This window comes from Spermophilus citellus (genome assembly GCF_964194105.1).
Source record: "Spermophilus citellus genome assembly, chromosome: 4".
Classification (NCBI taxonomy): Eukaryota; Metazoa; Chordata; class Mammalia; order Rodentia; family Sciuridae; genus Spermophilus; species Spermophilus citellus.
Window position 1 is genome coordinate 155,840,671 of NC_138185.1, and position 72,089 is coordinate 155,912,759.

The 72,089-nt window shown below is 36.5% G+C and overlaps 1 protein-coding gene across 3 annotated transcripts; it reads left to right on the forward strand.

The window, feature by feature from the left end:
* Window positions 1–335: 335 nt before the first annotated feature.
* On the forward strand, window positions 336–50,428 carry PPM1A (protein phosphatase, Mg2+/Mn2+ dependent 1A; the record flags this gene model as incomplete). 3 transcript variants are annotated; one of them, XR_014021346.1, is made up of 7 exons in its annotated part: window positions 336–482; window positions 33,451–34,304; window positions 36,958–37,075; window positions 41,327–41,435; window positions 42,817–42,874; window positions 42,952–43,063; window positions 43,844–50,428. XR_014021346.1 is itself a non-coding variant. In XM_081288976.1 (6 exons), the coding sequence occupies exons 2-6, from the start codon at window positions 33,471–33,473 to the stop codon at window positions 43,871–43,873; spliced, it is 1,149 nt and encodes a 382-aa protein (XP_081145102.1). In that variant the 5' UTR covers window positions 336–482; window positions 33,451–33,470. The 3 variants fall into 3 exon arrangements, 2 of the variants coding, with proteins under 2 accessions (XP_081145102.1, XP_081145101.1); XM_081288976.1 differs by lacking the exon at window positions 42,952–43,063; XM_081288975.1 differs by lacking the exons at window positions 42,952–43,063; window positions 43,844–50,428 and having other exon boundaries at window positions 42,817–42,922.
* Between the last annotated feature and the right edge of the window lie 21,661 nt (window positions 50,429–72,089).

Sequence of the window (72,089 nt, forward strand, 5' to 3'; positions counted from 1 at the left end):
GGACGAGGGAGTGGGGGAGGGGCGGCGCCGTCGTGAGCGCGCCTGCGCGGGGCCGCGCTAGAGGCGGCGGCGGCGCTAGGGACGGGAGCGCGCGCAGGAGCTAGAGAGCAGTGGTCTCCGCGCCGGCCCGGTCCGCAGCTTCGGGTGCTTCGGCGGCTGCAGCTCCGGAACGGGTGGTTGGGGAGGGGGGTGGGGGGACGCCAGGCAGGTGGGGTGCGAAAGCGATGAATCCTCGGCTTTTCCTCCTCCTTCTCCGGGACCCGCTCTCTGCCTCCCGCTCCAACGCCCGGATGATCTGAACCGCGAGGGCGCCGAGAGCCGGGGGCCCGGACGAAGCCCGGCTCCTCCCCTCCTCCGCCCCCTCCCCGGGCCGCCGCCGCCGCCGCCGCCGTGACCCCCTCCTCGCCCCTTCCCCGGCCGCAGTTGCTGCCGTCGCCGCTGCCTCGGCCGACCAGAGACCTGCCCGCCCGCGGCTGCTCCGGGTAAGCGCGGCGCTGGGGCCGCGGGCGGGCGGGCGGGCGGGCCTGCGCGGCCGCGGCGGCGGACAGGCCTGGGGCCTGTAAACAAGCCGGGCGTCTGCCCGGGCGCTCCCGGGAGGAGACGCGACAACTCCACCCCCTGGCCTGGCCTCTTCCCCGGCGGCGGGCGGCGAGGGGTTAAGGCTCCGCGAGGGCGGCGGCGGGAGGCGGGGGCGGAGTGTTTGTGGCGGCGGCGCGGGGAGGGGGCGCGACCCTCCGGCCGTCGGCGACCGGGCGGGGTGCTTGTGGCGGCGACGCGGGCGAGAGCCGCGGGCTGGCCTGACCCGGGAGCTGCCGCGGGACTTTTCCCGAGCTGCGAGGGAGTGGCGGGCGTCCCACCGGCTCCCGGTGTTCGGGGCTCCAACCCTCAGGGGGTGGGGGTGGCGCTAAGCTTCCTTTGAACCGGACTTGAGCCTCAAAACACCAGATTTGGACAATTTGCTTCTGGTTTTACTGGGGGCAGGGCTGAGAGTGAGGCTTCTTCCGAACTCAAGTCAATGATGCCTTCCAGTTCATTCATTATTAAGGCATTGAGCAAGTGAAGTAAAATTCTACTGATTTCTTATCCTTTTAGCCGTGTAAATTGGGTAAAAGTTCTTGATGTTAGTTGATTGAAGTAGGGTTCTGTTCTGCTTGTACATTTTAAAGAAACTTGTAGCTTTTTCTTGAAAGACAGCTGGTTGTAGAGTCCTCTAGTAACCACAGTTTTAGATAGGTTTTGAAAATTTCATCACTCAAGACATTTTTCTCCTCTCCTTTAGAGATCCACAAAGGTCACATATTTGAGTTGTCCAAGCAAAGGAATCTGTGTGCCACCCTCACCCCAAGTTTCCTGCTAATTGGAATAATGGGACGAATGAGTTTTAAAACGTTATTATAAAAGTATGAAAGACAGTTATTGTTTGCACAGAATAAATGATTTTCACATTATTAAAAAAGTAAGAAATTTTAAAATAATTGTTCTGAAAGAAAAGCCATACTCTTTAAACTTCCAGTGCTCCCAAGAATCAAGCAGGGCTGGTCCCCCCAATTCCCTTTATCTCTACACTTCAGCTTCATACTTTTTTCTTTCTACATATTGGTCTTTTTCCAAAGACTCTATTTCTGTAATTCCTTATTTTACAGAATACAAAACTGAAACGAGGGAGCTAATAACCCACTCCACTCCCTTTTTTCTAATCTCAGATGTTACCTTTACTGACTTAATGTTTCCTTTGTCAGTAAATACTTTGAAGCACAAAGTAACATTTCTTTCCTGATGTTAATAGTTATGTTCTTACAGTTCTATCCCCGCCCCCCCCCCTCTATCTGGTTAAACAGTCCTGTAGGGATGATTACTTTAAACCTTGAAGTTTACAACAAAGCCATATTATTGAAACTGTAATGAAATGCAGGTGGAAATTGCTTAAAACTTTTTTATTTGATATTTTTTAAGCATTTGTACATTAATGAAGTAATTATGGAAGTGATATATATGTATACACACACACACACATCTGTATATGTTTGAGAAATTGACTACTAACCGGAGTCATCAAATTTTTACATGGCTTGAATCTTTTATATATTTTTACATGGATTGTATCATTTTATATTTTAGTATGAAGGGCTGAACTGAAGATGGTAATTATAGTATAACCTGTTGATGGGCTCACTGCACTAGGAGACAAAAATTGTTTAGTCATGGCTGTGCTCCAAAACACGTGTCCATGGACAGGTCCTTTAACCTTTTGAATCTCAATTTCCAAGTCAGTAAAGTAAAAGGGGTAGATTATATTGTCACATGTACTATCCAATTTTTTTGACATTGTGTGTCTCTTCAAATACCTTTAAAATAAATATCTGGCATATGCCAGACACTTAGATGTTTCAGCATTATAAAGCTGATTTAGGGTTCTGTTTTATTTAAAAGAAAAAATTGGGGGGGGGGGCTGGGGTTGTGGTTCAGTGGTAGAGCACTTGCCTAGCAAGTGTGAGGCACTGGGTTCTATCCTCAGCACTACATAAAAATAAATAAAATAAAGATGATGTGTCCATCTACAACTAAAAAATAAATTAATTAAAAAATGAAAAAGTTGGTGATTGTTCTTTAGGAAAACTATTCCTGTAGGTAGCCTTCATTGATTTTTCTGTTGGGATTGAGAAATCTGGATAAACTTACAGTAGGAAGGAAGGTGGAGATTCCAGTAGAGACAAAGTGTGATTGAGACAACTGGTTTGAACAAGCTCAGGACCCTTGGTAGATAGAAGGGAAGGGTATTATAAGAACACTTTGTGCTGAGCGCAATGGAGCAGACCTGTAGTTGGAGGCTAAGAGCGGAAGATCGCCAGCCTCAGCACCAGTGAGGTGCTAAGCAACTCAGTGAGACCCTGTCTCTAAATAAAATACAAAATAGGACTGGGGATGTAGCTTAGTGGTGGAGTGCCACTGAGTTTAGTCCCCGCAAAAAACAAGAGCACATTGTGAAGGTTTTTCTGTCAGTTCAAGCTGGGTCTTGATTTTGTTTTGTTAAATTCTGTTTGAAAAACTGTTCTCTAATATCTCATTTTAACCCCCCCCCCAAAGAAATCTCTAGATAGCATCTCATTTCTATCATACTGTAAATATTGCTGAGCAGATATTAAATACCTATATTCTTTGAATTTGTTCAGACTATGCCAAGGCTGTTATTCTGGTTTAACTATGAATATTTGAACTAAAGACTAACAGGCCTACAGGGAGCTTGTTACCTGAAATGCTCACCTATAAGAGACAGATTGTTTAAGGTGTTAGTGTGTGCTGATGTAAAAATAATTAATTTTAAGGTGATATTTTGATGTTCTCTTCAAATGATTATCTACTTCCTGGGCAGGGGACTCTCATCATCTTTTTTTTTTTTTTCTTTTTGGTACAGGGATTGAACTCGGGAGCACTGGGCCACTGAGCCACATCCCCAGGCCATTATGTATTTTATTTAGAGACTGAGTCTCCCTGAGTTGCTTAGTGCTTCACCATTGCTGAGCCTGGCTTTGAACCCTCCATCCTCCTGTCTCAGCCTCCCAAAATGCTGGGATTACAGGCATACGCACCGCACCCAGTGACTCTTGTCATTTTTAATCACATCAGGAGATAGTCTTTTAAAAAAGAAAAGCAGCCCAAGTAGACTTTTGGAGGAGTTACACAAGAAGATAAAATAAGGTGTGTCCCTGTGAAATATGTGGATCTTTGGAGAGGGGAGGGCATGTGGGGCAACTAGATAAAAGCTGTTTTCTTATTTCATGAGTAGTAATTTCATGTCACAATAACAAAAATATTTTAAAATGTAGTTACTGCCTTTATTTTTTAATTTTTTAAAATTTATTTAAAAAAATTTTTCTTAGTTATACATGGACACAATATCTTAGTTTATTTATTTTTATGTGGTGCTGAGGATCGAACCCGGTGCCTCACAGGTGCAAGGCAAATGCTCTGCTACTGAGCCACAATCCCAGCCCCAGTTACTTCCTTTATTATTTTGCTATTGTTAGCCAGGATATGTAAATTTTTCTGACCTGTGATTAGTAGCCACCTTTACATGAAAGTACTTTTGGTTAACCTTTATCTAAATCAAAAGGTTGATTCTTATTTTTTCTTCCTTTAGTATCTAATGCACTTCATATTATATAAGGATTTGTACTTCATTATTAGTCTCCAGAATATATTCTTTGATGATTTTACTCTTTACCATCCTAGCTATCTATGTACCACCTAGAAAGAAGAGTAACAATTGAGGGGAGTGAGTTCTGTATACCTTTATCTAAAATGTAATAAACTTCATAATTTTTATAGGAAACTGAAAAGTACAGATTAATTTGTATTGATAAATTAGACTGTTGATACTGTGTTTATTTTATTTTTTTTGGTACCAGGGATTGAACCCATGGGTGCTTAACCACAGCCACATCCCCACCCTTTTTTGTTTTTTATTTTGAGACAGGACCTTGCTAAGTTTCTTAGAGCCTCATTAAATTGCTGAGGCTGGTTTTTGAATTTGCAATCCTCCTACCTAGGCCTCCTGAACTGCTGGGATTACAAGTGTGCACCACCATGCCTGGTGATACTGTGTTTATAATAATAGAGGTATTATAAGTATTCCTTGAGTGTATAATAAAAGAGGGAGATTGAGTTTTTATAATTCTAAATGTGTTGATTTCTAATCCATTGATCAAAGTGTATATAGTATTCATATTTAGGATATGAATTGAAAATTATTATTTTTATGGATAATGCAGTATGAATTAAAATCTTATGAAACTGAACTTCTATTAGGTATAGAAGAAAGTAAATGAAAGTACTTTATTGACTATTTGTGTTAGGCTTTAATTTTTCACCGTTAATTTCTATTTTAAATCCAGTCAGCCCTTCATCTTTTTGGGTTTTGCATCCATGGATTCAACCAGCCCTTCATCTCTTTGGGATTTGCATCCATGGAGAGTTCATTGAATATTTTTAAAAAGCCAGGCGTGGTGGTGCACGCTTGTAATCTCTGTAGCTAGAGAGAGAGGGTAAGGCAGGAGGATCAGTTCAAAGTTGAGTTCAAAGCCAGCCTCAGCAACTTATTGAGGCCCTAAGCAACTCAAGTGATCTCCTGTCTTTTAATGAAATACAGAAAAGGACTGGGGATGTGGTTCAGTGATTGAGTGCCCCTGGGTTCAATTCCTGGTACTGAAAAACAAAAACAAAACAACCCCCCCCCAAAAAAAAAAAAAAGATGACAACAACCTTGCATCTCTGCTCAGCGTGTACAATATGAGGATCTGCAAATTTTGGTATTTGTGGGGAGTCTTGGAACCAATTCCACCATGGATACCAAGAAAGGACTGAATAGACAGAAAAAACCTAAATAACATGCCAGCATTAGATCTGTGTAATTAAAAAAAAAATTCCTGAGTGGATTTTTTTCCAATTATATGAGCCTTCTTGCTTCTGGGAACCAGAATTTAAAAAGCTGAATGTTAACACTGATTCATAGATTCCTAGAGTTAAAATGAGTATAACTGTATATACTTATAAGTATATATAGTTGTCTTCTAATGCAAGAATCCCTTCTAAGACATTCAGAAAAAAATGTAAGACATCAAATTCATTTATCATTTCTAGAGTGTCAGAAGTTAACAGAAGCAAAAAGTTTGGTTTCTTCAGCATCCACTGTTCAGATTGGGGAATCAATAATAATTCTCAAATGTTTGATATCTTTAATGAATGATATGGGGCAGTGTTTCTGAATAGATGTAATTAATAAAGCCACATTGAAGGCCCCATAAAGCAGGCAGGTAGAGCTAGCCCTTTGAAAGAGACAGAACTGAGTTGAGTTGCTGCTTTGCCACTTCCTAGTAGGGTGTTCTTGGGTAAGCCCCTTCTCTCCAAGCTACAGTTTCCTTACCTGTCAAATGGGAATTGGCTTCTCATAAGGTTATCTGGAAGATTCAGTGAAAAGATTATATAAGGTGCTTGACACATTTTATATCACGAAGAACGTGCCACTGCTATTGAGTACATGAAATCCTGAGATACTTGGGGGAGTAGAGGCAGACTGGATGTAAAAAGTTGTCTTGTAGTTTTAGCAGTAAGCCTTGAAGCCAACTGAGAAGAGATTGTGTAGAGAATTCAGAACAAGTATTGGGTATATAGAGATGTCATGTGAATAGACTGAAAGTTAAGAGGTAATTGCAGAGAGTTGAGTATGAGTATTTTTATAAGTTGGAAATAATTCATGGGTTTGGAGTTAATGGTTAGGTGTGACTAGATGGTTAAATTGTGGGTAAAGAGTAACAATATAAAGCAAAGGTGAATGTTCAGACTAGAATGATCAGTAGGTAGGGAAGAATAGGTTGGTATTTTGAAGAGGAGTTACCTTTCATGGTTAGAAAGGAGCAAGAATATATCATTGCTACAGAAAAAGATGTTGGCAACTAAATCATTCTGATTAACTCAGTCTGACTTTTTTAATTATTATTTTTAGTGAAGTCTTCATAGAAGGCATTAAGGCTTTTTTTGTGGGTCCTGGGTTATTTAAAGTTGAAAAATTGTCTCTTTCCTGCTAGCATCCTATACTGTACCCCTCTCTGTTTTCCATTCTATAAACATCACAAAATTCTTTGAAAAATAGTGTTTTTTGCATTTCTCTTTTCAGTATATACTTCAGTGTTTTGCTTTTAGAATAAAGATCAGACTTCTTGTTTTTGCCTTTGTTACTTTCTATGATTGTATCTCAGGCATGATCTATTTCAGCCAAACTGGTATACTTGTCATCTCTGAAACACATCCTTTTCTTTTTTCTTCAAGGATCTTTGCTCTTGCTGATTTGCAGTTTGAAATTCTCCTTCTCCAGCTATTGTTTATTTTGTTTTTGTTGTTGTTTGCAGCACTGGGGTTTGAACCCAGGCCGGGGAGCATACTAGACAAGTGCTCTACCACTGAGCTACATTCCAGCCCACTTCCTTTTTTCTTTCTTTCTTTCTTTCTTTTTTTTAAATCAAAGCTTGTTTCTGATATTTCCTCCTCCACAGTCTTCCCGGTTCACCAATGTTTCTGCTCTCCTTTCTCTGTATTTCTAAAGCAATGTCTACATTATTTATATGGCTTTAATCATCATATATTTTACTTCTAAGTATCTTAATTTCAAGTCTTAATTTTATAATTGTGTTCAGTTAATTCTGTAGGGAAAATATAGTAAATTATTATTATATCTACAGCCTAGCACAATGTTTTTGTGGATGGTATGCATTAAAATATTTGGTAAGAATTAAAATCTACCTGGGAGTGGAAATTACCACTGTAGGAGGAGGTTGTAGAAGTAGTTACCAGCTTTCTGATTGCAGAATTTCTTTCTGACTCTATTCCTATATAGTATTTTGGATGCACTTGAATATTTAAGTGTGAAGATTACATAAATATGAAGTATGCCAGGCACAGTGGCACATGCCTGTAATCCCAGCAGCTGGGGAGGCCGAGACGGGCAAGTTCAAAGCCAGCCTCAGCAATGGTGAGGCCCTAAGCAATTCAGTGAGACCCTGTCTCTAAATAAAATAGAAAATAGGGCTGGGGACCCTGGTACAAAAAAAAAGAAAGAAAATGAAATATGGCAGAGTTCTCATGTTGGTATAGGAGATTATAGATTTAACTTTGAACTTCCTACATTTTGACTTTGAGGGTTAATTGGGCATTTATAATCACATATCTCTTCAGAGTATTTTACATTTGCAGATATTATTATGAAGAAATATTATCTTTTAAACCAGAGAGAGAGGAATTGTGGGATCACAAGAATCAGACAATATATTAGTTACAGAAGAGGCTAACTACCAACTGATTAAACAGATGGCTAACATAAATAGTCTGTATTCATATAAATCTCTAAATTAAACTTTAAACCTCATCAAAATGTTGAACTATTTCTAGTATTTAGAAAATATATAGTAAAATTACCCTTATTTTTTTAAAAATTATTTTTTAGTTAGTTGTAGGTGGACACAATACCTTTATTTTATTTTTATGTGGTGCTGAGAATCAAACCCAGTGCCTCACGCATGCTAGTTGAACGCTCTACCTCTGAGCCCCAGCCCAACCATCCCTTATTGTTTTTGTTTTTTTTTTTAGTAATTTTTTTTTTTAGGTTTTTTTTTTTTTTTTTTTAATGGGAAAAACCTTTATTATGGGACTTTCTTCATGAGGGACAACGTGGTTAGGACACAAGCCAGCAGGTGGTCACAGCCTCACCTCCGGCAGGGTGTGGGGAAGCATGAAGGGAAGGAGGTGCACCCAGGAACACCCATTCCACTCCTAGAGACCCAGACACACTCCCGGTGACTCAAACAGGTAGGGGTGACAAGAGATGGAGAGTGGCCAGAGGGAAGACCTGTGGGATGGGGCAGGTGCAGAACCCCCATCCACTCAGAAATCTCTCCTCTCCGGGAGGTTCTCAGGGGCCTGGCTCTGATCGCAGGAGCTTCCGGGGCTTCTTGGGCTGCAGGAGCCGGCACCTTTCGTGGGAGGAAATTTGACCCATCGGCGCAGGGAGGCCCATGAGCACCTGTGTGAGGGGAATTCAATCCACTGCTGCACAGCAAACCAATCGTGCACGTGTCGCAGGTCACTCTCTTTTAGGCCAAGGCGGAGGGTCAGGAACAGCAGGGTATAGCGGTCTGGAAAGGGGTCATCCAGGAAGTGGTCCTCCAGCATCGTCATCTGCTCCTTCGTGAAGAACGAATTACTCCACTTGGACACGGCTGGCTCCAGTAGCTCATGAAGTTTTTTCAGCTCCTGCCTGGGATCCAAGCCACCGAGACATCCTGTCGACTCATACTCGGCCATGACATCTCTTTCCAGGTCATCCAGCGCAATCAACAACTCCATGGCCGCAGAGGCTCTGTTCAGAGGAGTGGGGGCTTTTTTTAGTTTTTTTAGGTGGACACAATGTCTTAATTCATTTTTATGTGGTGCTGAGAATTGAACCCAGTGCATCATACATGCTAAGCAAGTGCGCTACCACTGAGCCACAACCTCAGCTCCTGTTTTGTTTTGTTTTTTTTAACAATATTAATTGAATACTATTTTTAACCTTATTTATTTACTTGTGGTGCTGAGGATTGAATCCAGGCCCTTGCACATTCGAGGTGAGTGCTCTACCACTGAACCATAACCCTAGCCCCCTTATTGGGTTTTTAAATGAACATTTCCTTATAGTTAGTGACTGCTTAGATCCATCTATTAAGAGTATGATGCTCATGAGACCAGAATAATGAATTTGATTGTGTTTCTCTTATGTTTTTTTTTAACCTTGACATTAGTAACAGTGAGCATTTATTTTCAGGGACTATTTTAAGACATTTTTAATTGTCACCTGTAATCTTCACAACACCCCTATACAATAGTTTTATTACTTCTAACAGATGAGGGAATTGAGGCAGAGCAGCTATTTGCCCAAAATTTTACAGCTGGTTATAGAAGCCAAATATATGTCCTGGGCTTTCCAAAGTAATTAATAAGCCATTGTAGTTTTATGTTACTGCTGAAAGTCTGTTGGTCATGTGATGGGTCAGATACTTTTTAATGTATGAAGGATATAACTATAGTTCCTTTGTACTGAGAGAGTGAATCTTTTTCTTTTCTTTTTAATATTTTTTAGTTGTAAGTGGATCTTTTATTTTATTTGTTTACTTACATGTGGTGCTGAGGATAGAACCCAGGGCCTCACACATGTCAGGAAGTGCTCTACCACTGAGCCACAACTCTAGCCCCACAGAGGGAGAGAGAGTGAGAGAGTGAATCTTGTGATGATATTGTACCGTAAATTTGAAAAGTTCATTATCATCTCATGTCAGCTTCCTTTAGTACATGTCACCAAGAAGAGATATACCAAAAAAAAATCTAATATATAGGTATAATACAATTAGTTCTGCAAACCATTTTTAGTTTTGTCTTAGGGCTTTTATTTATGATCACTGGTATAAATTATTCCACTGTTTTGTTTTGTACCAGGGATTGAACCCAGGGGTGCTTAACCACTGAGCAACATCCCCAACCCTTGTTTACATTTTATTTAAAGATAGTGGTAGATAAATAAAAGACAGGGTCTCACTGAGTTGCTTAGTGCCTCACTAGGGCTGCCTTTGAATTGGGATCCTCCTGCCTCGGCCTCTGGAATCGCTGGGATTACAGTCGTTGTTTGCCACTTCACCTAGCTCCATTGGTTCTTTGTTCCAGTGCAATTCTTAGTTTAAGAAGATTTTGTGTGTATGAATATGTGTACTTACTGGGGATTGAATCCAGGGTTGCTTTACCATTTAGCTATATCCCCAACCTTTTTTGTTTGTTGTTGAGTCTTGCTAGGTTGCCCATGCTGCCCTCAAATTTGGCATCCTCCTGCCTCACCCTCCCTTGTAGCTAGATTACAGGTAGGTGCCATGGTTCCTGGCCTCTATTCATTTCTATGAGGAATTCATAGTAGAGAAAATTGAATATAAGCCAGAAATATAGTAGACTGTGAGAAAGCATAGGTCATGTATAATCTGGTTTTTTAAATTTAGACTAGTGCTTTGTATTCACCTATGGTATGCCTAACTCAGGGATGTAGATGAACTTCATAATGATATGTGTAGCTTAATTATTTTAAAGAATATGCTGTTCATCTGGGCACCGTACATGCCTGTAATCCCAGTACTCAGGAGACTGGAACATAGTTCATAGCATGACCTTGTCTCAAATTAAAAATTCTAAAAAGGGTTAGTGATTTAGATCACTGTTAAAGCACTTGCCTAGCATGCAGAAGGCCCTGGATTTAAAAAAAAAAAAAAAAAAAAAAAAAGTTACTCAAAGTTCTGTTGTACTGTCTTAAAGAATTAAGAACAAGGGGCTGGGGATGTGGCTCAAGCGGTAGCGCGCTCGCCTGGCATGCGTGCGACCCGGGTTCGATCCTCAGCACCACATACCAACAAAGATGTTGTGTCCGCCGAGAACTAAAAAATAAATATTAAAAATTCTCTCTCTCTCTCTCTCTCTCTCTCTCTCTCTCCCTCCTCTCTCACTCTCTCTTTAAAAAAAAAAAAAAAAAAGAATTAAGAACATAATTTGGGACCAACTTTGTCTTAGATTCTCAGAATTCTTAGATTCTCTTTTGTTTAGCATGAGTACCAGAAAATTTCATCAAATTTGGTATAATAGGAGATGTTGCTTGTTTGCCTTTGTTATTAGAATTCAGAAATGAAAGTATTAGTGATAAAAGATAACAAGATATGGATGTGTATTTTCTTTGTTGTTGTAGTTTGTATTTTCTAAATAGAATCTCAGAACTTACCAGGCTTTAGAAAACCATCTTTGTAGCATGCCATCATTCTTCAGAATGTTAAATAGAGAATAAATAAAATTTTCACTGTTTTGTAAAGCAGTAGAAACTATTCTTGTCTGTAAGCCTGTTTGGGATGTCAAGGGGCCTATCTTAGAAATGGCAGCTTTTGTTCTGTGGTCATCCCACAGTTTATACATTGTGTTATTGATAAACAGTCATTTGAATCAAATGTTTTATTAGCAAGCTGAAGATTTGCTTTTGGGTCCAAATATTGTCTTTAATTTTTTATTAGTTATTGGTGGACATTTATTTATTCATTTGTTTATATGTGGTGCTAAGAATTGAACCCCAGTGCCTTGCACATGGTAGGCAAGCGCTCTACCACTGAGCCATAACCCCAGCCCGGGTCCAAATATTTTCTTATTAGCAACTGTCATGAATATTTTTGTAGGGAAAAAACAAAACTGGAACAATTTATTATATAGAATAAACAAGATGGAAATACTAGGATACAGCTTGTTGGTGGGTCAACTTCTATGAAGAATACCTTTTTCTCTGTAGAAAAAGCGCTGCTGACAAGCTTTTTTTGACAACTGATATTTGTCATTCATTTTCCCACACATTTATCAAGTGTCATTATGTGCTAAATAGTATGAATAAAAAAGGTATGATTTCTTCCTTCATGGGTTTTAAATCTAAAGTGAGAATTCACACAGAAGTGCTATGATAAGGAAAATATATGATTCTGTAAGCTAAGGGCTGATCGATTTCTTGAGATGAGGAAAATGAAAGGAGCTCAAGAAGTTCATTTTCAGCTGCCAGGTTCACTTAGACTATTCAAGTTTAGGAGGTAGCTGGATATAATTTTTTAAGGTACTAAATAAAAATTTAACTTACTTTATTTTATTTTTACTTTTGCTTACTTCCTCAGAACCCATCTCCCTACACACAAAGCATCTTGTTTGCCAACAATTTGTAGATTCAGTGAATGATTCTTGAAGAATGTTAGATTTATATCAACAGAAGTCTGTCAGAGGCAAATGCTGTTGGTCATTTTTTCCAACAGAGACATTTCATATGTGTAAAATATTTAGAAGCTCCATGTGTGTGAATGAATCATTTTGCATCTTAAATGTATAATAACATTTTTTTCCTTCTTTCAAGTTAAAATAAAAGTTTATCAGCAAATATTTATAAAATGTTTGTCTGAAGGGTTTTTTTAAGCAAAAGTAAGAAAGGATGAATTGGCCCAGAAAGTCAGCTGTTATTTTCTGGGTCAGTCTGAGTCTGCATCTTCAAGGGTGCAAGGATTAAAAAGCAAACTAGGAATTTAATCCACTTCTGAATTTGTAACAAATTATCCATAATTGATAAACTTGAATTAGTTAGGAGATGAGGCTAATTGAGATTATAAATACTGGAATGTTCTTAGAAAATTTTAAAGATGAAATAGCTCTGTGCCATCTAAATCTTTTCAATAGTTTGCTTTTACCATACTTGTTAATGAAAATAGGTCAGTATCTAATTTTTATAGTCACTAGAGCCCTCCAAGTAAATTTAGCATTGATATTTTTCAGGCAATTATATAGTGTACTTATAAAATTTCCTTTTTTTAAAAGATATTTGTTTTTTAGTTGTAGGTGGACACAATACCTTTATTTTCATGTGGTGCTGAGGATTGAACCCAGTGCCTCACATATGGTAGGCTAGCACACTACCTCTGAGCCACAACCCCAGCCCCTATAAAATTTACTTTTAAAAATTATGTAGAACATACCTTTGTATAAATTTGACCTCTACCTTATTCAATATGTAATTCAGATCTCTCAGCACATGCCTAGAAGCTGAGACATTTAAAAGAATGAAACAGAAAGAAATATGACAGTGGCAAGGCTTTGTTACATGCACTTCGTGAAACAAAAACTGTTGCCAAGATTGGTACAAACTGACTATGATTTGATCACTTGCAAGATTTTACTTGTTTTAGCAAAGACTGATTACTTTTTAATAATTTGGGGGTAGGGAAAAATGATCTTTAACAAAAGTAGAATTTGTCTTATTTTGGTTGGTTTGATTGATTTTAGTTTTATTTTTGAAATTTTATTTTTAAGCTTTGGGGCACATCTAACTCAAAGTTCATTTGTATTAGAATCATTTGAGTGAAGTTTAGTTAGTCAGAGGAGGGTAAGTAAATATTTAATTGAATAAAGTAAATACTTAGTTGAAGCTATAAGATGAAATATTTGGCAGCCAAGACATTTTCAGGTAACTTACTTTAACTGTTGGAAAAATTAATATAGTATAGATATTTTAAATATTAATTGATATACTTTATTGTTATTTTTAACCTTTTTATGTAAAATAAAATATAAGAAAATCATAAAATCATAAAATATTTGGAGCTGGGAAAGTAGCTCAGTGGTAGAATGCTATTTTCAAATTTAAACCAAGGCTCAATCTCATCACTAATAGTATTTGTAACTTAAAAGAATATTTGCCATTAATCCTCTCCTCTCGGAGGTGCTTTCACTGTGGGTTGCTCTGTAGTCTCAGCTTTGCCTAAAATGCCACTGTAGATGTTATTTCTTTTCTACCTCAAATTCAGACTTGCCTAGATTCACTGGTTTCCTTTTGCAGCTGGGTTACCAAATGCAAGAAAGAAAAAAATTAAAATCAAGAAGGGAACAGAAGTGATTATTCAGGCTGGGGGAGGGGCAAATTGGTAAGAACAAGATTAGAAAAGAGTATTCTCATTTCAAGGATACTAAGTTTGTGGAAAATACAATACAATGGAGACCAGAAGAAAACTTGGAGACCATTTAAGAAGGAATGAGACCTAAATGGGGGGGAGGGGGAGGGAGGCAGAAATGTAGTATGGTAGGATAAGAAGATAGGTGAAATTTTAAAAATTTTCAATTCTTGGGGCTGGGGATGTGGCTCAAGCGGTAGTGCGCTCGTCTGACATGCGTGCGGCCCGGGTTCGATCCTCAGCACCACATACAAAGATGTTGTGTCCGCCAAAAAAAACCTAAAAAATAAATATTAAAAAATTCTCTCTCTCTCCCTCTTTCTCTCTCTCTCACACTCTCTCTAAAGAGTAATAATAAAATAAATAATAATTAAAAAAATTATTAAAAAACATTTTTTTCAGTTCTTAATTTTAAATTGTAGTGATATGCCAATGATGCACAAAGGGTAACTCCCTTCTTTGAAGAGATTTAGCATTCTTCAGTTATTCTCTTTCTAAAACTTTGTGGAGGAATTTTGAAGTTGAACTATAAGTCATGCATTCTCTTTGGGTTGTTACAATATCATCAGGTTGGAGCCAGTGCAGAATAGGAAACCAGTATAACCTTGAGATTATTATTCAGAGAAATCTCCGAGAACTGAATGATACTATTCTGGGATTTTCAAGTTAGAGTAGAAGTCTTTCTGAGTGTTGCCCATGTGCATTGCTTTAGAGAGGTCTATGATTGTCCAGGAAAATGGAGCTAATTGAGAAATTGCTTGGTTTGATAGACCAGAGACTTTCTGGTTGGATCACAATTACTAGGAGCCATCAGTAGAAGTGTCCCCAGCAGAGTCAGAAACTCATACAGCTATAAAGACCTATAGTAAACAAACTAAATTTGTGGGGAAGAGAGTGTGAATTCTTGGAAACTGTTAGTACTACCTGTATTTGACCACTTAGATGTTATATTTTTAAACCTATATTCAGTTCCTTGTATCAGAAATGTTGCTCAGATTTTTTCCCCCAATATTGGGGATTAAACCCAGGAGTGCTACCAATGAGCTATATCCTCAGCCTGGCTTTTTGTTTTGTTTTTGAGACAGGTTCTTGCTAAATTGCTGAGACTAGCCTTGAACTTGGTTGTAATCCTGCTTCAACCTCCCAGATTGCTGGGATTACAGAGTGTGCACCACTTACCCAGCTTGCCTAGATATTATGTATATAATTTTTTTTTTTTTCCCAGAGAAAGCAGGTAGTGAAGATAGGTTGTATTTTTTTTTATAGTAATTGAGATTCACTGCTTAACAGGGTAAAATGTTTTTTTTTTTTTACTTAAATGAATATTTATTAGTAATGAAAACTAAGTTCATAAAATATGCATGTATTCTTTGTTTTGATAACAAAGATTCCTTTATAAAAGATTTCTTATATAAATCTTCATAATTGTTTTATAGGTGACCTATTTATAGAAGAAGAAACTTAAGAGTATTTGTTGATTTAACTAGCTAACGTACAGGATTGAGTTTCATTAAAAAAATATTGAAACAGAGGAATTGGGAAAATATTTTTATTCCTAAGGTAAATTGGGAAGGACATTTCTGGAGATACTGGCTCTAAAAACTGCAAACTTAGAGACCCTGTAAGAAAACTTGTACCTCTAACCAAAATAAGACGTGGGAATTGAAGGATTGCTGCTATAATGTAAGAATGTTTTAGAAAACAAACTGTGGACTAGGGATATAGTGCAAGGTCCTGGGTTCAATCCCCAGCACCACAAAAACAAAACAAAACACCATAAACTATCAGAAGATTAAGCTCTGCTGTGTGGGACTAAGGCACCATTATTTTGCTGATGTTTTCTGATTCTCAGTGTAATGAATGTTGATATTAGAGAACTCTCCCTAATGCCTTAGTCAGGGTCAACATGCACAGAGAAATTAGTTAATAGGCACTGGGCTTCAGAGGCACTGCAATGTCCAGGTCTTAATTTTCTTAAGAACCTACATCTAACCATTTTATGTTACTCACTGTTTTAGTATATCCTTCAGAAAGATGCAGATTGCCCTTCTAAGTGAAGTGTATATATTTTTACTCCTTTGCCAATGATTGGCATTAAAAATTATCTTGGAGAGGGTATTATGTAAAAAATAAATGTGTGCTTAATAGTTAGTGAGGTTAATCACTGCTTCATATATTTATTAGCTATTTGCATTAAAAAATTATTCATTGAATCACTGTTCTTGTTCTTCGCCCATTTCTTTTCCTTTAAAGTGTTCATTTTTGTTGTCACATAAGAACCTTTTATCTATTTGGAATATTAACTCTTTCTATATTGTAAATAGTCCAAGGTGTGTTTTCTTTTCAAGTTTATGAGCTTGGTTTCACAGTGTAGAAGTTTTATTAATATGGAGTCCCTTTTTATTCCTCTGGAGTCAAGTCTTTTCATCCTTAAAAAAGTCCCTTCTCTGGGGCTGGGATTGTGGCTCAGTGACAAAGCGCTTGCCTCGCATATATCAGGGACTGGATTCTATCATCAGCAACACATAAAAAGAAAGGTATTGTGTCCATCTACAACAACAACAACAAAAAATATTTTTTAAAAAATCCTTCTCTGCTGTAAGAATATAGAAATATTTGTCTAGATGTGCTGGTGTGGTTTGATTAGTACAAACTTATATTTAATCTCCTGGTGTTTAAGTTGTGAGGTAAAGAGTCATTCACCCACCACAGGAAGGCAGGAGTGGAATAAGTTAGTTGTACTAATAATATTTGTTTGAGTCTCTGTTCCTATAGCTCTTTCTGGAATCTCAGTTTTGTTCCACCGATAAATTTATCTGCACCAGCAGTACCTCTTAAATACCATAATTTGTAATAAAATTTTTGTATTTTAAATGTTATGAATTCTCATGTTGGTAGAAATGTTTTGGCATTCATTAACATTTTATTTTGGAATTATGTCTTGAAGGTCTGGGACCCAAAAGTCCCACTTGTGATTATATTGAATTTATGGAATGATAAAGTGAAGATAATCATGTTTATAAAATTGAATCTTATCTTTGAAAGGGGAGTGTTTTTTTTTTTTTAAATTCTGAAGCCCTCTTCTGAAAGGTTCTGAGTTATTTGTTATTTATTTATTTTATTACTGTTTTTTCATAAGCGTCTACGTGCAAATTGTTAATAGTTTTCTTCTTTAGTTTTCTATAATCTGATAACCTTTTTCCCTTAAGTATTAGGTTTCAAGTTTGCTATCACATAGTAATTACCTATAAACAGCAGTTTTATCTCATAATTTTGTATCTTTTTGCTTATCATGACTTATAACATTGACTAGTCTTTTTAGACATTGCTGAGTTACAGAAATAAGAGTAGGTATCCTTGTTTTTTTTCCCCTTTCCTGCAAATTGTTCCAATCACAGTGTTTCCTCTGTGGCTTGAAAATATATATTATTATTTTAAGCAATAAATTATCGTGAAACCCTTTTAGCATACGATATAACCACGTGAGGTTTTTTCCTTTGAACATTTAAAAAGATACTCATAGCTACATTCATTAAATGAACATTACTTGGTGACTTATGACATATTTTACTTACGGTTTTCTGCATCATGTTAATGAACATGTTTGGATGGCAGTTCTATATTTTTAGGATTGGCTTCATCAGATTTTATATCAGGATTATGGTGGATCTGTAAAAATAAACAGGAAGTTCTTTCTTTGTGTGTTTGTGATCTCTAGGTAATTTGGGGAGTTGTACAGTATACTTCTGTTTTTGTCAGCTTTTTCATTGCTGTGACCAAAAGACCCGACAAGAACAGTGTAGAAGAGGAAAAGTTTATTCAGGGCTCACAGTTTCAGAGGTCTCAGTCTTTAGATGGCTGGATCCATTGTTCTGGGCCGGGAGACGAGGCCGAACATCATGGTGGAAGGATGTGGAGGAGGAAAATAGCTCAAGCGCTTTGCTCACTAGGGACAAAATGTAAACCCCCAACATACACACCCAGTGACCTACTTCCTCCAGCCACACCCTACCTGCCTATAATTATTGCCTAGTTAATCCATATCAGTGGATTAATGCACTGATTAGGTTAAAACTCATAACCTGGGGCTGGGGTTGTGGCTTAGCTTGTGTGAGGCACTGGGTTCGATCAGCACCACATAAAAATACATAAATAAAAGATATTGTGTCTGACTACAACTAATATATATATATATATATATATATATATATATATATATATATATATACACAAAATATGTTTATATATATATACACATGTGTTTGTGTGTGTGTGTGTGTGTATAAATCATGTCTAAATCATAAACAGCTGCTTTAGGGATTAAAAGATCTTGGTTTTGAAATTGTCTTGCCTAATTCACTTTTATTTTTAATAACTTCAGTTTGAAAATAATCCAAAAGTTGCAAAAAAAAAAAAAAGTACAATGAACTATTTTCCTAAATGACAAGTTATTAACATTTTGTCATGTTTGTTTTGTAAACCTTTTTCCCTGTGTGCCTGAATATGGATATTCTCTTGGCAGTACATGCATAGTTTGTTAATTTTTGGTTTTCTAAACCCAGTTAAGTCTCAGTGTGGACAGCATGCCTCTTTACTCTAAAATATTTAAATGTATATCCCCTAAGAATAAGAATTTAGGACATTCTCTTATATAACAATAGTTCAGTGATCAAATTTATGAAATGTAACATGTATACAATGATGTTATCTATATACATTTGATAGATTTAATCAATTGTCCCAGTAATGTTCTTTTCAGCAGTCCTCCCCATCCTGCCATTACATATTACATTTTGTTGTCATATGTCTTTTAACCTGAAATGTTCTTAACCTTTTTTAAAGTTTTTCATATTTCATGAAGTGTGAAGTGTTTTGAGGGGATAGTTCTTTGCCAAAGTTGCTAGTCTTTATTCAGTACTTCTTGGGGGGCAAATATAATCTGTTTCCAAGAACTGTTTCAATACCTCCATATTCTCTATTTTATTAATATTATTATATTAACATCAGATAATCTGTATCATTTCACTTTCTTTTTTTTTTATGGAGTTTTTTGTTTTGATTACCCTCAGTTGCTTAAATCTATCTTTACATGGTTCTTGTAGTTGTTGTGGTTGTTTTTAAAGAAATCCCGCATGAATAATAACAGTGCTATAATATTTTATGATGTCTTTCTGTTGCCTTCACATTATAAATTATTTTGCTGGGAATGGAATTGTTGTATTATACCATCATTTAAAGGCATTACCTCATTTTGCCTGTCTGTTATGAAGATGTCTAGAGTCAGCCTGATTTGTTTCTATTTTTTTTTATTTTTTGGCATATTTAGTTTGTTTGAATTATTTTCTTATGAAAATTCTTTTGTGTGTGTGTGTGTGGGAGGAGTATCTGGGATTGAACTCAGGGGCACTCAACCCAGCCCTATTTTGTGTTTTATTTAGAAACAGGGTCTCACTGAATTACTTAGTGCTTCGATGTTGCTGAGGCTGGCTTTGATTCTCCTGACTCAGACTTCGGAGCTGCCTGGATTACAGGCATGCGCCATCGCACCCTATCTTTTTTTTTTTTTTTTAATAACCAATTTATGGTTTGATGTTAGTCTTTTGTTTTTAAGTTGTTGATGAATCTTTATTTATTTACAATATATGTGGTGATGAGAATCAAACCCAGTACCTCACACATGCTAGGCAAGTGCTCTATAACTGAGCCACAACCCCAGCCCTCATTTTGTTTCTTGATGACTCCTTTAAGTCATCAAATTTATATCTTTCAGATTAATTTCTTAGGAATTTAATTCCTTTTGAATTGTTTCATTTTCTTTTTATGATATACTAATTAGGCAGTTGGAGCTTCATTTTTTTCTCTCCTCCAATCTACCCACTTTTGTTTCTTTTTGCTTATTTGCATACTAGTTGATTTCTCATTTCTGTTTTTCCCCTTTTCAGATTGTTTGCTGTCAGATATTCATTCCTCACTATTTCTTCTCATGCCATTTGAAATATTACAATGATTTTTTAAAAAATCTCTTAAATTTCTTTTCTTAACTCTATTAATACTTTTTACAGTCTTATTTTTCATCTCAAGATTTTCTTTTATTATCTGTTAATTGTTATTTAGTTTTCTTGTAGGCTGAATCTTTCAGATGGAAGTGTTCTGAGTACTCTTTTAAAAGTTAATAGTTTTATTCAGAACCTGTCTGTTTGGGTTCCATAAATTTTGTTTCTGTTTTGGTTTAAATGATGGTAGTTTTTTCTCCCTTACCCAAAAATAGCATGACTAGATACTTCTTGACTCCTCCGAATACCTGGATACCATTCATATGTTCCTCCTTGGAATTTAAACTAATAGGCTGATTTATATAGAAGTACCATTTTAGTTACAATTCTCAGGTTTTTTTGAGAGAAGTAATAGCGAACTAATCCTATTAGCTTGTCATAGGAAGAAACTCGATTTTTCTCTTGCTACTTAATTGAATTTACTACAGACTTCCATCTTCACTTATGAGATTTTCTTTCCCAGAAGAAGGACTTGACTATTGGGTATTGTTAGTTGCCATGTTTGCTATACTACAAATTACCACAGATTTTGTGGCTTAAACCGATACCATTTGCAGTATTCTCTTACAGTTTTGGAGACCACAAGTCCAAAAATTGGTTTCATTGGGCCAGAGTCAGAATGTCAACAGGAATGTGCTTATTCTAGAAGCTTTAGGGGAGAATCTATTCCTTGCTTTTTCCACTTTTTGGGTGTCAACATTCCTTATCTTTGGGGGGAGTGGGGGGAGGTGTACCAGAGATTGAACTCAGGGACATTCAACCACTGAGCCACATCCCCAGGCCTATTTTGTATTTTATTTAGAGAACAGAGTCTCACTGAGTTGCTTTAGTGCCTCACCATTGCTGAGGCTGGCTTTGAACCTCAGGATCCTCCTGTCTCAGCCTCCCAAGCCACTGAGATTATATTATAGGCATGCACCACCAGATCTGGCTAGCTTTCCTTGTGTTATAATTACATACTCCAGCCTTCAAGGCCAACATCTTCAAAATTCTGTCTTCAGATCACTTGCATGTGTGTCAAATCTTTGCCTCTCTTCTAAGGACATAAGATTGCATTCATAGGTCTCTGGATAATCCAGGATTATCTCCCCACCTCAAGATTCTTAATCACATCTGGAAAGACTTTTTTTTTTCCAAATTAGGAAACATGTACCAGATTAAGACCTGATATCTTTGGGAGCCATTATTCAGCCTGCTACAGGTATCATTTCATTTTGCCACTTTGGATAAGACAGCAATATTAGTCAAAAATAGGATGAAAAGTCTCATAGATTGTAAGCCCCAGAGGCACTTAACCACTAAGCTACATCTCCAGCCCTTTTAATCATGCAGACTCGGATCCCATGGTGGAAAAGTGAATGAAATGGGATAGATGTAGTGAAGGAGTGGTGGGGACTCCGGAGAGTGCATGTTGTTCTATGTTCTGGGGGGAAAGGGGCTAACAACATATGTGAAAAATTCAGGCTACTAACTTGCAGTCCTAATTCATAGCTTCTTTTTTCTCTCTTTATTTCTTACAAATCAGTCTTTCTGTAGTAAAGTAAATCTTGTTTCTCATAATCATCTTATTGGTACCTAGAGTAAAATTTTAATGGGAATTCATCAGCATCCTTTTAGACTAAAAAATTAGTGTACTGGGTTGGGGTTGTAGCTCAGTGGTAGAACACTTGCCTAGCATGTGTGAGGTTCTGGGTTCAATCCTCATCACCATCTAAAAATAAATAAATAAAATAAAGGTATTGTGTCCATCTATAATGAAAGAAAAGAAAGAAAGAAAGAAATTTAGTAATGAAATTTACCTAGGTATTCCTAGAACTTTACACTTTCATTTCTTATACATTTCTTAGTAGAAAGTAATTGGTAAGTAAACAAGGTTGCTTAATTTATCAATGAAGGATATTAAGCTAAAGGAGTTGTTCAGTGTAACATTGTTTTTTTTTTGTTTGTTTGTTTGTTTGTTTGTTTTTTTGTTATGTTTGCAGTGCTGGGAATCAAACCCAAGGCTTTGCCCATGCTAGGCAAGTGCTCTACCACTGAGCTGCATACCAGGCCCCCGATGATGTCACAATTGGATAGAACTATCTTTTAACTTTAATCTTATTATGTCAAGGTATTTCTGTTTTTCTGCTGTTTCATATGTGCTTTCCTGGTGATTTCTTGCCCCCCCCCCCCTTTTCTGGTATTAGGGATTGACCCCTAATACCAGAATTTAATTTAATTTTTTTTAATTAAATTTTTTTTTTTTTTTTTTTTAATTTAGAGACAGGGTCTTCCTGAGTTGCTTAGAGATTCTCTAAGTTGCTGAGGCTGTCTTTGAACTCATGATCCTCTTGTCTTAGCCTCCCAAGCTTCTGGGATTATACCCAGCTTGATTTTTTGCATTTTAAAGATACAAATGGAGTGGATCCCTAGTATTAAATTAGATAATTGGGTGATTCTTTAATTCTTTATGGTTTAATTTTTCTAAGTGTATTATTTTATTATTGTTAAGAATTCAGGTTACTTCTAATTTTTCTGCTAATATCAACAAATTCATATAGTGATTAAAAACTTGGTTTTAAAACAGTAGATGCTTGCTTGGCTGGATTTTTGTTGTTTTTTTAATAAAAAGGATACGAATGTATGCTTTGTATCCCTTAAAATGCACCCCCATATACACTTAAGTAATAGTTTGAGTGATTGTGTAAAGGCACCTTCATGAACTTATTATTGTTACTCTTAGTATTCTATTCTCTATTGCCTTAGCATTCCATTTTGCAGTTGAGATGGCTAATACCAATGTGATACACTTTCCTTTGATGATTTGCTCATGTTTGTCTCAGGAATTTTACATTATGATATTTTCTTTGTTTCCTTGAATTTCTATAGTTGTGATCAACTAGAAATGAACTTTTAGCAATTAAGCCAGTTAGCTTTTTAAGTTGGAAAATACTTTTTTTTTTTTTTTTTTTTTGTACCTGGGATTGAACTCAAGGGCATTTAACTATTGAGCCATTTCCCCAGCTCTTTTTCTGTATTGTTTTTAGAGACAGGGTCTCACCAAATAGCTAAATGCATCATTAAGTTGCTGAGACTGGCTTTGAACTTGGATCCTCCTGCCTCAGTCTCCTGAGAGAGTTAGCTGGGATAACAGGAGTGTGCTATGGCCCCCAGCTGAAAATTCTTTTTTAAATTTCTTTGAGTATAGTCTCTATTTTCTCCTTCAGAAAGTCTTTTGGCAGGGTATGTGTATTTTTTTCTGAGTTTTTTTTTTTTTTGAGTTTTATTTATTAAAACAAATATTTACTGATGGTCTATAGTCTACAGTATGCTCTGTCCTAGGAGAATTGACCTAGGGAATTGAAAGGAGGCTTTCCTGACGAACTTGTGCTTGTGTCACAAAGAATGAGTAGAAATTAACTAGGCTAAAAGTTGATGAGAGAGGTTTTTTGGTGAAAAAAATAATGCTCATTTAAGTATTTTCAGGAAAGAAGCATGATGAGTACTAGGTACTGTAAGAAAGTCATGATCAGAGTTGAAAATGTGAGGGAGGTCAGTTTGAACTAAGATGAGGCTAAAGAAGGAAGGTAAGGGGCCTGATCATCCTTCTTTGATATAATGAGAGCAACTATGAACAGAGCAGGGAGGAAGAGCAGGAAGAAAAGGTTAACATTAAACAGAGACATGAGGTGGGAGGGAAAGGGAGAGAAAAGGGAAATCGAATGGAAATGGAAGGAGAACCTTCATTGTTATATAAAATTACATGTAAGAGGTTGTGAGGGGAATGGGAAAAAAAACAAGGAGAGAAATGAATTACAGTAGATGGGGTAGAGAGAGAAGATGGGAGGGGAGGGGAGGGGGGATAGTAGAGGATAGGAAAGGTAGCAGAATACAACAGTTACTAATTTGGCATTATGTAAAAATGTGGATGTGTAACCGATGTGATTCTGCAATCTGTATTTGGGGTAAAAATGGGAGTTCATAACCCACTTGAATCTAATGTATGAAATATGATATGTCAAGAGCTTTGTAATGTTTTGAACAACCAATGGAAAAAAAAAAAGAAACTAAGTGAGGCCCTAAACTAAAAAACAAAACAAAACAACAAAAAAACAAAATGCAAAAATAAACATGAAAATATATTTTTTAAAAACTCAAAAAAAAGAAGGAAGGTAAGGGGCCTGATTTTATTCAGGGCCTTCATGTTAGTTAAAATGAGCAGTTCTTTCTCTCCCCAAGAAGTGGGAAAACCATTTAAAAGCTTTTAGTACAGAAGTTATATGGCAAAACTTGTATTTTGAAAGGTTTACTTAGGCTTATACTTAGTTTGGAGAATGAATTGGAATGACACATGTATGTGGAAGAGACAAAACATGAAAGCTGAGAATGATGATAGCTTGGAGACTAAAGTGTGACCAGAAAAAGTGGACATACTTGAGAATATTTAGGAAATTTAACCCAAGAACTGATGGGAAATGAAGTAGAGAGAGCTGTCAAAGATGTCCTTGGTTTCTGTTCCCCTTACTGACTGATGGTGCCATTTACTGGTAAAAGCCAGAAATGTGAAAGAATGCTTAAGGAGGAAGCAGCATAGAAAAAAAGGGCCTAGTGTAAGACTTGAGGAATGTCAGTATACGATGGCTTGGATAACCGAGGATGAATTTGCAAAGGAGACAAGGATGGAAAGAAAAGTTAGGGGTAGGAGAAAAGTCTGGAGTATGTACCATCTTGAAAAGCCAGTAGGAAGAGTGTTTGAAGAGGGATTTTTGTGTTGAGTGCTGCTATGAACAGAGATGGAGTCTAAGCATTGACTTGGAGGGACTTGATCCGATCAAATGGGCAGATGACATTTTGGGTTATCAACACTTTTTTCCAAGAAGTTTAACTGTAAAAGGAAGAAAGAATTAGGTAACTAGAGGGGAGTGAGTCATATGAAGACTAATTTTTAATGGGATGAGACTTGAATTTAAAAGCCAGTTGATAGAAATGAGAAAACGAAGATAATAATTGTAGGATTTCTGAAGAATACATAAGAACTCTGAGATTTCCTTTGAAGCATGGACTCCAAAGCTCTAGCAGTGGTATTTATCATTGATGAGAACAGAGTCCTATATAAGAATAGAAATATAAGAGGATAGGATGAGTTCTAAAAGAATTCCCTTGAAATGATGTACTCATTTATTTTTTTGTTCTTTCTGTGATATCCAATCAATGAATCCAATTGGATTCATTGTCTCTATTGGAATTTTTAGTTCAGTAATTGTTTTTCATTTCCATGAACCTATTTTCAGAGTCCTTTTTTTTTAAAAAAAAAAAATTGACAGCCTGCAGTTGTTTTATTCATTAAATGTCATGTCTTGATATGGGTAGTTTCTAGTTTGGAGCTAATAAATACTGGGTCTACCTCTTTTAAACTTCTGAGTTTAAAAATATGTATGTATTTATATCCTTTTATTTTTCTCTGCTTGTTTTCTATTTTGTTCAGTCCAAATACCTGAATTGGCCTTAACAGTAATTATAATTCACTGCTTTTTTTTTTCAAGTCTCAGACAAAAAAAAAGTTTAGATTTCTTCTTTTCCTCCCCTCCTTCCTTTTTTTTTTTTTTTTTTTGAATGTCTTTTAGAAGGTTAGAGATTAGAGAAGAAATTATATAGACTTAGAAGCAGGGAAAGATGATACTGAAAGAAGTTTCAGCTTTGTATTGTGACAATCTTCCCTACCTTTTATGTTTGAAAAAAAAATTAAAGATTTCAATTACTTCATTTGGACATATACTGCATTGCTTGAGGAGGAGAATGTAGTGCAAGTCCAGGATTCTACATCCTATTGTAATCCTTACTGCTAAATCCGCTTGGTAATCTTGGGCAGATCATTCTATACCTCCTTTTTGTAAAATAGGGCCATACAAATCATTTCTTTTTTTTTTCCCTCAAATGTGTTGTAATTTTGTGATGTGCTTATTATCACAATAACTTTGAGATGGCTGCCTTGGATTGCAAAGTAAATGTATTAATTTTTATGCCATAAGACTTGGGAAGTTCAACACTACTGTGCTAAGTAAATAAGAGCATTCTGTAGGCCAGCTGACCATTTGTCTTCATCCTTGAGAACAAGGATTGATAATACCCTCTTGAATGATTGATAATTCCCTCTTGATTTCCTTTCAGTCTTTAGGTTTTTTTTAGCTCAGGAAGGTCTACTGTAGATATTCCTCCCAAATCTGTCTTATTTCTCATCAGAGTCTTCGAGTTAGCAGCGTCCACCTTTGCTGAAATGTTTGTTTAGCGATGATATTTTGTTATTTAGTTTGTTTAGCAGTGATCTTTTACTATTTTAGTATTTAGCATGTTTGAGCCTTACTTTAAGTATGTCTTGAAGTATCAGTTACTAAAAGAATTTAATTTTCTCCACATCATTTACACGTATCTATTTTGTCCTTTTATTTATTTATTTTTTTAATTAGACTGTAGTATTCCTATAGGTAAACTGAAAAATACTTTGTAGAGGGATTTTTATTTTTTGTTTTGTTTTACAGTACTGGGGATTGAACCCAGGAGTGTTCTACCAATGAGTTACATACAGCCCCAGCCTTTAAACAAAACAAAAGAAAACAAAACAGGGTCTTGCTAAATTGCCCCGTTTGACCTCAGATTTGGGATCTTTCTGCCTTGGCCTCCTGAATAGCTGGGATTACAAGCCCTTCTAGAGTTGATTATATCTAAGATGAACTTATTCTTATGATTATCAAATACTTTGTTTTGAAAATTCAGATCAACTAAAAATACTTGTGATGAGACCCAGCATGTACTCAAAAGTAGACTTACCAGGATTGTGGCTCAGTGGTAGAGCACTTGCCTACTATGCATGAGGCACTAGGTTCAATCCCTGGCACCACATAAAAATAAACAAATAAAATAAAGGTATTGTGTCCATCTACAGTGGAAAAAAAAATACATATATATATATATATATATATATATATATATATGTTTAAAAAGATTTTTAGGGGAGAATTAAAATTTCTCTCACACTAATTTAAACTTTCATAAGCAAATTGAATCTCGTAAGACCTTACTATTTGTACATATATACCAATTTAATAACTTGACTAAAGAAGATAATCTTTAGTTCACTTACACAAGAGGACCATGTAAACATAGTATTTATAATAAGTAAATACTTCTGGTGTTATATTTACATAACTAGGTGCTATATTTATGTATCTTATAGTGGGCTGCTTTGCAGAACTTTACAAATTACTTAGAATCCAAGGGTAAGATTTCTGAATTGCCTATTTTATCTAAAGAGAACTATTTATCTTGGTATATTTTTAGGAATGCCTGGAAAATACCTACTGGACTTGTTTATAAAATGGAGAGTAGGGTCTCTATCAGAATCCAGATGTAGCTGTGTAATAATTAAATGGTTTCTATTTGCTGAGTGCCTCATTTCTGCCAGGCCCTCTGGCTAATTTGCAGCCATTGCCTGACTTAAACCTTGCAGCAACACCCAGAGTTAAGTATTAATAACCCATTGTATAGTTGAGAAAGTTTGAGAGATGCTAGGTTAGTAGGCATCAAGTGTCTTAATACCACCCTCCCACCCTAAGCCCAGCTAAGGGAATTGAGACAAATGAAACTGAAAGCACATGAAAGAGAATACAAAAAGAAAAAGAATATGAAGGCAGACCTCATGATCATGATGCTTTATTCAGCACCCGAGGGGCACATCTGGTGTGGCAGGGGTAATGGTGGTGGGCCACCTGAGGGGCCTGGGTTTTATAGAGTTTTAGCAGAGCCATGTCATGGGAGGAGTTAGTTCCTATGGTGGGCAGGGCCAGGTCATGGGAGGAGTTTTGGTGGCAGGATTAATTTAGGGTGAGGCAGGAGGGCTGGCAGGAAAACAGTAAGGGAAGTTCCCTACCTGGGGCCTGATGTCCATATCCCTCAGAAACAACTTGCCGTGACCTTCAGTAGATGACTTAACAGAACTGTAGCTTAGTTTCTTTTGGATTGTATGAAGATTAAAGTTAGTACATACATAAAACTTAAACTTTAGTGTTTAAATAGTAGTATTTCCCCCATGTTAGATGTTATTACTAAGCTAGTATCATTATCTTTAGTAGTTCAGTGGTGAGGATGCAGGATATAGTAAGAATGAGGGAGAAATCCAAGCTCCCAATCTTACCTCACCTAGAGGCTAATAAGTTTAAGGGAATCCTGAGTGCTTTATACTACTATTACTTTTTTTTTTCTCTTGTTCCTTGATTGCTCCTTGATTATTTTTGACTTCTTAGTAAAAGTAACTTTTACTAAGATGAAGCAAAGACTAAAATGTGAAGCAGAGATTGTGTTACTAAAGGATGTCATTAAAAAGCCCAGGAAACACCAGTTACATACACAGTTGAATCCCCCTTTGGGACCTTTTCCTGAAGCTATTCTCTCTCTTTTTTCCCTAGAGAAAAGCTAGTAATTCAAAAAAATGAGCTTCTGCTGTTTGTTAGGCTCCATTCTAAGTGCTGGGGGCACACAATAAACCACACAGACCCTGCTGTCATGAAGCTTGCAACCACTTTTCACACTTTAACCAAATATGTATATTTGTTTAAATGTATTCATTTAAAATTGTTTTGCTGAATAATTCAGTGTATTTCCTTTTGTTATTTTTGAGAAATATCTCAAATTTAGAAAATTTAGCAAAACTCGATTTGTTTTGCTAATAATATTCCCTTATTTGTTCTACCTTCTAATGAACATTTACTATTATACTTCTCTAAAAAAATCATTGTATACATCACCTTAGGCAGATGGGAGGATTTCGTTAAAGCAGTGTATTTTAAACTTTTTGACTGTACCCACAATAAGAAGTATATAGACCTCAGCTTGGTAAACAAAATGTAATTCTGAAACCGAAACTTTAAGAATAGTATTTACTTACCTTTGTCATCCAGGATACACTCTATTCCATCTTTTTAAAATGTAGGTCACGCAAACCACTAAATTGGTGTTGATATATATAATTAGAAGTGGAATTGTTGAGTTGTTGCTTATGTGCATCTTCAACTTCACTATTTTCTACCATTAGTATAGGGAAGTTCCTGTTTCCAAACATTCTTACCAACTTTTTTTTTAAGTATGTATTTTTTTAGTTGTAGATGAACACAAAACCTTTATTTTATTTATTTTTATGTGGTGCTGAGGATCAAACCCAGTGCCTCACACGTGTGAGGTAAGTGTTCTACCACCGAGCCACAACTCAGCCTCTCTTACCAACTTTTGATGTTGCCAAATGGATCATAAATGGCATCTTGTATTAAATTTGCTTTCCTCTATTTGCTAATGAAGTATTTAAAGTCTATTTTAAAGTATATCAGATATCATTCAGGGGCTAGAGATATAGTTCAGTGGTAGAGCTCTTGCTTAGCATGCATAATGCCCTCCTTGGGCTTGATCTCCAGCACTGCAAAATAAACAAACAAACAAATAAATAAAAAGATAAAAGGTTTATCATTCAGAAGTTTTTAATTTAAGGGTAGTCCAAGTTGGTGTCCAGGAATAAAGGTTATTATGACTTGATTCCTTCCCTGGCAGGGGGGAAAAAAACAGTATAATAATTAAATAACAATAGCATCTATATTAGTATTTATAATATGCTAGACACTGTAGGAAGTATATATAATATTTCATTTTTAATCCTCATAATAACCCTGTAAGATTAGTACCTTCTTATTACACAAATGGAGAAAGTTTCAGAAAAGTTAAATTGTCATATTATTATTATGGTTATACTGTTATGAAGTTGTAGAGCCAAGCCAGATGCAGTGGCACATGCCTGTAACTACATGCCCCAAGTACTCCTGAGGCTAAAGCAGAAAGTTGACAAGTTCGAGGCTAGCCTGGGCAATTTAGGGAGAACCTGTCTCAAAAACTTTTAAAAAGGGCTTGGGAATGTGGCTCAGTGGTAGAGCACTTGAGAGGTCCTGGGTTCAATTCCCAGTAATGATAGATAGATAGATAGATAGATAGATAGATAAAATACATACACGTATTTCTTTTTTTTTTTTTAAAGAGAGTGAGAGAGAGAATTTTAATATTTATTTTTTAGTTATCGGCGGACACAACATCTTTGTATGTGGTGCTGAGGATCGAACCCGGGCCGCACGCATGCCAGGCGAGTGCGCTACTGCTTGAGCCACATCCCCAGCCCACATACACATATTTCTTCATAACTAATATTATAGTGGAGCCAAAACTTAAACCCATTTTTCATAACTTGTGTTCTTTAGTGCTTTATGCTGTTTTGAAATTTGGAGAAGAATATTTGTTGTTTCTGCTCTTTCTCATTGATTTGTCTGTTAAACATGTTTAAATTAATGCATTTCACTCGTATCTTTTTTTTTTTTCCCTTCTTAAGATGATAGAGTCTTCTGTCAAACTTCTCATTGTCATTTCTAACCTGTAATAGTGTCTTGTAATGTAGGGTGACTGATTTTCTCTTTGGCCTTTGTCTCTTTTCCCTTATCTTCTATACCTTAGGCCTTACATCTGATTTTTTTTCCCCCAGTGATCTGCAATCTTGCTGTGCCTCAGAGTCACATGTGAAATTTTGCAAATATACAGATACCTAGGTTACAAGTTTGGCATTCTGACTTGGAAATCTCTTATTTCTCAAAAGGTCCACAGATAACACTGTTGCACAACCATGAGTTGAGACCTATTGACTTAGTAATGTTACCTTATAGTCAGACAGATTTGAATGAGAGTTCTTATTCCATTATACTTATTTTTTAGTTGACTGATATCATCTATAAGTTGGAGTTAACATAAGTACTTGCCTTAGAAAGTTGTTGAGATTAAATAAGGTAATGTTTATAAACACCACAGTGATTTAGAATTCTTATTAAACATTGTCTACTAATAAGGTGGCATTCTTAAATTATCCTTTCTACAATCAAAATATTCACCCTTGCATTAATGTATATTACCTTGGTCAGAAAATTAATCTTATAAATACCACTCATAAAGGATACATGATAGCTAGTTTTCATTATTTACCTTCCATTAGTGGAGTCTTAATAGGAGGCAAAGGAGTAGGTAAACTGTGTATAATTTTGGCCCTAGGAGGAAAAAGGAAGGGGAAAGGTAGCTGGAAAACTAAATGTTTTTATTTCCTTCCTAGAAGGATTTTCTTCTTTCTCTGAGTTTAGCATTACTATCACCATCCATCCCCTAGTCACAGAGCCACATACTGATTGACTTTTAGGTACTTTTCTCCTGTTTCTTCTTTATCTTCATTCTCTCTTCATTATTCTGTCCTCCTTTCAGATTGCCTTTAGTTTAATTGTGGCTCATTTGATCACTTGTACCCCAAATTTCTACATTTCTAAGCTATTACTGAAGTAAGGTCAACCTAAATTTCTGACCAACTGTCTCTCTTGTGTAGGCCTATTCCATACCAGGGGTTAATTCATGAATATTGGGAAAGGTTTAGCCAAGTTTTTAAGCTTCTCAGCAAGGTTGTCACTGGACCCTTTGATCTCCTTTGTAACTTATACCTAATGGTCATAGAGCATAATAATGATACATATTACCATGAGAATAATAGAATGAAATTAATCTAATTTTGCTATATATAATAAGCTTTGTCGTTTGTATGCATGATTGCTTGCAACTTGAAAATTGAGGCTGGACCATTTATAGTAATAATTCATTGGCTTTCTGAAAGACTGAAAAATATCACAAAAGAGGTAGAATTTGAACTAAATTCTAAAGAATGGGTATGGTGTTTTTTTCTGTAAGTAGAGAGGTAAGAGATTCTAGTTAAAGGGTGTGGCATGTGCAAAGGCTTGATGCAAGGAACATGAAACTTTTGAAGCACTGTGAGTAGATCATTTTTTGCTTTTTCAGAGGGCTTATAAATAATGGGAATAAAACTAGATAGTTTGGAATTAATCTTTGGAAATTCCTGAATGTTCAATTAAGATGTTTGAGTTAGTAGGCCTTTGTATGCACTATAAATTCATTTAGTTTTCCTTAATTGACCTACATACAACTTAGTTTTAAGATTGCAAATGTTCTACAATCAATCAACAAGTACATGAAAAAATGCTCACCATCGCTAGCAGTCAGAGAAATGCAAATCAAAACCACCCTAAGATATCATCTCACTCCAGTAAGATTGGCAGCCATTATGAAGTCAAACAACAACAAGTGCTGGCGAGGATGTGGGGAAAAGGGTACACTTGTACATTGTTGGTGGGACTGCAAATTGGTGCAACCAATTTGGAAAGCAGTATGAAGATTTCTTGGAAAGCTGGGAATGGAACCACCATTTGACCCAGCTATTCCCCTTCTCGGTCTATTCCCTAAAGACCTAATAAGAGCATGCTACAGGGACACTGTTACATCGATGTTCATAGCAGCACAATTCACGATAGCAAGATTGTGGAACCAACCTAGATGCCCTTCAATAGATGAATGGATAAAAAAAAATGTGGCATTTATACACAATGGAGTATTACTCTGCTTTAAAAAATGACAAAATTATAGAATTTGGAGGGAAATGGATGGCATTAGAGCAGATTATGCTAAGTGAAGCTAGCCAATCCCTAAAAAACATGCCAAATGTCTTCTTTGATATAAGGAGAGTAACTAAGAACAGAGTAGGGAAGAAGAGCATGAGAAGATGACTAACATTAAACAGGGATGAGAGGTGAGAGGGACAAGGAGAGAGAAGGGAAATTGCTTGGAAATGGAAGGAGACCCTTAGGGTTATACAAAATTACATACAAGAGGAAGTGAGGGGAAAAGGAAAAATAATACAAGGGGGAGAAATGAATTACAGTAGAGGGGGTAGAGAGAGAAGAGGGGAGGGGAGGGGGGATAGTAGAGGATAGGAAAGGCAGCAGAATACGACAGACATGAGTATGTCAATATGTAAATCAGTGGAAGTGTAACTGATGTTACTCTGCAATCTGTATACGGGGTAAAAATGGGAGTTCATAACCCACTTGAATCAAAGTGTGAAATATGATATATCAAGAACTATGTAATGTTTTGAACAACCAATAAAAAAAAAGATTGCAAATGTTCAATGTGTCCTTATAAATGCTGGACCTGATTCATATAAATTGAAAGGTCTCCTTTCTACCTCAAGTGGTTGTCCCTTAGAGTCAGCTTTCCACTACACCAGGCATTTACAACAAGAGTTGTAAATTCTTAAAGCTTTCTTTCTCTTTTACACTTTTTTTTCCTCCCTGCTTCACCCTTAAAAAAAAAAAAAAATGTTGGACACGTATTTTACTTTTAAGGCAGTTACTGACTTTCCTGTTTCTCTTCCTTTGCAGACCTAGAGGATCAAGACATAATGGGAGCATTTTTAGACAAGCCAAAGATGGAAAAGCATAATGCCCAGGGGCAGGGTAATGGGTTGCGATATGGGCTAAGCAGCATGCAAGGTTGGCGAGTTGAAATGGAGGATGCACATACGGCTGTGATCGGTTTGCCAAGTGGACTTGAAACATGGTCATTCTTTGCTGTGTATGATGGGCATGCTGGTTCTCAGGTTGCCAAATACTGCTGTGAGCATTTGTTAGATCACATCACCAATAACCAGGATTTTAAAGGGTCTGCAGGAGCACCTTCTGTGGAAAATGTAAAGAATGGAATCAGAACAGGTTTTCTGGAAATTGATGAACACATGAGAGTTATGTCAGAGAAGAAACATGGTGCAGATAGAAGTGGGTCAACAGCTGTGGGTGTCTTAATTTCTCCCCAACATACTTATTTCATTAACTGTGGAGACTCAAGAGGTTTACTTTGTAGGAACAGGAAAGTTCACTTCTTCACACAAGATCATAAACCAAGTAATCCGCTGGAAAAAGAACGAATTCAGAATGCAGGTGGCTCTGTAATGATTCAGCGTGTGAATGGTTCTCTGGCTGTATCAAGGGCCCTTGGGGATTTTGATTACAAATGTGTCCATGGAAAAGGTCCTACAGAGCAGCTTGTCTCACCAGAGCCTGAAGTTCATGATATTGAAAGATCTGAAGAAGATGATCAGTTCATTATTCTTGCATGTGATGGTATCTGGGATGTTATGGGAAATGAAGAGCTCTGTGATTTTGTAAGATCCAGACTTGAAGTCACTGATGATCTTGAGAAAGTTTGCAATGAAGTAGTCGACACCTGTTTGTATAAGGTAGCTTGATTTTATTTTTTAAAACATGAAATGATTTTATGTCATATTAATTACTATTCTCATTTAATCATCTTAGAGCCTGTAGTTCTTAAAAATAAGTGTGTGGCACAATTGTAAGGTAATCTACCAATTATGAAAATATAGGAGTAACAACATAGGTAATTGGTTAATCTATTTCTAAATAAAAAGAAATAATCTATTTTTATTTAGAAATAGATTAACCAATTACCATATATGCAAGAGTTATAATCTAAATATTTAGTCTTTAACCATGATTACTTAAGCTTTTTAAAAATGTAGATGATTATCAAAAGTAGAAAGATTATTTTGAATTATGTGTTTTAAAAGAGCATGAGTGGGAAGGTTAGGCCTCAGTATCTATAAATGAAAAGCTTTTTAGAATATTTAGTATTTTTACCATGTGATACCTCAGTACATTTATGGAAGTACTTTGCATCTATTGTTTAATGAATCTAAGTCATCAACAAGGACTTTAGTGGTTATTTGGTGTGGTAATAGATATGGCCTTGCACATAAAGTCAGAAAAACTTATAGGATCATGTATGTCTTCAGGTAAGCTATTTAAACTCTCTGGAAAATGAGGTGTTTTTTTTTTTGTTGTTGTTTTTTGGTTTTTTTTTTTAATTGTAAAGACGGCTATTACCCTGTTTCGTGGGTTGTTGGGAGGATTGAATGTGATGTGCGTAGACAAACTAGCTTAGTCCCTTTATTTTAAAGTTGAGGAAGCTTAAACTAGAGAAAGTTCTGCAGACTGAAAGTCAAACAGAACTGGAATCAGGGCTTACCTGCATTATTTTTGTACTCTTCATACTTAAACACATTGTTCAACCTCTCTCAGCTATAAAATATAGATAATAGTATCTAATTCATAGGACCGTTGGGAACTGTAATAAACACACATACACACATAATTACCTAGTCTAGCATATAATATATACCCAGTTAATGTTGATTCCTTTCCTAGAGAAGTTATAACCGACCTCTACAGGATTATATAATTTAGTAACAGTATTAAAACTAGAAATCTAGGTCCTTGGCTTAGGTTAAGTGTTCTTTGTACCACACTTTTTTTCTATTTTGTTGGTAATGATCATTAATTCATTCTTTGATATATTTTTTGAAACAAATATTGATTTTTATAAAACTCTCTGAGGGTATATGTTTGATTTTCTTTTAACATGCAGAAATAAAAAGTCAACAAAAAATTCTTTGTAGCTTTATATGCACACAGTCATGACACTCAACTTAAAATCCTAAAATCTGATTGCACTTAGAAACCAGGTTTATATAATATCCAACACAAAAGGCAATAGAGTATAAACTTCATAGTGCATGCTGTCACTTTCTCAATTGTGGGACTGAACAATGATTTAAGGTGCATGTATTGTCACTTAGTGTTCATGAAAGTAGCATTCTCTTTGAAAATTAAGTGCTTATTAGCTAAATTTAAAACTTTTTGAGAATTGTTAGATAATTAGTAATTATGACTCAGATTCTACTTTATTTCTTTTATATTCTTCTCTACTTTAAAAAATTATTTGAGCCACAGCATGGTGGCGTATGCCTGTAATCCCAACAGGTCAGGAGGGTGAGGCAGGAGGATTCCAAGTTCAAAGCCAGCCCCAGCAATTTATCGAGGCACTAAGCAACTTAGTCTGACCCTGTCTCTAAATAAAATACAAAATAGGGCTGGGGATGTAGCTCAGTGGTTGAGTGCCCCTGAATTCAATCCCTGGTTGAATTATTTGTAGTTTTCCTCTAAGATTGTCTTTCTAATATTAGCTTGTTTGTATTGTTTGTGGTTTAATGCTATAAGGTCCATTTTTCCATCTAGCTGAATTAAATACTTTTAATTCCAATAACTAATAGGAAGGAGGGTGTAGGGAAGGCAACATCAAGTGTTTTAATTACAGCAGTTTGAATACTTAGATGCCTTTAAAAATAAATGTACTTCCTAAATTGTCAGTTTTTTAAAAAATATATTATAGTTTTCAATGTATCTTTATTTATTTATATGTGGTGCTGAGAATCGAACCCTGTGCCTCACACATACTAGGCAAGAGCTCTACCATTGAGCCACAACCCCAGCCCCTGTCAGTTTTTTAAGTAGGGTTGAAAACTGCTGTATAAACTTTATATATGTAGTTTTACTTCTAATTCCATATTTCTATTTAGGAAGCCAATATGTTAGCCCCCAAACTTGTAATTATTTTACATGTAAATTTGTCAAATATACATATTAAGTATAGGCCAAATCCTAATTGTAAAGAATACCACTAGCATTTTCTGCCATGATGTATGGAGTAAACGTGGATGTTTCTGAATGTACGTGTAGGTATCACTTCAAGTAACTAAGTCACTAGTAAATATTTAAAAGTAATTTTGCTTTATAGAATTTTTAGAAATGATTATTATGTAGGATTTTTCTTTCCTGTTTTTTGGCAGGTTGATTATACTGTACATTTAATGTGCTATATGAGGGCAACTGCCTTCCCCAATATACATATTTTTTTTTCTTAAAAATAACATTTTCACTAGAATAAGTGTAATTGTAATTGGCATAGCTGTAAAGATTCTCAAGGCTTTGAAAGGAAAAAGGAAATCAAAATATTTCTCAAATTTTTCTTCCTAGGGAAGTCGAGACAACATGAGTGTGATTTTGATCTGTTTTCCAAATGCACCCAAAGTATCACCAGAAGCAGTGAAGAAGGAGGCAGAGTTGGACAAGTACCTGGAATGCAGAGTAGAAGGTGGATCATTTAACAAAAAATAAGTAGCTTTATTAAAGAAAAACCTTCAACACAAACTTTAACATTTTAGCTTTTAGAACTTTATATGCCTTTAACATTTAGTTTTTAGTGTGCAAAAATGAGAAAGGGCATTCTGTAGTAGATTTTAGAAATATGTATGCAGTTGTCCTTCACATGTTAGAAATAGCAACTAGTCTATACATTCTGTTCAGGATACTTTTGTTTCAAAAGGCTAAAATGTTATGGGCTCTAAAATTTTTGAAAAATTTCACTGGCATAGTAATTTAATGCCAGGAAATTCTGATTTGTGGTTTGTTATATACATCTTTCTGTGAATAGTTGTGTATGCTAATTTAAAATCTCTAGAAGTTTTTGGGTGTTTTTGTTTTGTTTTATAACTTGAAGGTCACAACCTGGTTATTAACAGTGTTTATATGCCAGAGCTTTTAAATTTTTGTTTTCATCTGTGTCATGGCTTCTTGTCTAAGCCATAAACTGTCTCACCTAAATAAGGTAGACTAGAATAGAAGACATATTTCTCTACCTAGCAGAAATGTAACTACTGAATAAAATACAGAATAAGTTAGGAATTCCAGGAATATATTTTTTATAATTCTGCAGATTATCTTGAAACGAATAGAAAAGTATTTGTACCTCTCAAGTACAATGCCTTTAAATATTTGAAAATTTTAATCTTGCGGGGACTGAGGTTGTAGCTTAGTGGCAAAGAGTTTGCCTAGCATGTGTGAGGCACTGGGTTCGATCCTTAGCACCACAAAAAAATAAAATAAAGGCATTCTGTCCATCTACAACTACCAAAAAAAAATTTTTTTTTTAAATTTAATCTTGGATGCAGCTACTACTTAGTGTAAACATTGTCTCCTCAGAGAATTTAATTTACTGCATACATATAATAAGCATATAGATAATGCAGTTTCTATAAGCAGAAAAGCTTGATATGATTTATTGTAAAAAGTGCATTTTGGGCTCCTGATGTCACTAATTTGCATGTTAAAGACTTCTAATGGCATGCAAACATTGACCTACCACACTGTTATATCCCACAGTGCCTATATTATTAAAATAAGTATGCTCCTTAATTTGTTTACTTTTTTCTGTTTGATATCAGTCATAATCAGGTTGATATTAGAGTCATGATACATGATATTCTTAATTTTGATTTTTAGTACTGTCTAGAACTACTATTTTGTTTTTATTGCCTTCCTCTACTTGATAGTGATAATGTCTGTGTTTGTACTATTTAGTATTCATTCATTGGAAAACTATTCAGTGCATTTTTTCCTCACTATTACCAAGAGTTTTGGAATTTTTATGTTTTAAATTAATAATTTTATATAAGTTATTTATGGATAACACAGTAAAATAAGTATTTAGAATGCTATGAAGTCATCGGCTTAAACTGCTGATTAGTGGGAAAATATGAAACTATAGTATGTATAGGGATAAGTTGGTTTTTAATGTTTTGGCACTTTAAAGTAACTTGGGGGAATACAGGCTTTTTATTAATTTAAAGAAATAAGTACTTTACTATTTTTACCATGAAAGAGATCAAATCTTAGAAATGCTGCTTTTCAGAATGTGCTCTCTAAAGTAAATTTTTGATTAATTATGAAGTATTCACTTGATATAATTTTGTTAGAATATTAAGTTTTTTATTACCTATTATCGAGCAAGAGTTGCCAACTGGACAGTTTACATTAATACTCAATATTTTGACATGTTGAAGTGTTAAAACTTGTACTATTTAATTGGAGATTATGTGTCATAAATATGATATTCTTAGGTAGATTTGCTGAGACTGCAGCTAGAGAATAAATAATACATTAATTTAAAAACTGCTGCTATTTAAAGACATAGAATGTAACTGTTTGCATTGTGAAAGATGTTGTGTGTCTTAAGTGAAGAAATACTACATTCAGTTTTCAAAATAGGCACAACATACCTTTTTTCCCCCCCTTTTTTTCCTTAAATATATGCCTTGACTAAATCATTGTGCCCTACTAAATCTGATTTTATTTGCTTTCAACATTTTTGGCATTTATGTCCACAACATAGTAAAAGACAAAGCTTTTTAGATTCTTCTTTCTTCTATTATTTATGTCCTTCTAAATACTTGAATGGGGGTGTGAAAGGATTCAGTACACTATTTAATCAAACTACTATTAAATTTGTGGTCCTTCTAAGCCAATTTAAAATTATACTTAATGTATCTATATTTTAAAAAACTTTGCTACTATCTGAGTTTTAAAATTGCTAATTTGAATATAACTAATAGAATCCTTCAAACTTGATGGAAGGGGGTGGAAAGAAGAATGTGTTTGTACATATGTATATGAAACATGGATAATTCTATACATATATATTCTCTATAAAAAGCACTCAGTTTTTTTTACAGTTCTAATTAAAATGTATAGTCCAAGAACAATTAAAGGAATATTTCTTAAAATTAATTTCTTTTTCTTTTTTAAAAAACAGAAAGAAACAAGGTTAGTGTAGTATTAATGTTCAGGTAGTTTCAATGGATTATCCCATGCAGGAATAGGAGATATTAACTGTTTTTAAAGCCTTTCATTATTTAAAAAAAAAAAAAAAAAGAATTTGTTTTCCTGTAATTTTTCTTCATAGTTAAAACTTCCTAACTTACATTTTAACAAAAATATAAGATACATCAAATATAGACAATTCAAAGTAATGTTTTTTAAGACCTGAAACCATCATTGGTTGAATTTATCATCAGTGTTCATTTCTTTGTATCTAGTTATCTATCTACATAATTGTATTGGCTTAGTAGAGACTGTATGTTAAGTGTATTATAGTTTTAGATTGTGAAATTGTGTAGCTTAGGTAAACATCAAATCCCTTTATTTTTGTATAGCAGATTTCCAGCAATAGAATCATGTAGCATAAATAATATTAGATGTTAAAGATTACACAATAAAGGAACTTGGCAAACCAAATCTGAGATCCTTGCTTTTTGTTCAGACTTAAGACTGGTTTAAAAAAAAAAAGGCAAAAATAATAGATGGTAAATTTTGATATTTATTCTAAAAGGAAAATTTGAACCATTTAAAGAAATTTTATGGGTAGCAATTGTCTGTCTTTTAATATGTGCCTTTATGATGAATTAATATTTTGAGGCTTGATCAAAGGATGAAAGATCTTTATATGCATTGTTATTTTCTAAGGTATTTACAAATGAAGAATTAAAATGATAATTTCTTGCCCAGTAAAGACAAAGAAAATATTGTTTTGCTATAAACATTGTAAAAACAAAAACTGAACAAAACTTTAACATATAACCTACAAAAAGCTTTGGCTTCACTTTGCATGTAGACTAAATAAGTGTACTAAAACTCCAAGTGAATACTTCTATACTTAGTTTTAGAGTTCTTTGTAAGGTTCTTTGTTCATAGTTTTTGATATTCTGTGGTTAAAAAACAATGCATCTGCATAACACTGCTATACCCATTGAATGATGTTTTGAAATTATTTTACATTCAGTAGTGCCATTTATTATATCTTTCTTTTTAAAAAAAATTTTGTCATGAAATTTAGACCTTTTCCATTCAAGTAATCAATGAAGGAAATGGTATTATGTATCTATACATTGGTCAAAGATATTTTAAAGAAAAATTGAACTGAGAGTGATGTTCAAGTATATAACCTAATGTGCATGCTACTTCAGTATCATTTTGCAAATATAAACATATGATGTACAAATGATTTGGATTAGTATGTGATCAATAAATTTCCCATACTTAAAGATTATTTTTTTCAAATCTTGAATTCTTGAATTTTTGTTTATTTATTTATTTTTAAATTCATGTAATGTATTTTACAGGACAAAGTTCAGGAAAATATGTATCCAGTCTAAAGAGAGGAGTTGATCTCCTCAGAAGTAACTAGTTGGCATCCTAAGAAAGGATATCTTCATTTGTACACACGTGTCCCTGATTATGTAACACATTAATTTAACATGAAATATTTTTTCTTTTTACATTTTTATCTGATTGTTTACATTCTTTGAAGTTAAGTCACTTTTATCTTGTTATGCATCCCTTTGTCATAATTTTTAGTCAGTTTGATTTTTTTTTTTTTAATGCTATACCAGTTTAGAATATCTCAGATATGGTAAATGCCATCTTTAGAATCTTAAGTTATTTTTGTTTCAGTCTTTTTTATTAATTAAATTTGGATAACACTTACAAAAAAAGTACTTCTGATTCCCAGAAATCATAAAGAAGCAGGGAGAAGGCGTCCCCGACTTAGTCCATGTGATGCGCACATTAGCAAGTGAGAACATCCCCAGCCTCCCACCAGGAGGTGAATTGGCAAGCAAGTAAGTTACATTCTTCACAGTGTTAGGCTTTCTGTTAGTATATGAAAATGTTATGTGTTCTTTGATCAAGTGTGTATTTGCTAATTTTTAAAGTAATGTATTTACCTATGTTTTCAAAATATTTAACCTGTGGAGTCCGTATTTTAGTATAAGGATATTTGGTGCTTGTTTAGAAATAGACACCAGAATACTATTATTTGTAATTTATTATGCTGAAGATTGTCTTTAGTGGAAGATATGTGACATTGATTTTTCTCATAGAGAATAGATAATACAGGTGAAAAATTTTTGTGACTCAATTACATGGCACTACTAAAAATTAGTAGTAGTAATGTAATTTTATTTTGTCAATCTCTAGACAAACACCCCAAAGATTTCTCTTCCACCATCTGAATCATGTATCTTTCATCTTCCCAGTTGTTTTTAGTTATTTATTGCTTGTTTGTTAGTTTGAATATCAGGGAACATGAGAGGATGCATTTTTTGCCTTTTTCCACTTTAATTCATAGAGTGGACTGATCTGTGGTAAATATTAAACTTACTTCTGTACTTAAATTGGAGAATTCAAGCAGTTTTATAATGAAATGCTTAAAGCATTTTTACCTCAATTGTCCAAATAATTGCCCCACAAAGATATACTATTGACTGATTTCCTTCATTTGTCACTGTATTTTGCAGATCTAGCCAATCATTTCACTAAATAATCATTATAAAAGTTCCTGTTCGTAGCTTTTATTTTTTGGAAACATATTTCATATGACTTTGTACAATTGTCTATAAAATTATTTCAAACCAGTTTTGGAAATAAGGAGACTGTAATTTATAAGGAATATTATAGATTTTTTAATGAAAATATTATTCAAAAGCAACTTCCTAGATTTGTCATGGAAATGTCAAATTTGACATTTTGGGTTTTAATAGAATTTGTTTTTAAAGGGACATTAAGAAAAGCATAATTTAAACATAAAGTTTATGTGAATTATTTTTATCATAACATTGAAGTTACTTCTACTTTATAACTTATTTTATGCCTTAAGATTGGCATTGCCATTGGCGACTCAGCCTCTAATTCAAATGGAAGTTAACCATATAGCCTTTGTTAATTTGGGGAGGATTTTTATTGCCTTAAGCCATGATTCTCAGTCTTCTATTAAGTGGGTTGGTGGGATGCTGCATTTTTTTTTTAAGTAAATTCACCTCTAATTTAACATTGGTACACAAATATCCTAAAGTGAGGCTGGCTTATTGACAATAGAAATGAAACTAAGTGATTTATACATGTACGATTACCATTGAAATTTTAATGAACACCTGACTATGAGTTTTTAAGCATTGTTGTACTTTCTGAAGAATTAATTTTCTGCATTTTTTTCAAATTTAGGCGGAATGTAATTGAAGCTGTTTACAATAGACTGAATCCTTACAAAAATGATGACGCTGTAAGTAGCATATTAGCTCCCTCTGCTTTTCCTTCCCCTCCACTCTAAATGCATATCCTTCCTACCTGTTTTTGCAGAGCTGTTCACTGCACCCATTCTCTTACACACACCCCTGATTGATTGCTCTGAATTCTGCTTGCTCTGATCTCTGCCTGCACCACAGTACTAGTGATTGAGGACATAATCTTGGTGAGTGGCCACCTCTCAAAAAAGAAGTTCCTTTGATTTTTTTTTTTTCTGGTTTCTTTTCAAAGCCTCTACAGTCAACTTCAGAAGGTTTGCCTCCACCAAATTTTAATTTATAACTGGGATAATATTTCTACTCAGAATCTTGAACTAATCTGAGTTATAGCTACGACAGAACTTCAGAATGTTCTACTAAATAGTTTTTATGTATGGAAATACTTTTGTCTGAAATTCTGAAGTATGTTCTTCATTTAAATATTAGAGAATTCTGTTTCTATAAACAAACATTAGAATGCCATATTCTCCAATTAAGTTTTTATTTGCAATTCTGTTATAACATGATGTTTATAGGAATATGATAACTTGAAATCATTTGGACACAGCTCTGAAATAGTTTATGCATTACATTATGAAGCTTGCTAAAACCTCATTATTTGAAGTCTTAATCTCTTATGATGTAATAAAAGTTTATAAAAGCAGTGTTAAAAAAAGATTGGATCTTATCAAAGAAAAGAGTCCTTTTTTATAGTTGTATTGATTTAGTACACATTTGGTCAACCTCACAGTAAAATCATTCCAAATATTTTTCTGAAATAAAATGGAAGATTAATTCTTGGAACAAAATAAATATTCATATTTCATATACACACTTACGTACTTTTAATATGCTGTTCTAAAAGACAGCTTTACAAAACCTTATCTTTCTTGCACTTCCAGATATCGTAAAAACTTTGGCATCTTTAAGCTTTTATTTAGTACCTTGTTTTGTTTCCTTTTATAAAGGACTCAGCATCAACTGATGACATGTGGTAAAACTGCTCATCTAGCCGTGGAGTTTACCTTCACTTCCAAAGGAGAGTGCAACTCAACTTTGTTGAACCTTTTAGCATCCAGCCTCAACTTAAGGAAGGGGATATGACATGGGTGAGAGTGATTACACCAGAGAACTTCAGCAGTACAACAGCTAGCCCAGAACTGATTTTCTTTTCTTTTTTTTTTTTTTTTTTTGTAAATTTGAGACTTATGTAAACGTGATTTCAAACCATAATTCATGTTGTAAATCAGACTCCAGCAATTTTTGTTGTATGATTTTTTTTGTAAAGTGTAATTGTCCTTGTACAAAATGCTCATATTTAATTATGAACTGCTTTAAAATCACTATCGAAGATACAAGAAATATTTGGCTTGTTGTGTGATGCAACAGATATATAGCCCTTTCAAGTCATGTTATATTTGGATTTGGGGTTGGGACAGGGAGAGCAGCAGCCATGTCAGCTAGGTGCTCAAACATGCACATGATTATGGAGAAGAATTTCAAAGTCTTACAAAACTGAATATCCCAGGAGTGATGGAAAACTATCTTAATGTTCTTGGCAAGGGATTGGCATTGTTGATAAAGCCACTCTCTTTATTTAACTGTGTTTCAGGATGTTCTCTCCTTGTTGCTATGAGTATTGCAGGTAATACAGTATATTCATAAGAATATCAATCTTGGGGCTAAAATGCCTTGATTCTTTGCACCTCTTTTACAAGTCCTTACATTTAATTACTAATTGATAAGCAGCAGCTTCCTACATATAGTAGGAGACTGCCACATTTTTGCTATCATGATTGGCTGGGCCTGCTGCTGTTCCTAGTAAGATATTCTGAATTCCATTTTATCAATAAAGCTTGATTTAACAAACAAGAAATTTAATCATGTATGTGTAATTCCTCTTTTACCCCGGCCTTTTAAAACACCATACCATTGTAAATGAGATGTTCTCAAAGGGAAAGATGTTAGTCTCTTTTAATTTGACAATACTGTTTCAGTCACCAATGAAATTGTTTTCCTTCCATTAGAAAAACTTAAAAGATTTAAGTCTCTCTTGTTCCTTAATTTGTTTTTCAAAATAAGTTTCTTTCAGGCTGCTTACTTTTCATTAAGATGTACATCAGCTTGAATTTGCCTACTGTTTAATTAAATAATTGTCAAAGTTTGACAATCTAACACTCTATGGTAGGTATGTGTGTGTTTGTGTGTGTTTGCCTGTGACTTTTAATTGGCCCATGTCTTTAGAATCCAAGTGGTTAAGATGTATTTGTGATTTGAAATATAGCATGTTGATAATATTTAGCTGTTGGCCTTTAAAAATAAATTTCAAAGCTTAAGGAATTGTAGATATAAACCTAATTTAATTTAGGCTTAAATTTTTCTGATTAAGCATGTGAAAGTAAGTTTTACAATCTGTCACATTGAAAAGACTACTGTTCTGTGCCCTTTTGTATTTTTGTCTTTCTAGGTTGAATATTGTATTTATTATCATGTAAATGAATCAGTTAGTAAGCAGATTCCCCACTAGGAAACTACTAAAATGTAAGATTAAAATACAGCATTAAATACAAAATCAGAATTTTGTGTATAAAGCTAGTATAATACATTTTGTTTTGTTTGTTTTCCCTAACTTGGAAATATACATATTTGTATATATAGCCTTAAAACTAATGTAAAGTTAGGGAACCTAGTAGGAAAAGTAATGTAAAATGTCTCAGATTTAAGTAGTTACATACCAGCAAACTCTTTTCAATATCCCTCTTATTTGTGAGGTGATTAAATGTAATTTAATTGTATTTAATTTATCTCTTAATCCAGCATGAATGAAGAAAAACTGAAGTACTATTTATATTTAGAAATTCAGAAAAGTTGGAATTACAGAACCAGTTCCTTACTTAACTTACAATAAATGCTTAATGTCTAAATCTGTGGTAAAGTGCGAAGTATGATAATGTTCTAAGTTATGACTTTGCAAGCATTTAAATTTGCACTTAATGAATACCAGTGCTTCTAGTGTAGATTTGATTACCAAACATGCCAGTACTGAAAGCTAACCTCCCTATCACAACAAACCAGTTCCTTAACTTTTTAATAAATAACCAAAAGTTTTTAGTTTCATAATTTGCAAAATATTTAACTGGATTGTGGTATCTTTTAGATGCAAAACTTGAACCATAAGTAAAACACGCGATGGGAAGCTATATTTCAAACCATAATAGCATAGCATAGCATAACTTTTTTTTTTTTTGAGAGTCTTTTAAACAAAAGAGAAAATTAAGATACTCCTCTGTTAAAGTTTTTAATATTGAAATTGGCTGGAAATGTGAGAAGACTGTGTTTAAATGTGATTTAAGAAGACTAAATCTTTTCCATATGAGTCAACACTGCCGTACAAAATATAACTTTCCATTTTAAAAATACAGAAAGGAACTTTACATTGTACTAGCAGACTGCTTGACTCCTAGGGGTAATGGTCATGGTGAGAAACAACCACATTTAAAAGGCATTTTTGCACCTCTTTTGTGCACTTCATTTTTGTACCTCTTGAATTCTCAGCCCCCACTGTTTTTTAATACTAATTAGCATCTCAGGGCATTGCCTCAGAATTTTTGGTGTATTCTATGTTTTTTTTTTGGGGGGGAGGTGGTTCTTATCTGAGGATATATAGATTTATTAAGATTAAACTTTCATTTAGATATCATATTATGATAAACCCAGTTTACTGCTGTTAACCAGAAATTCAGTTTTGTATAGCCAGATTCTTACTACCTAACATTAAAATATTTCACATTAAAATATTTCACTTATCTAATTCTTATTATTTTAACAAGATCTCCCTAATTTTCACCTTCTTTAGGAATATACTTTTACAGATAACAGAAGCAGTTCTCAGTATTATCTTTTAAAAATTAAAGTGGTATTTTTCTTATTCAGTTTTAGAACTATCCTCAAACATTTTTAATTGTAACAATTTATTTCTAGAGAACTATGCAATTGTTCCAGCTTAATTTTTATGCAAACGTCATAACATTAAGAAATTTGGATTAGAGAATATATCAGTTATATAATTCAAATAATCCAAATTATAATGGTCATACATTTGACCATATATTAATCTTTCTAATAACTCAGTTTTTCCACAAACTGTTATCTACGAAACACTGATCTAGGTTAAATTCCTTAGGACCGTAAATAGATTGAATGGGTCATTATCTTCAAGGAGTTTGCATTTGGGCAAAATTAATAACCTAAAGATATGTTAGTATTATAACTGGATCACTCAAAAAATATATATATATGTATATATATATATACACATATATATATATATTTTGCCCACCTTCTGTTTGTCAGGTACTTTACTGAACAAAAGGTATGCTTCTGCCCTAAAGGGCTCATTTTGTTGCTTTTATTCACCTGAAAACTATTGTTTCTTTTCTCCTCCCCAAAGTTAAAAATCTCAAAAGAAAATTTAGCTCCGCCTAAGAGTAAAATTGGACTGATGAAGCAAGGCTTAAGTCTATTTAAGCATTCTTGATTATCTATAACAAATGACCTTCACTTATTCTGTTGGCAGCAGCAAGTCAGAAATAAGTCATAGATTTCTTAGAATTTTCCAATCCTGAGAATATAGGTGGGATTTGAGGGAGGGCATTTAAAAAAATAAGTATCTCTAGCTAAATTGATCTTGTTTAAGTAAAACTTTTTTGTGTTCTTTCTTTTAATAACATAGTGCCCGTGTTGATACCACATTTTAGCCAAATGATTACCATTAAGTAATCACTAACCATCTTTACTGGACAAATTCATCTGGGAATTCAATGTGTGATTTCTGAAAGAACTGATGAAATTGGGTACTAATTTCCTTCTAGTTTTATTTTAATTTTGAATTTCATGGCATATACTTTTAGCTCAACTTTGTATTTTAGTATTGTATTAGGATTTGGTACTAGAAAGGATAAGTAAACATTTCAGTATATAAATATTTATTCTTTGAAGGGATCTTAGGGAGTTTCATATACTTTTGCTTATAAATACTGCTGATGAGTTGGCCATTTTTTAATTGACTACTCACAGTTTTTAGGCATCAGGAAGTCTACTTCATGTTTTAAAATTTTAGAAGCCTAATTTTACTTTATTTCCTTAAATAATGTGCCATGTGTTTTGGTTAGTATTTGTTTTTAAATTATATATTCAGAGAGTATGCTTGAAATATTTAAGAACACATTTCCTAAATGTATGATACTGTATTATTTGGTCAAAAAAATACATCAGCTAAGTGTTAGTTATTACTGTTAAGAAGCTCTTCAGAAATAAGGAGAGGCATTGGCTCTGCTTTATTGTCAAGTGAGCATTTTCCACTTTTGTTCACCTCAATACAAACTCTTCCTTTAATCTATTTTATATATTAAGCTAGTGGCCTCTGCTCTCATGGTTTCCTATTTATATTAACTAGTGGATGGGGGTGCTAATTAGAAAAACTCAGATTCAGATTGCAGTTGACAGCTTACATTTATGAGGGGGGGGGGGGAGGTTGTTTAAGTTAATAAAAAAGTGACATTTTTTCTTATCCTGCATGAAAATATTGCCCTCATTTCCTCTCAGTGTGTCTGTCTGTGTGTCTCTCTCACTACCACCACCACCCACCCCCATTTTTCGCTGCCCCTCATCCAAATAGGCCAATTCCATTTTCTTGAACAAGAAAGATTAAACTCATTACCTCATTAGTACTTTATTAAACTGGGTTGAAAATAAGAAAACTTGGGATAGAGTGGTAAGAACCTTGACCTGGCTGTAGATGTTTAAAAAAAAAAAAAAAAAAAAAAACTATTATGCCACATAAGCCACCAAGAATTACCTTTCACTGCTAGAATAATTTTGACTTTTTAAAGGAAGATGAAGGTAAAAGTTGCTGATTCTTTAACACGGAATAACGTGCAGTATTTCTTTACCTTAAAACAGCCCTTCAGTTCTTTTCATTGTTCCTAAAACCAGTTTTCTACTAATGGGTTTTTCATTAAATGTTTAGAAAATTTTTCTTTTCCTTTTACATAGTCCTCCTAGTAAAAAAGTGTTTAGGGATATTTGCATTTGTATGGTACTTTCTGAAGTAAGCTAGATTATGTGTAAGATTAAGTAGTTACAGAATTAGTACTGTCCTAACTCGGTACAATGAGTGACAGAAATTCATTTTAGTAATGGTTCTTAACTTTTGGGGAGTTGTTGTCCCTTTGAGACAGATGAATCATGGGGAAACTCCCTAAAAATTGTAATGTTTCAGTGGTTCATTACCCCTCAACCCCAATTAAGATTCCAAATTACAGAATAATAGGACATCATTTTTTCTCCTGCATAGTCCATAAAAATATTCCAAGGATGTAAATATAACTTGAGTCTATTTTAAGGAATTGTTTTACTTTTGAAAATAGCAAATAGGTGGATGGGGCATGGTTTGAATCTGATATTGAAAGACTTTCAGCGAAAAGAGTTTATAGAGATGAAAAAATCACATTTGGATTACTTTTGAGGATAATATCTCTAAGATTTGCCACTTTTGAAATTCAACAGAAAGGTAAAATGGAAATTGAGTGTATCTAAAGTTTTCTGAACCTCCCCAGTGCAGCTCTAATATATTAACAACACAATAGCTGTCATATCTTACTCAGGTTTTAAGATTTGATTTTTCTTGCATTAGAGTTCATTAAATGTTAAATTCATTTCAGATTCTAAGGAATTAAGGACTTAATACAAAATGTTAAAAACAGGATCTAACACGAATAGCCACCAATGTATAGCATTAATAAGATTTTAAAAAAATAATTACAATAAAAAATTTTATGAAATTGTTGACACTTGTTGAAAAATTGAATGTTCAGTTACAGTTTTTATTGTCCATTTTTGGAATTTCCCCTCCCCCTTTGAGAGGGCTAGGGATCAAACCCAGGGCCTTGTACATGACAGGCAAGTGGTCTACCACTGAGCTGTAGCCCTAGCATTTTGGGGACTTCTGAAATGTAACTATTATCTTACCTAGTTGGTCATTGACTAACTGAACACAACATATCTGTAGGAAAATATCATCTTTTAGTGACAATACCCCAGTTATGATCTGTTTCACAACTGAAATAATTTCACTTCATTGTATAATTGTTTTGAGGGGGAAGACATGTACATGTTAAAAGCATGTTGCATTATGTATAAATTAATTGTTTAAAATCTCTAAATATAAGACTATGACAACTAACTTCAGAAATTTTCTTAAACACAATGTGTAGCAAAATTCTCCACATTAACTCATCCACTTTGCAGGTTATATGATCCAAACTTTCAAAGAAAAAATTCCATAAATGTGTATATTGTATGATGTATCATTTTCTGATCCAAAGAAATATGTGAATTCAGTTTTAACTTTAAGAATGTACTTTTGTTTTCAAGTCCTTTGAAGAAATTGCATTCAGCCTATGAATGGTTGCAGATTGTATGTGAGATGAAAAGTAGAAATAATTTCTAGTTTGCAAAACTGGTGCCACTAAATAAACAGGCAATTGCATAATACGTGTGTATTTATGATTGTTTAATATCCTAAGCAGCATTTTTGTTTAACTGAGAAACCTGGAAATTTTGAAAGTAATTATTGGAAGGTCTTAAGAGGATTTTTTTTTCAAGTGGGTAAATTTGCCAAAACGATAAATCTGATAGTCAAAACGTGAACTAGACTTGTTTATTCCTAATTTAGGAAGATTACTGAAAGCCAAAAAGTTTGGGTTGATGGTTATTGTCATTAAAACATTCCAGAGATAAAGAAGCCAGTAATTGTTCCTTTTAGACAAGAATATTTTTATGCCTGACTTCTAGCACATGATATATTTCTTACTTCCTTGAAGAGTTGAGACAGAAAATTGGGAATGGCCTGGGAAAGGTCTTCCTCACCTAATATCCAAGATGTACTGCCTGCTTATATAATAGCACTTATATAATATAAATTCGTGTATGGTTAGAGTGCAGAAGGGAGGTGTTTTCTGCCTCTACTAATTCTGATAATTGGTTATATAACATCTGTCCTTTGTTCAAAAAGTGACATAGGTTTTAGTTAAGTCTGATCTTCACTTCCATAATTAGAGACATCTAAGAATTGAATTGGTGATAACAGTGAAATTCTATGAGCTGCAAGAGCTCATTTTGTTTATTGTAAAATGTATAATGAAAACAATAATCAGGCATAATAACCAAAGATAGCAAGACCTATAACTCATTAAAGTTGAGACAAATAAGGATTTGTTGAATTTATATGTAATTGGTACCTCTTATATTCTGCAGTTTTGTTTATGATTTTTGTGTTAGGAGTTTTTACAGGGAGAGTTGTAATTTTAAGTGTTGGAGCTATTTTGTTTTTTGTCTGTTTCAGTTATGTTTTATCTTAATCCATTAATGGAAAACTAATATTTGTTTTCTAATTGTAAATAACTAATTGTTTTTCCATGTTCTTGCTTAAAAGCTTAGATTGACCTTCCCATCAAATCAAATTTGATTCTAGTTGAAAACTTCATTCTTCGATGAACTACCCTAGAAAACTTGGTTTGTATGCTCTCTGTAGAACTTACTTAATTTACCACAAAACTAACCACTTGACCAAATACTGATAAAGGATTTTGTTTCACTGGCTGCCTTTTATCTGCATAAGATTCATATTTATTGGTTCTGATATCCTGTATAAGGTGATTTAGAGTATCATAAAAGCTTTTCATAGAATTGTATTTCATGTTAATAATTGTATTGTTACCTAAATAGTGGATGTGTGTCATTCTCTACTGTAGGTTAAGAATAGGCATGATTCTTCCAGACCAAAGCATCCCCTGTGGCTTTTCTTATAGTTACACAATAAAATCCCTCCACCCCCCGAAAAATTTTCCAAAGACAATTCCCAATATCTGGCCATTTTTGATCTATAAAACTGGAAGTTTTATCTATAAGAGTGTCCCCTAAGAATCAGATGACAGATCGGAAGAAAAGTACTGTCTCTCTCTCTCTCACTATATATACTACATATATTTATTTATTTGAAAACATGAAATTTGATAATATGCAATGCTAAATTAGGTCAACATGCTGCTTAAATCAGTGTGCGAAATGTTATCCAGTAGTGACTATGAAAGGAAACGATTATTTAATTTAAATGTTCAGAGCAAGATTATAACAATAAAGATTGGATAGGAAAGTAATTTCAAGAACTTACTTTGAATTGCATAATTAAGTGAGGTAACTGGAATGTTCCCTTCTAATATTTTATTGGAATGTAGAGATATATGGATCCAATTCAGTCTATGATAGAGGCAGCACTGAGGAATTATGTGAAAATAATTGTTCTTTAAATGTAGTCCTTGCAAAGCTGGCTGAGGGCTCTTTGTTCCAGGTGTCAAACTCTGACTTAAGCTATGGGCCATGCTGTAGCCTTTCTGAAGATTTATCATTATATTTTGCTATTTATATTTGTCTTGGTAACAACTGACTTAAATTATGTAGTATTTAAAAATCCAGGGTTTACTCAGAAGAATTTGTGACTGTTCTGGGTCAGCAAGGTCATATGTGTACCTTCCATTAATGTACTGAATTCATCCATGGATTGTCTAATTCTCATTATAACAATTTTAAATGTGTATTTGATTCTGTGTAATGAAAATATTTTTGCAAAGATTCATCTTATAGCACAGTTATTCTCAATTATTTACAATATTGAAAACTTTTTAACTAATAAGTTTCCATTCCTAACAAAATTTTCTAGTGAGTAAATATTGTAGAGGCATATAGGAAATGACTTCTTGTCATTAGGCATAGCAAGTAAACATCCATATAATCCATGTAAATCTATACATTTCTTGATGTATTTCAACAAATACCCTACTGCAACAATCCTTAATAAAAGTGGTCTTAGCATTTAATAAAGGCAATGAAACTGCTTTTGTGCCTAAATCACAGGAAGTTTACAGAATGCTTTCTTATTTTGTTTTGTTTCCTTTGGTTTTGTTTTAAATATATAGGTTCCCAGACTACAGAAAAGTCCAGAATCATCAAATTCTTCATCCTTTCATACTGTAAAGGTTTGTTTGCCATGTACTCTATCCTGATTTTTGCAACATGTTATATATTGGCCCAACTGTTGAATGACAGTATGGTTTTAAGTATATTTACATGTACATGTATAAATATCCATGTTCAAAGTCAACTCCACAGTGACTGTCAGTAGTGTTACTAGTTCACCTTAACCTTCAGAGAGTTTTTCCTGCTTCAGGACCAGATGGATCTGGCATCTGACAAGACCACAATATCCTTAAACACTTCGTCCCAAGAGGAGCAGGGTTCCAACAAAGAAACTTCCTGTGGGCAAGTCTTCATAACTTGAGATAAGGAAGAATGGAGTAGCAATTTTTGAAGATCACATGATTGGTTCTGTGAATCTGTGGGAATTTTCTTGATACTTTAATTTATAGAATGAATGTCATTTTTTCAAAAATCAATTGTTCAGGTATAAAAATTTGAGTACTTCATGTAAAAAATGATTGTACTTTAAAGTTAAAGAAAATTCTATTTTTCTGAAATTCAAAGTGATATGTAGGGCACCATATATCATCCTTATGTTTTATAGGAATCACTGTTGTGTTACTGGTCGGTGCAGTAGTCATGTCTCCTTTCCTCCCACCGTGTGGCTCTCTTAGACCCTTCAAAGGGTCTGAATTAGGGGGATGAAGGGTTAGTGCAATATCAGCTGTCCACCATCACTGTTTGATTAGAAAAGGAATTGAAATGAGGTTATAAGGATACAGATTTTCTTTGTTATCAGTTCCCCAAGTTCTATGAAGCAGTGGTTCTAGCCCTGCCCTCATGATTGATTGATCTGGAAAACTTTAAATATCCTTTTGCAGTGAAGGTTGGAAGGGTCACATTAAAAGTTGCCTTCTCTTCTTCCCCAGTGACTCCCCGCATCCTCCTTTACCCTCCTTGGATCATGTCACTCTTCTTTTTGGACCCCTGCACTGGCTACCATTTCACTCATAAATCCCAGGTCCTTGTAGTAGCTTACAAAGCACCCCACATGAGACCTGGTTTCTGTGATTTCTTTAACTCATCTCCCTTACTCTTTAACCTCACTAGTATCCTAGCTGTCCCTGGAACATGTATGTCTCACTCAAAACACTGAGATCTTACCAACACTTAGATTTGCTGTTCCCTACTCAAATTTTAATTGTTCAAAGCAGGTCACATGCAAGCTCACAGACCTGAAAGGACAAGCCCTAACCTCTACCAGGGACAAAGCATACACTTGAATAAAATTATGCTTTGTATGTGGAGAAAATGAGACTGCCACTGCACCAGGAGATGGTCTTTTTTGAACTGTGACATTTGAGATACGTGGTGGAAGCAGAGGGGCTGGGACATGTGAAATGGGTCACATTATAAATGCTTATAATTATGAAGAAAGTGTTCCTGATAACTGAAGAAGTGGGGCCACCTAGCTTTGGGTGAGCTTGGATTTGCCTGGGCACAGACAAGTAGGAAGTCTCCCCTCCGGAGGAGGACAGACAAGCAAAGGAAGACATTGGGCAGAGATGGCAGCAGTGACCAGTGACGATGCTGGCCTTACCAGGAAGTTTCTACCTTTAGAAAGAGGGCTTCAAGGGCTGAGAGATTTAATAAAGGTACATCACAAAGGAAAAGTCAGCTGTTATGTCTTAGTACTTGGGATTGAACCCAAGAGCACTCTACCACTGAGCTACATTCCCAGTCCTTTCATTTATTTTGAGACAGGCTGACCTTGAGCTTGCAATCCACCTGCCTATCCTCCTGAGTCACTGAACCCACTTGAAAACAGCTTTTCACTGAAGTTTGTAGACACCCCAGTAAGAGTGGCCTTTGCTTCTCTCTAGTCAGCTTTCCCCTCAAATCCAGAAGCACTGTAATACATGAAGGAGTTGCTCTTTGTGTCTACACCACTCAGTGTCGTGCTGGCCTACACCTTAATAGTCATTAAATCATTCTGGCTGACTGCTGAATCAAGAACACTGACCTGTTTACAGCCTCCACCTGGGTGGAGTGTGGAGTGTTCTGGAGCTCCTGAAAGAGACAGGAACTGAGTGGGCATCGATTCTGGCAGAGCAGGCTCTCCGTGAAGTGGATGAACTTCACAATCACAGTACAGCAGCACTTCATTGGCCTGACTAGCAGAGGTGTGGTCATTTGAACTGTGCACTTGGATTCAAGTGCATGGGAGCAGAGAGCCTGAAGCCTTATGAAATGTTGTCAAGGTTTCCCTACTGCTGCCACTGACCTCTACTGTCCTCAGGCAACCGTCATTCCTCGTTCTTCAAGGCTCTTAAGTTGGACAGCAAATGTTTTATCGTTTTAAACTTAAAAGTAGCTCTGGTTTATTAGCAATTTATTACTAAAATGACTTTTGATTGTTGGGTGTTTATTTTTGAGCTGCTTCTAAAACACAAGTTCCTTTGTCCTGAATGTGATGATCTAGATAGTCTCAGGACTATCAGAAAATTTCCCTCCCATACTAAAGCAGCAGCGTACACCAGTGGTGGCTAGGTCATGAATCAAACAATAATGAATTCTTGGTGAACATGATTCTTTAGAAGTTCTCTGACTGCGAGTTTAAGCAACAAAACAAACTCAGTGAGCACTCTGCTCACATAGTAGATCCCTCACCTTACAGCCACTGCAGCTGTCCTCCCCAATGTTGCTGGGGAGAATCATTAACCAATATCAAATAAAACCCCCGTTGTTACTAATCCCGAAATGTGCCACAGGGCAAGCTGCTCCTGTCAGAGGCCTCTCACTGCTATCCACACCTGCAATTTTGAGTTTTTGTCTTTGAGACTTGGCAGGCAGTTCACTTAAGAACTGGCTGCTGTCTCAGCTGTACCCTACTGTGTGTCAGTAGATGTGTGGTATGTGGTCTTCAGTGTTATCATCTCTAGTTGATGGTTCCTTATTTCTGAGGTACTTCTGGGAATTTTGTTTTTTGCCTCAGAGCCTGTAAACCTTAATCCTCCAACTTTGGGGACAACTTTTACAACTGTTTTTTTTTAGTTTTGTTTCTCAGGAAACACCAAAAGTCTGTTAGGTGGTATAGATTATTGTACAAATTGAAGAATGTTAATAAATTATACTGTTTATCTTATCATTATTCAAAATACACTATAAGAGAAGTCTTTAAGCTGAAAAAGGCATTTAGCAAACTTTTTTTTGTAGGGGGTGGTGTTGGTGGTACTGGGGATCAAAACCTAGGGGCCCCTTCCATACCAAGCACATGCTGTACTATGAAACCACATCCCCAGCCCCTCCAAACATCATTTTTCTTTTTCTTCCCTCCTCTACCCCCCACTTTTGTTACTAGGAATTGAATTCACAGGGACTTGACCATTGAGCCACATCCCCAGCCCTATTTTATATTTTATTTAGAGACATGATCTCACTGAGTTGCTAAGCCCCTTGCCATGCTGAGGCTGGCTTTGAACTTGCATTCCTCCTGTCCAGCCTCCCAAACTACTGGGATTACAGTCATATGTGCCCAACTCCCTCCAAACATCTTTGATCAACATTATCTACTCCAATTAACTTCCCAAGGAAGGTCCCATCAGCTTTATTTTTGTCATTTTATTGTGATAAAATACATAACAAGGTTTACCATTTTAACCATTTTTAAGTGTATAGTTTAGTGAGATTATAGAGTGGTCATCACTCTATAAACAGCTTTCATCACCCCAAACAGAAACTGTATATACATACTAAGGAGTAACTCCCCATTCTTTCCTCTCCTCAGAACTTGGTAACCTCTATTCTACTTTCTGCCTTTAGGAATTTGCCTTTTCTAGATAACTCCAGATAAGTGGAATCATATACTATTTGTCCTTTTATTTCTGATTTGTCCCATTAAATTCCTAATTGTTGATTCTCGTTGACCAGCAATTAACTTTTACATGCCCCACTCGGCATAATGTTTTCAAGGTTCATCAATATAACATATAGCAATTTCTTTTTTAAAGCAGGATAATATTTCACCATATGTACATACCACAGTTTTGTCCATTCCTCCACTGAAAAACACATGAGTTTTTTTCCACCTTTGGCTATTATGAATAATGTTTCTGTGAACATTTGTAGGGAGCTGCTATTTTATATTACCACCAATAGTAGATGGGGGTTCCAGTTTCTCGCCATCCTTGTCAATAATTATTTTCTTTTTAATAATAGCTATTCTAATGCAGTGGCATCTCATTGCATTTCCCTAATGTTGAGTCTTTTTTTCATGTGATTTTTAGCTATTTGAATATCTAGAAGTCTTTTTTTTTTTTTTTTTACCCCCTGCCTTTTGCAGTCCTGAGAATCAAACCCAGGGCTCCACATATATTGGGCAAATGCTCTGCCACTGAGCCACAACCCAGTCCAGTTCTTTGCCCATTTTAAGTGGGGTGTGTGTGTGTGTGTGTGATAGGAGTTCATTCTGCTTTCTGAATATTAATCCCTTACAGAAATGTGATTTGCAGTATTCTGTGGGTTACCTTTTTATTCTGTGGAGATAGTATCCTTTTATGCTTACACACAAAGTTTTTTTCATTTTGGCAACTTACATTTTTTTTTAATTGCCTGTGCTTTTGATGTCATTCTTGGGAACTATCTTTGCCTAATCCAGGATCATGAGGATTTTCACCTATATAAATTTTAAGAATCACATAGTTTTAGCTCTAAAATTTAGTCCTTTGGTCCACTGAGTTAATGTTTTTATATGATGTAAGAATCCAACTTAATTCTTTTGCACCTGGATGCTCAGTTTTCCCAGCACCATTTGCTGAAGACAACATCATCAACTTTGGACAAAGGTTGGAGACAAGAAGCTTGCAAACTACTACTTCTCTCTTCCTATTACCTAGCTAGTGAGGATCAATTCTGATTCCTGCTGATAACAGCACCTGCACTAACCATTTTAAATTCCTAATCAGCCAAGACTAATAGTTTCTTTGGTTGTTGTCGACCAGCAATTAGTTTTTTTCATTTGTGTCTTCCCCAGGAGAGTGGTCAGTGGCTGTGAGAACTGACTGCACAAGGCATGGATCAGTTAGGGTTCTTTGTTACCAGGGCTCTTTGATTTCTCACTTCAGCTAAAGTAAGCAAAACAGTGAAACTTTTAGAAAATCCATTAGGAACTGGCAGTCTTATAGAAAAATCAGGTTGGAAATGGGTAGGAGCCAAGGCAATTAGAGGAAAGATATATCCTTTGGGCTTCTAGACACCAAAATTGTGTGAAGCACCAAGACCACACATACTGGCATATGAGAGAATCGGTGTGCAGTTAGGAAAAGATGAATGTTGGGCAACAATCTGTGGCAACAGTCTGCTGTGCTCCACCTTGTTTTCTCAGTATCCATACATGTCATTCACCAAAATGCTCCAGGCTCACATAGTGCAATTTTGAAAAATGGAAGAGCCCCCCCTCCCCACCCACCCCAAGGGAGACAACACACAAGTGTAGACAATTCCTGTTTGAAGTCTAGGACATCTCTGTGATGTGGACCTGTCACAGACCCACTCAGTAATGTATATTAACAGCTCATAGGCAAGTAGGGGGAGAATAAGATAAAATATCTGAAAACTTCCATGAGTGCACACCACTATTTTTATCAGCAACACAATTTTCCCTCATGGTATGTATGGGTCACTCCTCCCAGCTGCTGCATTTTATTCAAAATACTCCTTTGGCCCTTCCTAAAGGATACTTCCTGTGGGACCCTCCTTTGGGGTAGATGAAACATCTCCATCTCACTGCCATTAGGCTAGCCATGTGATTTGCTCTAGCCAGTTAAATGTGAACTTAAGAAACTACCAGGAAGAAGCTTTAATGGTGGTTCTGCCATTCCCTTTACCCATCATGAGCATGGCCCTCTCTGGATAGGTGACTTCCCATTATCTTGGTTTTCAGAATAAAGAGTACATGGACAGAGAGCCACAAAGTGTTGATTTATGATTGACATTCAGTGTCAATGAAAAAGAAACTTTTGTTACTGTAAACCACTGAGAGTTGGGAGTCACTTGTTAAAGCATAATTCAGTCTTCTCTGAATGATACATCAACCAATAACAGCACACAGCCCCACCTAGGTTCAAAAAATACTTCAGTTTCCCAGTGGATGAGGAGCTCCAAATGATCGAGTGACAATTGGAAACATGGTTTTGAAGCTTGGTTATAAGAATTCTAAAGCTTCTAAACCATCGGTCATGAGAATAGAAAGCAAAAGTTTTGAAAGATCTATCATTTTTGTTTTAGACTAATACTGTTCAACAGGACGTTCTGCAATAATATTCATTATGGGAACCATTAGCCACGTGTGGCTATTGAGCACCATTAGCCAAGTGTGGCCAACTCAGTTTATCGTTTTAATTCAATTAATTGGGTACATGTGGCTAGTGGCTACCATTTTGGACTGCACAGTTCTAGACCCTTATATCTGGCTTTGGAAGGAAGCCCTATATTCAGTCACTTGTTCAGAACATAAAATCCTAGGAGGTAAGAACCCCAGATTTTTAAGGTGCTATCATTCCAGTCCTGGAATTAGCCCACCTCTTTCCTTGTGTTACAAAGTGAGGGCATATATTTGTCATGGAGGGCTTGGTCTTGCTCCCAAACCCCACAAATATCTGACATCCCAGACCCATTTGCCCTGCTGAGTGTTGAGTACAGGTGGAAAGGTTTAGCCACTTTGGTTTGTTGTTGGGGATGCTTTCTCTTACTCTGGGCACCACTCAAAGCAAAAGTTTCACTTTGGAGTGGGGAGTTCCAGTCAATGATGTGACAAAAAGCAAACCTAAATGAGGTAGTCATTTATTTCTTCAACTTTATTGGATCTTGGTGTCCTTCAAGGACTTCTGATGCTCCACAAAGTTCACCCAAACCCCCTCGCCTCTTTCTGTGAAAGCAGTTTTAGTGTTTTTTAACTTAGTCTTTTGAGTGAAGACATACACGTAGCTTTCCACAGGCAAATTGAAAATTGAGCTTGGTAGCTAGACAAGAATCTGGTGGTTCTTAAAAAGCACATGATCTTTGGTGTGTCCATTTTTGGGGGGATGGGTACCAGGGCTTGAACCCAGGCTTAACCACTGAGTTACATCCCAAGCACTTTTTATTTTTTTATTTTGAGACAGGGTCTCACTAAGTTGCTTAGGGCCTCTCTAAATTGCTGAGGCTGGCTTTGAATTTGTGATCCTCCTGCCTCAGGCTCCGATTCACTGGGATTACAGGCTTGCATCCATTTGGTGTGTCCATCTTGACACTGTAAACCATCTTATGTTTACATTTATCCTGTGACCCTAGAAAAACTATCTGACTTAACTTTGGTAATATTATATTTATATACATATTAAAATATACAGTGTTTTATTATATACCTTAAACATTTTTCATTTGTTATATATGAAAGAACAATAAAAATATATTTACCTTGATTGGCCCTTGTTCACATTTTGTCCCATTTTTTTTACCTCTCTGTCCCCCAAACACACAAATTTCCTGAACCATTTGAGAAGTTATAAATGTCGTGGATTTTTAAATCTCTAAATGCTTCAATGTATATTTCATGAGAACAAGGATGTTTTCTTACATAATCACAGTATAAATATCACAATCAGGAAATGTAACATTGATATAATACTCTTATCTCATCCACTGTCCATATTCAAATTTTATCAGTTATCCAAAAATGTCTGTTCTAGTTTTTTGGTTTTTTTCCCTCATTCCAGTGTTCAACCCAGGATCACGAGCTGCATTTGATCGTCATGCTTCCTCGTCTCTCTGTTCTGGAACGGTTCTTCTGCCTGCCTTTGTCTCCACTGACCTTTCTACTTTGGAGGAATAGAGACCAGTTGTTCTGAGAACATCCCTCGATTGGGGCTGGTGCAGGACTTTCCTGTCATCAGCTTCAGGTTGTGAAGGATTGGCCAGAGTCCCCATGGACTTGATGTCACACCCAGCTCAGTCATCGTACCAGGAGGCACATTATTCATTTGTCTCATCACTAGTGACATTATTTGCTCACTCAGTTAAGGTGATGCTGGCTGCTTATCTCCACCATTGTTTTTCCCTTAGCAATTAATATCTCTTCATGGGGAGATTATTAGGGACTATAAATAGCCTATTTCATTCTCATCTACCCATTTTAGCATCAGTTGATTTTCCAAACTCCATTTGGTCCATATTTTCCCCAACTTTTAGCTTTTGAAAATTACAAATGTGCCTAACACATTCTCACCCCAATGCTTCCCCTCTCCTGAGCCTTGACCCATGTTGGTCCCCCCTTTGGTGGTGAGCCTTGTTGATGACTGACTCCTACTCAATCTTCGCCCATTCAACTTTCCTGTCTCCCTCTTCCTCTACCTATCTTTGGTCTAGGATCTGGACAAGATTCCCTGAAGAGTAGAGTGAACATTGGCAACGTCCAGTTGAAAGCATTTTTGTCTCTGAGAGAACATCTACCTTCCTTTCATTTACACCTTGTCAACTTCTACGATTTTTTTTAATCCATCCTGAAAGATTTATTTTTTTTTATTTTTATTTTTTTAAATATTTATTCTTTAGTTCTCGGCAGACACAACATCTTTGTTGGTATGTGGTGCTGAGGGTCGAACCCCGGCCGCAGGCATGCCAGGCGAGCGCGCTACCGCTTGAGCCACATCCCCAGCCCCATCCTGAAAGATTTAGACAAACTAATCTTTGTCTCTTTGGCTTTCCCAAAAAATGATCACTAGAATTTTTCTTCTCAAAACATGAGTCCTGATTTTACTATTTGTTTATACTGTATTCCAAAAGATGATTTTTCAAAAATACACAATCTTGTGATGTTGTAAGAGAGAATTGAGATTAAAGAAAACAAGAATAGCATAAGTAAGGTCTGGGGCCGTGGCTCAGTGGTAGAGAACTTACCTAGCATGTTTGAGGCACTGGCTTCGATTCTCAGAACCACATAAAATAAATAAGTAAATAAAATAAAGACACACACACAAAGAGAATAGAAAAAGAAACAAGAAGCTGGAGTCAGGCTAGAACATAAAATGCTTCCTTTGGTTTTGGTCTTCCTAGCAGCCAGTGCAAAAGGAGGCTTTATCATTAGCTGGTCTTTGCACATCAAATAGAAGAATTTTTCTTTTTTTTTTTTTTCTCTTGCTCTGGGAATGGACTCTGAGGCCTTATGCACACTAGGCAAACACTACCACTAAGCTACATCCCAGCCAACATGATACTTCTAGAATTATCCAGTTAAATCGAACCATGACACTCAGTTTGCAAACTGTAGCAGGGGTTTCATTATCCAGCGCTGGGTGCTCTTTCTGGGTCTTGGGTAGTTTCCTCTCTTGCTGCTTAGAACTCAACTGAAGGCTTTCAGGGACCTCTGCAGCTCTTTCTTCAAATCTTTCAGGGATCCTTTTCCAGAATCTAGTAACCCTGGCTTCCCTAGACTCCTGATTGTATCTGCTCCACAAACCTATAAGCTCCACCTGGTCCACTGTCCCTTGTGTCACCTGCAGGAACCTTTCCCCACACAGGAAGTGGGACATTCATCAGCTTATGTTCCTTTCTCTCAGGGATCCCTGTGCCTCACTGCTTGATGGCCCAATGTCTTGAGAAATTTTGTTTCAATATTTAGTCTGTTTCCCCCAGTTGCTGCATGTGGAAGTATGAACCTGGCTCCTGATTCCCTATCTCTACTGAAATAGCAAATCCCTTTTTTCTTTGGTTATTTTTTACTTTGTTTTGTTTTTGTGATTCTAGGGATGGAACCCAGGGCCTCATGCATGCAAGGTAAGTGCTACCATTGAGGTACACCCCCCAGAGCCCCCTAGTTTCTTACCAACCTCACACATTTAAGCCCTTAGACACATGGGACCATCAGGAATTACTGAAGCAAATACTGAAGCAGAAGGATGGCAAGTTCAAGACGAGCCTTAGCAACTGGGAATGAGGCCTAAGCAACTTAGTGAGCCCCTGTCTCAAAATAAAAAAATTAAAAAAGGGATGGGCATGTAGCACCTCTGGCTTCAATCCCTGGTACAAAAAAAAAAAAAAAAAGGAGGGAGGGAGGGAGACAGAGAGAGAAAAAAAAAAAAAAGAAGAAGCCACCACATTTGTGATTCAATTTGTTTCTATATTAGCTGCCACCTGGCCTCCCCCACAGAGCTTTAATCCAAATTCCCCAAGATCTGATTGGCTGGCTAGTCAACATCCATTATCAAGAATCCTTGCTGCCCGAGCGCCTTCCCTAAGCCACTTCATAGCCACACATACGCCAGCTTGTAAAATGGCTGCCTTGGACTCAAATGCCAACCTCTGACATAGGGCATGGCAGAATCTCCCACCCAATATGCAAAGTGGACGGTTTACTTAACATGTTCAACAGTATATGCAAGCCCCTGAGCTCATCCTTGTAGGAGAAAAAGGTATGGAAAAGACTTGATTGCTGTCATTGTGGAACAGTGGTAGGTGTTGTACACAATTAGGGGACATGCCAGTGAATGGACAGGGAGTAGAATGGCAGAACCAGTACATGGCATGTGAGTTCCACCCTGAGCTAAACATGCAGTTAAACTCAGGGGCCTCTCTATAAAGGAAGGTCAGTGAATGATTGTTGTTACTACGGAGATGCAGACAAAGCCCACCTCAGTGCCTCCCAGGCATGTTCCTGTGTCCAACCCAGTTAAGCTGGACCAAGAAGGAAGGGTTCAGGAAAGGCACAGCCAGCCCATGGTGGTGCAGTTGCTTTGGCAAACCTCCAGGAGGCCAGGGAAATGTTGATAGGGCTGTCATTGTCATCCTAGTTTCTAACAATTTCCTCAAGGCTGTCCTGAGCCAGAGAAACACTCTGCCTTGGCTAATGTGATGTGCATATCTGGGACCCTTTTCCTGGGAGCAAGCACTTGAGGAAACTTTAAGTGAATTCAGTTTTCCAGTCCTCCATCCTTTAGCTTGTCAACAGGCCAGCCGATACCATTCTTCCGTGGACACAGCTCAGATGTCAGTCTTGAAGTTTGTGGATTCAGTTCATCTCTAGCTGGGTGCTTTTGGGCACTTCTGATTTCCTCAAAGCTGTAAACCATAGTGGTTGGCTTGAGGTTCCTCCTGAACAGCAAGTGGTTTTGTTTCCTTGGGTGTCCTTGGCCCCTACAGAGCCAGGCTCGTGATTAGCTGGGGCTGGAGAGAGGCTCCCACAGGGGCCTTCCTACCGCCTTTCAGGTGGGGTGACTCCCCTCCTCAGAGGATTCTCCCCAGATCTGGGAAACCTCTAGTTTCTTCAAGATAGGAAACATAACAGGCTTTGAGGGATGTGGCTGCTCTTCCACAGCCACTTCACTCAGGGCCAAGGAGGGCTCTCAACTGGCATCGCCACACAGTTGACATTGATGGTGCATTTGCCCTATGCCAAGTGCCTCCCAAGCAGCATCTTATTTAAATCCACAAAATAACACCACAACACAGGCATGTAACCATCGTCACTATTACTCAGATGAAAAACTGGGGCTTAGGGTGTGTGACCTGTCTGAGGGTACAAGATTATTAACTGATAAAGTCAGAAATTGAACCCAAGAGTATGCTTTTGTGGCTTTGGATCCAGGATCCTAAGCACTCCGGGGTCCCACTCACAACCTGTTGAGTAGAAAAGCTACAGCCTAGATCTCAATCTGGCATCAGAGCAAAAGCCCACCCCCCAACTCCACCTGCCACTGTTACTGAGCACCCGCCTCCTGGTTCCCCTGCAGTAAGGCCCTCCCCAGTCCTGGGCAAGGCCTGGGGTCTCCCCCAGAGCCCAGCAGTCAATCCTACCTGTTATCCAGAAAAGTAAAAAAAGAAAAGTACTTTTAAAGAAAAGTAAGCTACTTTTGTTCCCTGGATAAATTCCATTTCCACTGTTATTGTCTTGGGCTCCTAAGTGATGACACCCAGCATATCCTGCTTTTAAAAAGAAATGTGGATGAAGGTTGGCAAATTACCATTCACAGTTCTGTGAATGATAGTCACCACTGAGGAGTGGAAGCAGTGCACCTGGTGTCCATAATTACAGGCTCAAAGGAAGAGGACAGAAGAGGTGAGGGCAGGTCAGAGGCAACCCAGTGCAGAGGGAGGCTCAGGGGGATCTGGACAGGCCCAGGTGCTGAAAAGCCCACAACTGAGGATGCCGCGTGGCAGGCACATTTAATCTCCTCCCTCCTCCACTCGACCTTACAGCTCCTTACCTTGGATTTCTTTTTTGGAACTTTTTTTTTTTTCTTTTTAAACCAAGGGTTGAACTCAGGGGCACTCAACCACTGAGCCACATCCCCAGCCCTATTTTGTATTTAGAGACAGGGTCTCACTGAGTTGTTTAGGGCCTTGCTAAATTGCTGAGGCTGGCTTTAAACTCTCAATCCTCCTATCTCAGCCTCCCAAGCCACTGGGATTACAGGTGTGCACCACCGAGGCCGGCAGATTTTCTTTTTATGATCTATGTTTTTCCTCATCTCATGTCTCTTGTCATCTTCCCACAACAGTACCAGATGGGTGGTAAGGATCAAAATAAAAGCTTTTGATGCATTGTCACGGCAAACAACTTGTACTTTGTTTCATCAGTTGGGTTCTGTATTGTGCCTGAGAACCTGCCAGAACACTCCAAGCACTCCAGAGACAATGCTGGGGGGACTAGAAAACAGGTCAAGATGTTCACTGTCCCTTAAACCAGAGTTCTTCAGTTACCCCCTTTTAGTTTGAAGTGATGCTAGAACATGCTGTACCTGGAAAAGAATCTGATCTCTTAGATCTATACTGTCTGTGACTGTTTATTTTAATTTTTCTACTTCTTTTTTAACCCATGGCTTCATGTATGCCAGGGAGATGCTCTATCATGGAGCTATACCCTCAGCCTTGTGGCTATTTAAATTATAATGTGAACTAATGGACATCAGTTGAATTTAAAAATTCAATGTTTTGATATTGGCCAAATTATATTGTTATATTGTGTGCATATATGAATATGTAACAACAAATCCCATCAAAATGTATAACTATAATGCACCAATAAAAAATGTGGAAAAAATAAAAACAAAAATACAACTTTTCAGTTGTACTAGCTAACTTAAAAAGTGTTTGATAGCCATGTGGGGCTAGTAACAACCATATTGGACAGTACAGATAGAGAATGTTTCATTATAGCAGAAAATTCTGCTAGACTATGCTCCTTAGTATCATTGTCTTAATATAAACTCTCCAAGAGTCCACTGAACACCCTTTGGAAACCACTTAGTCAAAGATCTTATCTTCTGTTTCCTCTTCTCTAGGGGTTATCTAAGTTTTAAGGGAGAAATATGTGCTCTGAGAATTATCCTGGCATTGAGGGCGGACCACGTGACATCTCTGTCTTTGGCATTTAGCTATTGGCTTGGTCCCATCTGATTCCTTGGTCCAGCTGGAGTTGCCCACATGTATGTTCCAGCCCATTTGTTAATGGTATTGTCATAACTGAGAGACATCATTGCCTCCCTTTGTAGAGAACAACGGAAACTTCTGGATACTCCAACAGACCACTATGCACTGAGGTTACCCTCAGATCCTCTGTTAATAAAAGATTTTCCTGCTCTCTTTATTCCCTCCTAGTTGATATGTAGTTTCTATTTCCTATTCCCTTTTTTGGACTCAGCTAAGGATGGTTGACTCTGTTCCTGTTCTTCAGGGCCCTGAAGGCTCTAGACTCTAGTCACTTTCCACTATAGGCAAAACCCTTATCCCCTTTTTCAGGGAGAGACCATCTCCTTCCTTATCTTCTTCCTCTTCTCTATGGTTTATGCAAGGGTCAGGAAACTTTCTGAAAATGTCAAATAGCAAATATATTAGACTTTGTAGACCATTTTCTGTTCCAACAACTCAACTCTGCTGTTCTGAGAGCAGCCATAGACCACACTTAACCAAAATAAACCAAATAAAACCTTATTTACAAAAAACTTTACACTTGCCATTTGCTGACACTTGGCTTGTAGTATTAACTTTAGACTTTTAGGTCTTTTTGTCTTTGACCCTTAGCGTTTAGAAACAAACTTTTAGGTGGGTGTACATAACTGTCATCCCAGTGACTCAGGAGGCTGAGGCAGGAGGATCTCAAGTTCGAGACCAGCCTGGGCAACTTAGGCCCTGAGCAACTTAATAAGACCCTGTTTCAAAATTAAAATAAATCAATAAATGAAGGGCTGGGGATGTAGGTAAGCACCCCTGGATTCAATTCCTGGTTACCCTGCAACCCCCAGAAAACAGAAACAAGCTTTTAGAATTTAAAAATATCTATATTGAAGTGCCTAGCTCTTTCATGTGAAAGTCAATTGAATCTGCTATTTCGATAGATTTCAAATTTACCTTTGAATTCAAACACCAATAATTTCCTTCTTTCTTCTAGGCATACGGTACCCTAAAGGGAGGGCATATAAAAAGTTCCTGTGGACATTGAATGGTATGAGGAAGGATACAGGTAAAAGGATTAGAAAATAGTTAAAATATTTCTCAAATATATTTACTAAATAGACTAGCAATTCTTGCGCTCCGTGTCCCCACCCGCTTTCTGGCGACGTGATTCTGCGCCTGTCACGCTCTGTTTCTTCTCCTGTTCATTGAGCCGGCCTAATGCAGCCCCCAGGCTGCCAGCCTGGTGTTCCCTAGGGCTGAGGATCTAGTGTTAGTAGGGCACGATTCGATTCACATTGAAGATGGATATTAAGTCTTTATACTCTGGGTCTTGTCAAAAAAAAAAAAAAAAAAAAATTTGCCTGCTATCAAAAGCATACAAAATGCCCCTTCCCATAACAGCAGTTGTTCACTGATATGGAAGAGACTGTCCGTGCCAAGCCTCCGAGGCGGCTTCGTCAAGGTCAATTCTGCTGATCTTTTTCAACGATAACCCAAAGAGGATTAAGTTAACATCTGACCTTTAAAGAGTTTATCTTTGGGGAACCAAGCTAATTTAAAAATTAAAAGACTGTTCTTGAAAAATATTTAGATCAAAGACTAAGAAAAACATAGACACACTACTTAAAACAGCAGAAATACCTATAGAAAATTCAAAATTACAAATTAGATGTATTATCACATGGATGAAGATTCTGGAATCAAACAGAAGTGGATTCCAATCTTGGGTCTGCCACTTTCTGGTTGGGCAAGTGCTTTGAGTTCTGTGATCTTATTTGTAAAATAGGGATAATACTAGTAACTACCCATGGGTTTGGTAAGAGGACTAAATGTGATAGTACATGTAAAGTTATGTTATTTCGACTAACTATAAATATTAGACAGTTTTGTTGTTGTTGTTGTTTTGTTTTTATTTGCTTTTTTTTTTTTTTTTTTTTTTTTTTTTTTTTTTTTTTTTTGCAGTGTCAGCTACATCCCTAGTCCTTCTGTGGACATTTTAAAGTTTAAAACGTTTTAAATTGGTGGCTGGATGTGTAGCTCAGTGGTAGAACACTTGCCTAGCATATGTGAAACCCAAGTTCAGTAGGGCACAAACACACACAAAAATTAAAATGTGTCTTACCTGCTTGCCCCATCATATTGACAGTTGAATGGGATCTCTTGACAAACTGGCTGGTTCTCAATTATGCCCAGAACTCAGAGAAACCTGTAGATTCTGAGGTGGCTCAGCTTTGAACCAGATGTTACTAACATAGATGCAGCAGTGCCAGCACCCCAGGTGCCCCTGTACTTGACCATCTGCTCCAGATACACAATATAACAGCTTTGTTACTACTGAGGTCATTTTAAAGAAATGGTAACATGAGAATAGGAATGGCAATACAGCCCAGAAAAAAAATTCTATCTTTTAAATTCTCCTGTAAATAATTTTCAATTCAGTGAAATACCATTTTTAAATTGTTCTAAGACATTGTTCTTCATGTCGTTAGGCATATTAAGCAAGTACTCTACCACTAAGCTATACCCCAGCTCTGGTTTTCTTTTCATTGACTTATGTGATGGTTTTAAGGTATCTCTTTTGCTGTTGACAAATGTCATAAAGCCATAGGGACTTAAGTTGGCCTAAAAATAAAATCATGGACTCTTCCTAGAAGAAAGTTTAGACTAATTTCAAGCTTTTCTCTTCCCTTGCTATTACTCAAGCCTCATCCATGGACCAGAGCTTTGAAATCGCCTGAATGGTTCTTAGAATTGCAGAAACTCACTGGGCAGGGTGGCTCATACCTGTAATCCTAGCTGTAATCCTAGAGAGGCTGAGGCAGGAGGATCATAAGTTCAAAGCCAGCCTCAGCCCTTAGCGATGTCTTAAGCAATTTAGCAAGACTGTCTCAAAATTTAAAATAATAATAATAATAATTAAGAAAAAAGGGCTGAGGATATGGTTCAGTTCAGTGGTTAAGCACCTCTGGGTTCAAGCCCTGGTACCAAAAAGAAAAAAAAGAAGGAAAAGGAGAAAAGAAAATAGAATTACAGAAGCTCTGGCCTCACCCTATACCCGCTGAATCAGAATCTGCATTTTTAACAAACTCTCTAGGTTGGTGATGCTAGTGATATTGTATTATATTATAGTTGAAGAAGCAGCTGGGAGGTGCACATTGGAGTTATCCAGTGACCTTGAAAAACGGATGCTGGGTCCCACCCATAAAGATTCTCATTGTATGGGCACTAGGATTTTAAAACTCTCCCAGGTGGCTGAAATGTGCAGCCAAGGTTAGAACTTGTGCAATCCCAGGGCATTCTTTTCCCTTCCTCCACTCATCACTATATATATATTTTTTCTCTTCAAGTAGAACTATCTCAGCTATAGTAAAGGGCTCATTTTATGTCATTTGTATCAGGACAGATGACTATCTTCTAGATAATGTTCCACAATTTGAAGATCTACTTTGAATTTAAAAATCAGCTTTATGAGTTTCCTCTGAACCTCTGCCAAGATCTCCATACCTCTCTTTTATTAAGAAGTCCAGAACTAGACACAGGCCTGTAGTACAGCCCTCGACAATGATGAGCACCCGCATAAAGGACTTTTGTTTCTTTCTGAATGCAAGGTACTGTTATAAATAAAGTCAGACTACTTGGATGGGGTGGGGAGGGCCTTTGATGGCCAGCAAAAGGTTTTCTCATGCTTACAGTCTGGCAGTGAGTCACATAAGGAGAAAATCTTCCTGTTTTGAGCTTTCATAACGAGAACACTAGATATGTTGTCACTTAACCAAATGCTGTAATTAATAAACCTTCTTGCATCTGTAATGCATAGATGGCTAAACAATAAAAACTAAACAGTTCAACTGTTTCAATAAATTTGGCTGAGGTCATGAGCAGAAAACTCAGCCTTAAACCTTAGAGACCAGTGACCTCCACACCTGACTGCTCCACCTGTAAGAATCTGGGATGCTTACTAAATATGTACAGATGTATGGGCAAAAGTATAGGTGGTTTTAGAAAACTAGATCAGTTCTGAAACTTTGGGGTGGGGATGTCTCGCTAAAAATTTATTCAGCATTTCCAAGTATCTCAAAAGTGATGCTTGTGCTGCCACTTCATGGGTCACACTGGGAGTGGCAAGGCCCTGGATATCAATAACTATCAGTTTGGGAATCAGAACTTCAGGCATCTCGGGTGTTGCTCATCTCCAATGTTTACCAGCAGCTCAGGGTTTGTTAATGTGAGGGGTACACGGGCTGCAGGTGTGCTCAATGGTAGAGTGTGAGTTTTGGTCTTGGTCCTAGCACCACAAAAAAAAAAAAAAAAAGATATTAAAAAGTGATACAACAGCTAATATAAAATGCCAAGTGGGCAGATTCAATTTCAAACCCTGTGAAAAAAAATCTGGCTGAGACTGTTTAATTCTGTTCATGCTCTCCTAATACAAGCAGAGAGTGAAATCTTAGTTCCTTTATTTCTCTAGTGATCTGTTCCTTAGAGCAAACACAAAGGCAGGAGGAACCATTGCTTTAAATTCTTATTATTTTAACTGATGTATCTGGAGCACGGTGATAAATTAATCATGACGTTTGGTCTGATTCACAATCATATTCTAGCCCAATTTACACTTAGAATTTGCAGAACTGAAATGCGATGCATTTAAAGGGGGCACACATCCCAGATTTTTCTCTTCGCTGAGCCCACGGAGGGAGGAGCTCTCCGTCTTTTCCTGTAAGCACCTGCCTGTAGGGCCCTGGCCACCGTGGACCTGACTTCCCGCACAAAACGCGCCCAGGAGGCAGAGAGAAAGGGCGATTCTGCTGCAGTCTCTGCAGCTGATGAACGAGGCCTGCTTGCAACGGAAAATCGTTAAAATATATCTTCCCGGCTTAATGACCAAGGCGGGCTTATTCACCGGGAAGGGGGAGCGCGCGGTGGTGTTACTAAACATAACAGATGGCAGCTGTCTGCGGCTATATAGGGCGCGCTGACAAATCCCCCTGGACGGCCGCTAGGCCCTGGGCTGCTGGGTGTGGTGCAGCCGCCCAGCGGGCTCTGACGGCACCGCCCAGGGAAGGACCCCCGGGAAAAGGCTGCCTCCCGCGCAGCCCCGGGAGTCCACCCGCAGGCTCGCGCAGCTCAGGGCTGAGACGCAGGATCGCTCTACCCGCCCCCCACGCCCCGCCTCCCGGGGTGGAGGAAGGGCTAGGCTCCTCCAAGGTCATGTACCTCCACACCTGGCGTCCCCCTCCAACATAAGCTCCCAGGGGAGATAATTAATTCCCCGCGCCGGTACCTATCCTGTGCCTGCTGGGCTGTGCGAAGAGCCGGTCTCCCCGCATCCACCTTGCAAAACCTAGGGATGGCAGGCACGCACTGCGACAAGGATGCCCAACCGTGTCCTAGTGCTGGTTTTGTGAGAAATGGGTCACAGCCAAGAACTGAGTATAGTAAACCTATTTTCCAAACCCTAGATCAAGACAGGACCTGTCCAGTGACATTTCTTTTGACTTGGAGATTTATTTAGATGGGGAAAATCTTACAAGGTTATGAAAGTTGTTGTTTTCAGATATAAATGTTTTAAAATATTTGTTTTAAAACATAAAACTAAATGAAATTGGACAGCACTGTAGAAGTCGGCAGAGCTTCCTGGAATATGGGGCAGGTGTTAGGTTGCCTGCTTTGGCTTGGGGTGGAGCAAAAAGGGAGAGATTGAGTTCTAAGGCCTGAATAATCATGAAATACTATATAATTTGTTAGCTGCAAAGA